We start from the raw sequence: 72,089 nt of genomic DNA, 5'->3' as shown, positions 1-72,089 counted from the left end.
ACCTATCCTGAACCGCGGCCGTCCACCATCCTGATGGTCTGCATGCGCAGCTCCCAAGAACTCTTGTGACTGTTGCTTTTAATCCAAATTGGTTGATCAGGCAACTCCCTATTTAAGGCACCTGTGTGCATTACCTCATTGCCTGATCTTGGAGTCTCATTCCCTGTGAGTCTCTGAAGGTGTTTCCTGTGTTCTACTAGTGTCTTCAGTTTCCTGCTGATTCCTGATCTACTCATCGCTGGTTTCCATACCCGCTACTATCTCCTGTGTACTACTAGTGTCTTCAGTTCCTGTGGATTCCCTGTGCTACTCATCGCTGGTTTCCATACCTGCTACAGTATCCTGTTTCCTGCCTGTGTCCTCAGCTGGACTCTGATTACCGGATCTACTCACCTGTGGTTCCTACACTCGGTTCCTGCATCTCCCTGTGGACAGACTGTTCTACTGAATAGCGGTATGCCTATCTGTTATTGATTTTCTATGTTTACTCTGCATATCCGCTAGGACAAGTCTCCACGCTCAGCAGCGGTATCCATACCCGCTATAGACTGTTACTGTTACGCTGCATACCTGTTTGGAATTAACCATACTACTCAGTCGGTATATGCATAACTGTGATTGACTATCCATTATTGGCCTGCATATCTGTGCTGAGCAAGTCTCTACCAAGCAGCGCCACACATACCGTTATATAGACTTTGTTGGATACGCTGCATACCTATTGGGATCAAGTTCCTCTGTGCTCTCAGTGTCTGCATCCTATTATCTTTGTATGCTTCCACTCATCAACACTTGTACACATCCTCACCTATTAAGCAATGGTACAACTTGCTATACGCAGACCACTGACTTCCCCGCTACCTACCTGCACCTGGACAAGTCTCTTCACCATAAGCAGTCTTACAACTTGCTGTACGCAGACCACTGACTTCCCTGCTAGCTCCCTGCATCTACTCACGTCCATCCTGATTTCCGTGTTCAAATCTGCCTTTCCATTATATCAGCTAGTCGCTGATTCATTGACCAATGAATGCTGCAAGTCACTGACTTTCCTATTATTTATTGGCATTCTGTCTCCATCTGCTGTGATATCTGTTCCGCTAGTCACCCTGCTACCAGAGGACCGTTGTGTGAACTTCACTACTCTGGTAAGCCCAGTCATCTGGTGAATTCCTGGGCAAGACTCCTAGTGCCCGTGACAATAATATTGTAGGCAGCATATGTCTTTAGGTTGGTTTGAACTGGATTAGGTTGATTCCCTCAGGCACTACATGAGCACAGTTTTTGATGTGAGCTTCCCCCACCTTTGGAGAGGAATCCTTTGAACTGACCTATGATCTGCATTGTACTGGACTGACTTGACCCCTGGACCACTTAAGAAAGACCTAAGTTTATCTTTGTGTACATTGAGACATCATCACTGTTTTTTGTTAACTCAAACTGTATATAAGCAAGCCCCTAGGCCAGTATTAGATCTCTATGACTGCAGACATCAAGACTGAAGTTAGACCTGGGCCCAGGGGGAGGGCGGGGGGTGCTTGCTTAATGTATTCAGTTATAATTTCCTGTATATTGTTATACCTTTTTATGCATCATCATGGTTTGCTGTTATCCTGCTATATTTTGCTATTAAATCTCTTTGTGCGCTAGAACCACAATAATCGTATTGGACAGTATTTATCGGTAAGGACTATATGAATATAACATGAATAACATTAATTATCTTATTACAATGACACATGTCAAGGGGTGGGATAATTTAGGCAGCAGCGCAATGATCAGTCTTGAAGTTGATGTGTTGGAAGTAGGAAAAAGGGGATTTTGACAAGAGCCAAATTGTGATGGCTAGATGACTAGGTCAGAACTTCTCCAAAATAACAGGTCTTGTGGGGTGTTCCCAGTATGCATTGGTTGCTACCTACCAAAACTGGTCCAAGAAAAGACAACTGGTCAACCGGCAACAGGATCACGAGTGCCCAAAGCTCATTGATGTGCGTGGAAAGTGAAGGCTAGCCTGTCTGTTCTAATCCCACTGTTACGGATTACTGGGTACACTACTAATCTTGATTAACGCTGGCTACCTGAGGTGCGGAGTCTAACAATCTCCCCGGTATTCACCAAGAACCTACACAAGGCGGGATGGGCTTTGCTGCCAGGAGTCGCAGGTCGCGGTCCTCAGGTTTGCCCCAAGATGTAGTACAGCAGAATAGGAGCAAGATGAGAATAGTTGGACAGGCCGGGTCGGTACACAGGCAGGCAATGCAGACAGAATCAGGAGGCAATCTCGGAGTCAATCAAACCGGGTCAGTACACGGGTCACCAGAACAGATGCGTGGTCAGCTAGCCGGGTCAGTACACAGGAAGGCAGTTAAACGTATAGAGAGGAGCATGAGACAATCCTGGTCAGGAGCACAGGCAATAAGGAAGGTCAGCAAGTCAGGTTGGAACACAGGGGACAACGGAATCCAGAATGGTCAACAAGCCGGGTCGGTACATTGGAGGTCAAACACACAGGGAGCAGGAACAAGGAGGACACAGGAATCAGGAGGCAGGAACTGGTAAGTTGCTCTGACACTCACCAAGTGTCAGAGCTATGTTTTTATAGTGTGTCCCATTTGATGTCCCCGCCCTAGGCAGCGATCATGTGACCGCCGAACCCGGAAGTGCGGCTTCCGGGTCCGACGGAGCGGCGGGGGAACGCGGAGGGGTAAGTATCGTGACCCCCTACCTTAAAGGTGGACTCCGGACACCTACACAGGTTTACAGGGAAATCTTTTATGAAAGCGTTTGAGTAGACGGGGGGCATGAAGGTCGACTGCTCTTACCCAGGAGCGTTCTTAGGGACCATATCCTTTCCAGTCTACTAGGAATTGTACGGCACCTCTGTTTTTACGGGAGTCCAGGATTTGTTTTACCTCATATTCCCCCTGATTCTGAATACTAACAGGAGGAGGAGCCCTAGGAGGGGTGGAAAACTTGTTAGTAACCACTGGTTTCAGCAATGACACATGAAAAACATCTGGAATACGTAGAGAATGTGCTAAGCTTAGTCTGAAAGATACTGGATTGATGATCTCCGAGATGGTAAACGGACCAATGAACCTGGGGTCAAATTTCTTGCTGGGAACTTTTAAACGAATGTTCTGTGTAGATAGCCAAACTTTATCACCGATGGAGAAATTAGGACCAGCTCTTCTCCTTTTTATCATAGGCCTCCTTAGAACGAGAGATGGCTTTTTTGAGACTTGATTTGGTTTAATCCCAGATATGTGAGAAGTTGCGAAATATTAAGTCCACTGCTGGGACTTCAGAAGCAGAAATTTGGGAAAAGGTGGGTAATCTAGGATGACAGCCATGGAGAATGAAAAAGGAGAATTAGAGAGAGCCTCGTGGAAATGGTTATTATGGGCAAACTCAGCCCATGGAAGGAGATCCACCCAGTTGTCTTGATTGGCAGAAATGAATATTCTTAAGAATTTCTCCAATTCCTGGTTGGTTCTCTCTGTGAGGCCTTTAGACTGGGGGTGATATGCAGAGGAAAAATCAAGCTTGATTCCAGATTTGTGACAAAAGGATCTCCAGAATTTGGATATAAACTGAGATCCTTGATCGGAGACAATGTGATGAGGACAACCATGAAGGCGGAATATCTCTTTAATGAAAATATCAGCTAACGAGGAGGAAGATGGAAGACCTCTCAGTGGAATGAAGTGGGCAGTTTTGGAAAAGCGTTCCGTGACCACTAGGACCACAGTACAAGACTTGGAGAGGGGTAGGTCCGTGATAAAATCCATGGAGATTTGTGACCACGGGTATTCAGGAACTAGTAATGGAAGTAAATGACCATAAGGCCTCCTCCTGGGGGTCTTGTGTTGGGCACATATGGAACACGAAGACACAAACCTCCTTACATCTTCCCATATGGAAGGCCACCAGTAGTTGCGATATAACAGGACCCAAGTCTTGCAAATGCCAGCATGACGTGAGAAGAGAGAACGATGAGCCCATCATAGGAGTTTGATGCGAAGAGGTGCAGAAATTAAGGTCTTGCCTGGATCACAGCTTTATTTGATATGAGTTGCTGCCAAAATTCGACTAGGGTCCAGAATAAATTTATTCTCCTCCAAGGGTTCTGAGTCAGCAGGATCAAATGAGCGAGATAGAGCATCTGCCTTGATATTTTTAGATCCAGAACAGAAGGAAATATTGAAGTCAAATTGGGAGCAAAAAATAAGGACCATCTTGCTTGTCGAGGATTTAGGCAGCGTGCAGTACGTAGATATGATCAGTATAGATGGTGATGGGAAACTGGGCTCCTTCTAGGAGATGCCTCCATTAAAAAAAAAATAACTTGATGGGCAGAAGCCCCTTGTCACCGATTCGTAGTTCTTTTCAGCAGGTAGAAGGCGACGGACGTAGTTTACCGGTAGAGTCTCGTTGAGAGAGTACTGCTCCTGTAACTACGGAGGATGCGTCCACCTCTAGAATGAACGGGCGAGAACAGTCAGGTTGTTGGAGGATGGGTGCTGAGGAAAAGAGAGATTTTAAGGTAGCAAAGGCTTGGGTGGCTTCTACAGACCATACTTTGGCGTTCGCAGACTTACGGGTTAAGGCAGTGATGGGTGCCATCAAAGTAGAGTATCCTTTAATGAACTGGCGATAGTAATTGGAGAACCCTAGGAACCATTGTGTCGCTTTAAGGCCCGAGGGTTGAGGCCAATCTAGTATGGCTTTTAACTTGGTAGGATCCATTTGCAATCGAGTGCCAGAGATGATATAACCTAAGAAAGACTTGCTTTTGTTCAAAGATGCATTTTTCTAATTTACAATATAGATGATTCTTCCTAATACGAGACAGAACCTCCAAGACATGTTTGCGATGTGATACTAAGTCTTGGGAGAAGATGAGGATATCATATAGGTAGATGACCACACATTGGTATAATAGGTTTTGAAAGAGTTCATTCATGAAACCTTGAAAAACAGCCAGGGCATTGCACAACCCAAAAGGCATGACCAAGTATTCAAAGTGACTGTCCCGGGTGTTGAAGGCTGTCTTCCACTCATCCCCCTCCTTAATGCGCACCAGGTTATAGGCTCCTCTGAGGTCCAATTTAGAAAAGATGGTAGCCCCCTTTATACGATCAAATAATTCTGAGATTAGTGGTAAGGGGTACCGATTTTTTTACGGTGATGGCATTTAGGCCTCGATAGTCAATACAAGGGCAGAGGCCCCCGTCTTTCTTCTTTACAAAGAAAAAACCTGCCCCAGCAGTAGAAGAGGATTTTCGGATAAAGCCTTTTCCCAGATTGTCTTGGACATAGTCCTCCATGGCCTTGGATTCGGGAACTGAAAGTGGATACATTCTGCCTCGGGGAAATGGTTTGCTGGGAATGAGATCTATATTACAGTCCCAAATTCTATGTAGAGGGAGTTTTGTGGCTTCTGGGTCCGACGGAGCGGCGGGGGAACGCGGAGGGGTAAGTATCGTGAGACCCACAGAAGAGCTACAGTAGCACAAATTGGTGAAAAGGTTAATACTGGCTATGATAGAAAGTGTCAGAACACACAGTGCATTGCAGCTGCAGACCGTCCAGAATGCCCATGCTGACCCCTGTCCACCGCCGAAAGCCAGAACTGGACTATGGAGCAATGGAAGAAGGCGGCCTTGTCTGATGAATCGTTTTTTCTTTTACATCATGTGGACATCTGGGTGCCCGACAGATTATATGGTTCCTCACATGCACGCAAGCCTTCATCCAGCTGGTCTGCATTAGCTTCTATTCTAGCTTCCCCTGACTTAGGATAGCCGTTCATAATACAGACAGCTGTCGACTGGGAGCAGTGTTGATCCAGTTAAGGGAAGATGGTCAAGAACACCCAGAAATTAGTGAACTGGGAGATGGAAAACACCACCATTAAGAAAGAATGCCTTGCCATTGTATAGGCATGCAAAAAGCTCCAACCACACTTGCAAGGGAAGGTGTTTTCAGTGGTAACTGACCATAATCCCCTAAAGTGGTTGCAGGAGACAATGGAGAGTTACTGAGGTGGAGCCTGGCATTACAAGCATATAACTTTATTGTATCTAACAAAAAGTTTTGACCATGGGAATGATGATGAATTTGCCACCACATAACCCACTTGCAATGGTCATCACTGTTTGTGATGAGAGCAGAATGCCAGACAACATAAAATAAAGATTAAGATGCAATTCCGCTTCATATCCTCTTTCACCAGTACTTAGCAATTGAGGAAATTTAACTTTGTAAGTTACATATGCAAATATGTATTTCCATGTATATCACTATACTGTATTGTCCTTAAATGTAGCCAGATGGTTTCCCCTTGCACAGCTAAAGATCTTAACCTGCCCTTAAATGAGCTATGTTCACTTGTAGTCACCAGGGCATACAGACAACTGGAGTCACTCCAAGAAATTGCGCCAACTGTTGGCTTTAGACTTTGTGGCACTTCCTCTGCTAGTGGTCAGCAATGTTGTCCTAAAGTGCCAGTGAGCTCAGAGCTAAAAAATCACAGAGAAAGACTAGATAGGGTTAAAGTGGGGCTTTGCTGCCTGCTAGACTGGTCGTGGATCAGTGGATTAAGCCATTAACTCTGATCTTAGGAGTCTTTGTAAACCCTGTGTCATACATTGGGTTTTCTGTCTAAACCGGCTCACTTACCTGTCTGCCGGCATCCCCGCTGACAGCTTCGGACGGATCGCCATCTCAGTTGCAATTTGCATCTGATCAGATCTGCTTTAATTCCTATGGCAATCTCCAATTGGCCTATCAGGTCTCCTACTATTTAACGTTCCTCCTCCAGTTCCTTGGTGCCTGTTCTTTAGGTTACTGCACTCTTAGGAAGTTGGATGTGTTTTGTGCTCTCTCCCTGCAGCCGCAGACTATTGCACCTGTCAGTACGATCAGCATCGCAGTCCATAGACTATTGTACCTGTTACCATTTTTGTGTTCTCAGCATCGCAGTTCACAGACTATTGCACATGTACCATTTTCGTGTTATCAGCATCACAGTCCGCAGACTATTTCGCCTGTCACCATTTCAGTGGTACCAGCTTCACCGATCACAGACTATTGCTCATCCTCAACCATTCCAGTGGTAACTATTCTGCAGTCCACAGACTATTGTTCATCCTTCACAGTTCCAGTGGTAACTAATCTACAATCTGCAGACTATTGCTCATCTTCCACCATTCCAGTGGTAACTAATCTGCAATCCACAGACTATTGCTCATCTTCCACCATTCCAGTGGTAACTAATCAACAATCCACAGACTATTGCTTAACTTCCACCATTCCAAGGGTAACTATTCTGCAGTCCACAAACTATTGCTCATCCCCCACCATTCCAGTGGTAACTACCCTACAGTCCGCAGATTGTTGCACACATCACCATCCCAGTGGTGACTTCCCTGCCATCCGCAGGCCATCACACAATTTGTTTTGTGAACAACAATAAAATGCACTTACATGAAGTAAGGGTAACAATGCACATCAGGGTATCTTTCACACGCGACTAAGCTCCCGCTAACACGCTGTAGCGCGATCGTGTCTCCGTAACAATTTCCGGGTTCGGTTGTCCCGGAAACCAATCTCAACCCTCATTGGATCCCTACGCGTTTCGTCACTAGGACCCCTGACGAAGTCCTAATGACGTTAGCAGGAGCTTAGTCGCGTGTGAAAGATACCCTGATGTGCACTGTTATCCTTACCGAATATGTTACGGAGACACGATCGCGCTACAGCGTGTTAGCAGGAGCTTAGTCGCGTGTGAAAGATACCCTGATGTGCCTTGTTACCCTTACTTCATGTAAGTGCATTTTATTGTTGTTCACAAAACATTTTTATACTGGAATACTACACTACAAGGGAATCCTTGTCTTTTCTTGTCTTCCGTATCTATATGAACTAAATGGTGGATCCAGGGAAAAACGTATGAGAGCACATCGAGTGATCATTTGGAATCACATTCAGATGATCTAGAAAGACTGCGCATTGGGACTATAAGTGCTACATATTGTGACTATGAACAATTTATTATACTTTACATGCTGCCATTGATGCATATCCATCCATGTTGTGATACTCAGAAAACCTGTTTATTTCATTACCTTCCCAGTTGCGCCTTATTCCAATTTTCTGTTTCATTGTTTGTAATTTTGGAAATTTAGTGGGTATTTCCAAGAGAATCGGGCTGCATTCCCCACCCCCTCCCCTATCAAATAGAAGCGCAGGAAGGACACCCATTATATGTCATCACACAATTTACCAAGTCTGAGGTATTAACACATCAACCGCAGGTTGCTGAATCTCCCGTGATCTACTCTTTTGCCTCTTCCCTGCTAGTTTTGCCAAGTACTCTTGAGGAGGGCCGCCACCTGCGTAGTGGAGGCAGCTATAACCAAACCTTCTTGCTAGGGTCACTGGAGAAGACCATCCCCCCACAGTAATAGGGTAAAATGGTTCTGACAGCTTAGCTTAGGGGGCGGGGCCACGTGACGCATCCCACTTGACCACACCCCCGAAAATCACCAGTGAGATCTCCCCTCCCGGAGGGGACATCTCAAAATGTGGCATGTATGCAATGAGTTGGTGACTATAGTTCCTTTGGGAAGCTTTGTAGCTAAGGAAGTGACCACCTGTCATTTGTCCTGTAAAGTGTTATAGTCTCTGAGTGTACTGTATGCACTAAAACATGTTTGTACTGGTAACCAACTGCTGGCTTAAATATTTCTGAACCTCCAAAGTGTACTGGGTGTGCCAGACTGATACAAAAGGATGCCTCTGTTTAAAGTAGGGATGTGCACCGGCGACTTTTGAGGTCTCGTGTTTTGTGTTTTGGATCCGGATTTTCGTTATTTTTGAGGTTCGGATTTGTCTCGCAAAACACTTGACGAAAGGTCTCGGTTCGGATTTAAGGTATTGGATTCGGATTTTTTTTGAAAAAAACATAAAAAGTTTAAAAATCAAGTTTTTGGGCTTATTTTCACTCCTAGGCTATTATTAACCTCAATAACATTCAATAACAAGCATTTCCACTAATTTACAGTGTATTCTGAACACCTCACAATATAGTTATTAGTCCAAAACGTTGCAACAAGGTATCTTTCTGGACTGCGTAGAGGAGTGGGTCACCACAATATATATTAAAAACCCTGAACTTTTATGAATCGCACCAATAAATGTACCTGGACTGCGTAGAGGAGTGGGTCACCACAATATATATAATAAGAAAACCATCAACTGGTTTGATTCGCACCAATAAATGTACCTGGACTGCGTAGAGGAGTGGGTCACCACAATATATTAAAAACCCTGAACTTTTATGAATCGCACCAATAAATGTACCTGGACTGCGTAGAGGAGTGGGTCACCACAATATATATAATAAGAAAACCATCAACTTGTTTGATTCGCACCAATAAATGTACCTGGACTGCGTAGAGGAGTGGGTCACCACAATATCTTAAAAACCCTGAACTTTTATGAATCGCACCAATAAATGTACCTGGACTGCGTAGAGGAGTGGGTCACCACAATATATATAATAAGAAAACCATCAACTTGTTTGATTCGCACCAATAAATGTACCTGGACTGCGTAGAGGAGTGGGTCACCACAATATATTAAAAACCCTGAACTTTTATGAATCGCACCAATAAATGTACCTGGACTGCGTAGAGGAGTGGGTCACCACAATATCTTAAAAACCCTGAACTTTTATGAATCGCACCAATAAATGTACCTGGACTGCGTAGAGGAGTGGGTCACCACAATATATATAATAAGAAAACCATCAACTTGTTTGATTCGCACCAATAAATGTACCTGGACTGCGTAGAGGAGTGGGTCACCACAATATATATAATAAGAAAACCATCAACTTGTTTGATTCGCACCAATAAATGTACCTGGACTGCGTAGAGGAGTGGGCACTGGGCACCACAATAAAATATATAAAAAACCTTCAACAGGTCTGCATTACACTACACATACGGCTGCTCCTCCATCCTCTCCATCATATACATGTTGGAGTTTTAGCGTGTGACAACCTCTTGTTTTTGATAATGTCAGTGCATTTTGAATATTTTTCAATTTGCCCCACACCACTGAATGTACTTTATCTATGATACGCATCTATCTATCTTGACTGCGTAGTGTGGTGGCCCCGGTACACAATTTGGTACCGGGGCCACAATAAAATAAATACACCCTCCACGTGTCAGAATTCCACCAAACAAGTATCTGGACTGCGTAGTGGGGTGGCCCCGGTACCCAACTTGATACCGGGGCCACAATAAAATAAATACACCCTCCACGTGTCAGAATTCCACCAAACAAGTATCTGGACTGCGTAGTGGGGTGGCCCCGGTACCCAACTTGATACCGGGGCCACAATAAAATAAATACACCCTCCACGTGTCAGAATTCCACCAAACAAGTATCTGGACTGCGTAGTGGGGTGGCCCCGGTACCCAACTTGATACCGGGGCCACAATACCTCCTCAAAACATGCTCCAGACAATTCGTCATTGACAGACCCCAGACAGACAGGGTCGTAGTGTTACTGTTTGACTTTGTAAACCCAAAAAAATGTCCCTGTTGCACTTGCACATAGTCGTGCAATCAAGACTGACTTTTTCATTTAAAGGCACGATCTTTCAAGTGTCAGAAAGAGAGAGAAGACACAGGAGAGGAGAGTTGTAGCTGGGGACCTGGGGTGGAAGCTCCCAGGCTCCCCCAGCATTGCCTGGAAGTCTGAGCGTGGTGACTGAGCCAGGGCAAGGAATGTGTGCCCTGGATGAGGGGGAGAACTCCATGCCACTATAGTGAACCCAAGAGAGAGGGGGACACTGCACATGGAAGAGGCCCTGGAGTGAGGGCTGCTACAAGAGGCATGGTAGCTGTAGTGTCAGATCCTGAGGCTGAGAGTACACAGAGTGACGTGTCAGAGCACAGGAGACATTATCCCCGCAGAGGAGGGATGAGCTGCAGTTGAGAGGTCTGCTGTTGAAATAGGACATGCACACTTTAACAAACCAATCATTTCAGCGACAGGGCCTACCAAACAACTTTGACTGAAATGATTGGTTTGTTTGGGCCCCCACACCAAAAAAGCTATTCATCTCTCCCTGTACAGACTAAACAGGCTCTACTGAGGCAAGATGTCGTCCTCATCCTCAACCTCTGATTCCTCTCCCCCTACAGTGTGTACTTCCTCCTCATCACACATTATCAATTCGTCCCCGCTGGACTCCACAACCACAGGTCCCTCTGTAGTATCTGGAGGGCAGTGCTGTACTTCATTGAGGAATTGATTATTCATTTTTATAAACATCATTTTTTCAACGTTGTGAGGAAGCAACCTCCTTCGCCGCTCACTGACCAGGTTCCCCGCTGCACTAAAAACTCTTTCCGAGTACACACTGGAGGGGGGCCAACTCAGGTAAAATAGTGCCAGTTTGTACAGGGGCTTCCAAACTGCCTTTTTTTCCTGCCAGTAACAATATGGACTGTCTGACATGTCTACTTGGATGGTGTCAGCAAAGTAATCATCCACAATTTTTTCTATTGTGACAGCATCCAATGCAGCGAGAGTAGACATGTCTGCAATGGTTGGCAGGTCCTTCAGTCCGGACCAGATGTTATCAGCATCCCCGCCAGTGCCTCTTTTGGGAAAACTGAGCTTTTTCCTCGCAGCCATAGATGTGGAAGAAAATGAGGGTGGAGCTGTTGGCATGTCACGGTCCTCTTCAGAGGACAATCTCCTGACCAGCAGGTCTTTGCACCGCTGTAGATTTGTGTCCGCCGGAAACAGAGACACAACATACGCTTTAAACCGAGGATCGAGCACGGTGGCCAGAATGTATTCCTCTGACTTTAAAAGAGTGACCACCCTCGGATCCTGGCAAAGCGTACGAAGGGCTACATCCACAAGAGCTACATGCTTGCTGTAATCGCAATGGCTTACCAGCTCCTCCCTCACTTTCTCCAGCTGCTTCTGCAACAGCCTGATCAGGGGAATGACCTGACTCAAGCTGGCAGTGTCGGAACTGACTTCTCGTGTGGCAAGTTCAAATGGCTGCAGAACCTTGCACAACACGGAAATCAGTCTCCACTGCGCTTGACTCAGGCGCATCCCCACTCCTTTGCCTATGTCGTAGGTGGCTGTGTAGGCCTGAATGGCCTTTTGCTGCTCCTCCATCCTCTGCAGCATATAGAGGGTGGAGTTCCAGCGCGTCACAACCTCTTGTTTGAGGTGATGGCAGGGCAGGTTCAAGCTTTTCTGATGTGCCTCTAGTCTGCGGTAGGCACTGGCTGAATGCCGAAAGTGTCCAGCAATTTTGCGGGCCACCGCAAGCATCTCCTGCACACCCCTGTCACTCTTGAGGTAATGCTGCACCACCAAATTAATGGTGTGGGCAAAACATGGGACGTGCTGGAAATTGCCCATATTTAATGCCCGCACAATGTTACTGGCATTGTCTGACACCACAAATCCCCATGAGAGTCTAAGTGGGGTAAGCCACTGGGAGATAATTTCCCTCATTTTCTCTAATATGTTGGCAGCGTTGTGCCTCTTATTAAAGCCTGTAATGCACAATGTTGCCTGCCTTTGCATGAGCAGCCATTTTGTAGATGCTGCTACTGATGCAGCTGTTGCTGTTGCTGCGGAAGGGGATGCATCTACCCAGTGGGCTGTCACAGTCATATAGTCCTTCGTTTGCCCAGAACCACTTGTCCACATGTCCGTGGTTAAGTGGACAGTGGGTACAACCGCATTTTTAAGAGCACTGAGGACACTTGATCGTACTTCTCTGTACATTTTTGGTATCGCCTGCCTAGTGAAGTGGAATCTCGAGGGGATTTGGTACCGGGGACACAATACCTCCATCAACCCTCTAAATCCCACTCCACTGATGGCGGACACCGGGCGCACGTCTAACACCAACATTGCAGTTACAGCCGCAGTTATACGCTTTGCAATAGGGTGACTACTATCGTATTTGGTGGTCATGGCAAACGACTGTTGGACGGTCAATTGTTTGGTGAAAGACTTAGCGGTCTTACGACTTCCCCTCTGGGAAGATGACCGGCTAACAGCAGCAACAGCAGCAGTGGCAGTAGTAGGCGTACCGCTGCAGGATTCCTCGGATGAATCCCGTATTGAGGAGGACTCAGTCTGGCTGGTGACTTGGGCTGCAGGACTGAATCTGATGGAGATTGTGGAGGAAGTTGACGAGGAGGGTGTTGCTGGTGTGTATCCAACTGGACCACGGGATTTAGGTGTCCCTGTACCGATGAGGGTCCTAGCCCCAGTTCCTGAACTAACCACTGAACTATGAAGGTTATTCAGGTGACGTATAAGGGAGGATGTTCCTAGGTGGGCAAGATCCTTACCCCTGCTTATTTGAGCTTTACATAAGCTACATATTGCCATACATTGGTTGTCTGGATTTGGATAAAAATAACTCCAGACCGAAGAGGTGCATTTTTTGGTCTTCTGACCAGGCATGACGATGGGCTTTTTCATCCCATGGACATCAGCTGTTTCCCCCCCTGGTGCCTCATTTACAATAACCACATCACCATCCTCATCATCAAGTTCCTCCACAGCGCCAGCTACATCATCAATAGCCTCCTCCCGAGCCACCTCTTCCCGTACAGTGATGGGAAGGTCAGGCTTGACAACCACCAACACGCTTGGACTCGCCTTGGGGATTTGTGATAATTTCTCTTTAGAAGGCAGAGTTGTTTGCTGTTTTGTTGCTGACAGCATAACTCTCTTCAATTTTTTGTAGGGGGGGGGGAGGAGGAGGAGGGCTAAGATCCGTGGGTGAAGCTGAACCACTAGTCATGAACACGGGCCAGGGCCTAAGCCGTTCCTTGCCACTCCGTGTCGTAAATGGCATATTGGCAACTTTACGTTTCTCCTCAGATGATTTTAAGTTTCTCTTTTTGCTACTTTTTCTTAACTTGGGCTTTTTGGATTTTACATGCCCGGTACTACGAGATTGGGCATCGGGCTTGGAAGACGACGTTGATGGCATTTCATCGTCTATGTCATGACTAGTGGCAGCAGCTTCAGCATTAGGAGGAAGTGGGTCTTGATCTTTCCCTACTTTATCCTCCAAATTTTTGGTCTCCATTATATGTAGCACAAGATACTGCAGAATGTGTGAACTTGGTAATATTGCAGTACCAATGGACTTATAATGCTGGATTGGTTTTGCAAATTTGGTTATAATTATTATATATTTTTATTTTTTTTTAAATTTTTTATTTTTTTTTACTTTTTTTTTATTTTTTACAAACTTGGGAATAATGGGGAAATAACTATGCCCTTAGAAGCACAGAGCACAGGACACAGCACCACTGGACTGAACAGGACACGGCACAGAACCCAGCAGCACTACGGAACTCAGCAGGACAGAGCACAGGACACAGCACCACTGGACTGATACTGCAGAATGTGTAAACTTTGTAATATTGCAGTACCACTGGACTTTTACTGCTGAATGTGTGAACTTGGTAATATTGCAGTACCAATGGACTTATAATGCTGGATTGGTTTTGCAAATTTGGTTATAATTATTATATATTTTTATTTTTTTTTAATTTTTTATTTTTTTTTACTTTTTTTTTATTTTTTACAAACTTGGGAATAATGGGGAAATAACTATGCCCTTAGAAGCACAGAGCACAGGACACAGCACCACTGGACTGAACAGGACACGGCACAGGACCCAGCAGCACTACGGAACTCAGAAGGACAGAGCACAGCACACAGCACCACTGGACTGATACTGCAGAACACAGCACAGCACAGCACAGCACTAAACAGCACAGCACTAAACAGCACAGCACTAAACAGCACAGAACTAAACAGCACAGAGGACCACCTAACACACCCTCCCTCTACCCTGATCAATGCCCGAGTGAAGATGGCGGCGACTAGCGGGGAATTTATAGGATCCGAGTATCGCGAGATCCGACAACGGGATTATGAGTCAGAGCCTCAGTTTCACTTTTGAATTTGGCGCCAATACCCGGATCTGTCTCGGATCCGACTCGGATCCGCAACGTTCGGGTGGGCTCGGATTTCAGAAATCCGAGCGCGCTCATCCCTAGTTTAAAGCAGTCAGTTGGAAAGGTAAAGATCAAAATATTTACCCGTTATTTTCACATCTATGACAATCCTTCCAACAGCTGTACAGTTGAAGCTTTTAGCTTAGATGACACAGTACATGGGTGGTCTACAGACCTATTTAATGGGAATCTATCTGTAAACTGTCTTAAACTTTATATTTCAATGCCAATTATTGATTCAGAGCAAGTGCTGGATATTTATGTAAACATCTAATAAAATACCAAGGAAGTTTGTTTGCCTTCAACTTGGTTAACTGCAGATATTGTACATTCAGTAGCAAACTGGTTAATCGGATCTTTGTGTACATCTTTCCCTTCTTTATAGAAATGTAATTTTTTTCTTATAACTTAGTTGAAGAAATTAGAATCAGACGCCTTTGGCAAAGGAATAACAAAACAAGAAATGGCTTTTATAGAGACAAGATTATATTCTGCCAAAGAGTGAGAAAAAATTGCACATCATGAATAAAATATATTTTTTCATATTCAACAATGTGGAGTATTGGTGACAGCTAAATATAGCAAAGAGTGCTTTAGGGCATGACTGAGGTGGACTGGCAGAGATGTGTATATTTTATATTATAATGGAATGTGGTGTTGCTGATCAGATGCATTGGTAAAGATTTGTATATTTTATTATATAATGGAATACAGTATTGGAGATCAAAGGCATTGGCAGGGAACCACAAATAGAGTACATTATTTCCTAGCAGGCCATATCATAAGCACTGGTTTAGGTATATTGATGTAGCCTGAATTTATAGCATACACAGCATAGTAAACCTCCTACTTTACTGCAAAAGTCAGAAAGACAGAAGTCAGAGTAGTCTATATCTAACTAATCTATTGCCTGAAGAAGGAGGAGTCATTTTGTTCCTAAATGACCAAGGGATTCTGATCCAGTAATACAAGACACATTTTAATATCCAGCACATGATAGGCAATCGTTTTGTACCATTTTGAATGTAATCCCAAGACCCAGCACTCACCTTTCCAGGGAGGCTGGGTACCAGGACTGTAGAGACAGGGGAGCTTGAGCTGTTGATTAATGGCAGTCCAAAGCCTGGGTGGGCACTGGAAACGACACATTCCAGCATGTCAAAATCCAGAACTGATGCCAGATACTGACACTTGGGGGTATATTTACTAAATTGTGGGTTTGAAAAGTGGAGATGTTGCCTGTAGCAACCAATAAGATTCTAGCTGTCATTTTGTAGAATGTTTTAAATAACTGATAACTAGAATCTGATTGGTTGCTATAGGCAACAACTCCACTTTTTCAAACCAGCCGTTTAATAAATATACCCCTTGGAGAGAGTTACTCGCCAGAAACAAGGAAGTACAGCCAGAGAAAAAGGAAGCAAAGCCATTGCTGGGACCGCAGCCCAACCAAGAGGAGCAAATTGAGGAGGTAAAACAGTTCAACTATGTCCATTGAACCTGCTAGTGAGAACAGAAAGTGCTGGGAGAGTGAGTACTGTAGACAAGGGAGTTGCAGAATGAGGCACAGTCAGATAGGGCAATGCCATTAAAGAGAGGAAGAACGCAATGAAGAGGGATACCAATCCCTGCCCTGCCAGTATGTGAGAGCTGCCATTTCCAGTGGGCAGTCTGCCAGTGCTAGAGACTAATGTGCCAGAGATAGAGAGCAAGCTGCCAGTGCTCCAGACAAAATTTAAGTCAAATCTAGAGACAGCACCAGGTCCAATATAGAGGTCCAGAGTATGTCCAGGTCCAGTCCAGATTTACAAAGTGATTCCAGAACCATTCCAGTTGTTGCTGAGTGCCTTGGCGTGTTCTAGGTGCCTGCATTTGCTACCTTGTGGTCAGAGCTGGATTAAGGTTCTGGGGGGCCCGGGGCACTTAAGACAGGGGGGCCCCATATTGTCGAATATGATATTCATTTTAAACAAATAAACAGGCAATGCTATGTGCACTACTGTTAGATGCACACAACTCTGCCTTCACAAGAATAACAGTGTGAAGTAGGACATACCTCCCAACTGTCCTTGTAGTCAGACCAAATCCTAACTAAGTGAGACAGTCACCCAAATTCTGGACAGTCCCACCATATTGAGAACAGTTGGAAGAAGGCCCTGCTCTCTCCTACCTGCTGTTGTCACTTTCACCACCTGTGGCTGCTGGTGTCTTAAGCTCAGTTGCTGCTTGTGTAGATTCTGGAATGTCGGGGCCTATTTTGAAACAAAAACAGGTACATAAAGTTTAGGAGTCCCCAAAGAGTCCGGTTAATAAATCAGTAGCACAACCTTTAATAATTAGGCCTCCCTCCCTGCAACCAGCCCCAAATTTGGAATTAAATTAAATTAATACTATTCACTTTTAATAATAGAACTATTTTCCCCAAGCAGCCCCGACATTAAATTAATAGCGTACACATTTAATAAACTTATTTCCCTCTCCACCAAACAGCCTGGTGTAAATGAATAGCATTTACATGTAATAAATAAACCTATTTTTCAAAACCATTGCCAACATTTTATAATTCATATTCACATTTAATAAATAGCACTCCTTCTCCCCAAACTCAAGCACACATTAAATACCTCACAATCACTCCACAAATAATTAACAAAATAACCTTACTATATGTAAGTATATATTGGTTATCCCTAACAGCCTAGTCCAGCTAAGCACTAGCAGGCCTGATTTGTTGCAAGGCAACAGAGCTAGCATGGAGGCATATTACATTTTGTACATTATACGTTTCCATATAAAGTAAGTGTATGTCCTCTTTAGGAGAGCTAACAGAATGAGTGGCCATAATTTTGTCATTTTTCCCATAATGCCCACTTTTAGAAATGCTACTTCCCTAGGGCATGGAGAGAGGGTCCACAATAAATAGACAATCTAGGTCTGAGCACATCGTACTTCTCTGTTCTCCATTTATATCCCCAACATCCCACTCCTCAATCCTCTTCTTCATCTTAATCCTCTATCTTCCCTCTCACTCCTCATTCCCCACCTACTTAGCATCTTCAATCCCCTTCTCATCAGCGTTGGTTTCCCTTCCTGGGTTGTCACTCTGCAACCCCCTCTATTTGTATAATCACATCCTCCTTGTCCATAATCACCCCCTCTCCTTGTCCATAAATCACCCCCTCTCCTTGTCCATAATCACCCCCTCTCCTTGTCCATAAATCACCCCCTCTCCTTGTCCATAAATCATCCCCTCTCCTTGTCCATAAATCACCCCCTCCTTGTCCATAAATCACCCCCTCTCCTTGTCCATAAATCACCCCCTCTCCTTGTCCATAAATCACCCCCTCTCCTTGTCCATAAATCACCCCCTCTCCTTGTCCATAAATCACACTCTCCTTGTCCACAATTATCCCCTTCATTTTCATAATCACCTCCTCCTCTGGCTGAAACACACACAGACACAGTCACACACACACACACACACACACACAGAAAGTTTCACACACACAGAAAGTCTCATACACACAGTCACACACACAGAAAGTCTCATACACACAGTCACACACACACAGAAAGTCTCACACAAACACACACACACAGAAAGTCTTACACACACACAGTCACACACACAGAAAGTCTCACACACACACAGTCACACAAACACACACAGTCACACACACAGAAAGTCACACACACAGCAGATCTTAACTTACCTTATCCCCCACAGACAGGCAGGGCAGCTCTTCTCTGCTCCTCCTCACACTGTCATCTACACGCAGCTAAGGAAGCCCAGAACACTCAAAAAAAAAAAAGCAAAAGCTTACCTGTGCTTATAGTGCCGACAGAGCACTTAAAAACGGAACCCTGTGCTGCCCCCTGTAGACTGACATTTGGGGGCAGCAAAAAGAGCCACAGCTGGTCCGGGGGCCCCCTGAGAGAGGGGGGCCCGGGGCACATGCCCCCTGTGCCCCCCCCTTAATCCGGCCCTGCTTGTGGTCTTGTCAGGAGAGTTGTTGAAGATCTGTTGGAGAGCAATTGATACCTATTGCAAGTAACTACTGTCCAGAACTGGTTCGTGTCCATGGCATATACTCGCTCCATATATGGGGCTAAGCATGGGTACAGCAGCCAGCCTTATGTAGAAGTCCAGCCTTGAACTAGCTGACACTGCCAGGACTACACCTCTCCTCATTTTCTACATATTTGTGTCCATTATTATTGTTGAGACTAGAAATACCATCTCCTTCATTTTAATAGTCATCATTGTTGGGACTACTACTTCATCATCATAATCTTCTTGTGATTGTAATCATTTATTTATTACTCTTATTATACAGGGACTCAATGTAACTCATTATCATTGTCTTTACATGACCACCATTGTAGTGGTACACATTACTACATGCTACAACCTCATATGTTTCTTTTTCAGAGCATAGTTCATACTGTTTAATACCTCTCATCTTGGTGTTTTTCCAGTTCATTTTCACTTCCTTAAAAGCCCTTATAGGACTTTAGTCAATTTAGGGGGTGTGCCTGTAGGTCTAAAAATGAATACTGCTCACATTGGGCCTGATTCATTAAGGAAAGTAAAGCAAAAAATAAAAGAGTAACTTTGAACCTTGGCAAAACCATGTTGCATTGGAGGAGGGGGGATTTTAAAATTTGAGGATAGATTTTATCCACTGTAGGGGATTCTGCAAAGCTGGAGAGGCTTCAGAAAGATTAATTAGGATAAAGGATAAAGAGATAACACCATCCTGAGATGGCATTACCTTTCTGTGCAATTAGAGATGGTCACTGACCCCCGTGTTTTGGTTTTGTATTCGGTTTTGGATCTGGATTACCTTCGTGTTTTGGTTTTGGTTTTGCAAAACCGCCCTTGCGTGTTTTGGTTTTGGTTTTGGTTTTGTTTTGCTATTTTAAAATAACCTAATTTAGTGCCCCACCAGTTTCTTAGATAAGTGAGGTAATTCTAAAGCTAATAAATTATGAAAAAACAGTTTAATCCCTGGTAGGCCGTCCTTAATGCGAACACTTGTCTGCAAATTATACAGTCAAACCTGGTTGTCTACCTCCTCAATCTTTGATTATTGGCAATGTAGCCATCGTCTTTGGGTGTATATTACACCCTACACTTGTAGTTGAATATGGAAAAAAAAATGGGTACATGTAATTTAGAAAACTCCAACCAGCCCTGGAATTTAATTAATGCAGCCCATGTTTTATAAATAGGCCTCCCTCCAGCCTCAACATTAAAATAATAGTATTCACGTTTAATAAATAAACCTATTTACCTACCTCCAAACAACCCCAGCAATAAATTAAACAGCATTTACGTTTAAGAAATATACCTAATTCCCGCAACCATCACTGCCATTAAATAATTCCTAATCACATTTAATAAATAGAAGTTATTTTTTCCCCAAACAGCCCCACTTTCAATTAATAGCCCCTAAATCATATTATACCACAATAGTGCCCCCGTTCATACAATAGTGCCCCCAAAGAATATTATACCACAATACTGACCCCAGTTGATATTATGCCACAATACTGCCCCCAAATCATATTATGCCATACAGTAGTGCCCCAAATCATATTATGCCACAATAGTGCTCCCAAATCATATTATGCCACAGAGTTAACATATTAATAACACTAAATTATATTTGCATAAATTGTGAGTTTATATAAATATCCAGTAGGAATAATTATGGACTACACAGCATTCCCCCCCCCCTGTGTGGCATCCTTTCCCTTTCCCACCCCCTGTGTGGCATCCTCTCTCTTCTCCCCTCCCCCCTCCTGTGTGGCATCATCTCTGCCCCCCCCTGTGTGGTATCATCACTCTGCCCCTGCCCCCCCTGTGTGGCATCCTCTCTCTTCCCCCTCTCCTGAGTGGCATCCTCTTCCTGCCCCCCCTGTGTGGCATCCTTTCTCTTCTCCCCCCTGTGTGGCATCCTCTCTTCCCCCCCTTTGTGGCATCCTTTATCTGCCCTCCCTGTGTGGAATCCTCACTCTTTTCCCCCTCCTGTGTGGCATCATCACTCTGCCGCACCTCCTGTGTGGCATCATCACTCTGCCCCCCTCCTGTGTGGCATGCTCTCTCTGCCCCCCCCCTCCTGTGTGGCATCCTCTCTTTTCTCCCCCCCCCCCCACCCCCCTGTGTGGCATCCTCTCTTCCCCTCCCCCCTGTGTGGCACTGACTACCCGGAACCATCGGCCCTTCTGGCATTTGTCAGAAGAGCCAAATGGCCAGTCCGGCCCTGGTGACTGTGCATGGACCAAGCTCAGACAGGCAGACAGCCACACATTTCAATATATTGTGATAAAGGAATTAACTCTGGTAGCAGCCTTAGTCAGTGGTGCAGTGTTTAGGTGACAATTAAGAGTCTCCAGCCAACATTTTTCTTCAAAGCAACTCATAATCTGATTAAAAAAAACAAAAAAAACACCTAGCCCTCCCACTGGGCACTAACTCACTTCTTACACATTGACAAACACTGCAGCTACTGCTTGCCACTTTCTCTCCAAGACTCTGATGTCTCTCAGTCTATGCAGCACTCTTTCCTGTCTCTCTCCAAGGGGGTAAATTTACTAAATTGCGGGTTTGAAAAAGTGGAGATGTTGCCTGTAGCAACCAATCAGATTCTAGCTCTCATTTATTTAGTACATTCTACAAAATGACAGCTAGAATCTGATTGGTTGCTATTTCAAACCTACATTTTAGTAAATATACCCAGAGGCGGGCTGGGATGGGGGGCAGGGGGGCATCGGTCCCCCAGGCCTCTCGGTCTAACCACTTTTAGGGCCGGCTGCCCAGCGCCCCTCACCCCCCGATGCAATATTTTCAATGTCGCGGCCGCATCGCGTGTCATGTGATGCGGCTGCCTGTGCGCCCCCCGGGCTGAAGCTTGCCAGCCCGCACCTGAATATATCCCCAGGCAACTTTCCTGTCTCTCAGGCCTCCTGTCTCTCTCAGGACACACGATGGCCTTACTGGGATGTCTCTTTCTTATCAATTGCGGGTCTTCTCTCAGGCCTCCTGCTTGAACCACAGTGGTCCTCACCTCAACTCCTTGCCTGAGCCCTCTTTTGTGCCATACACAGTTATAGTCACACCTTAAACCTTGTGGGGAGGACAGATATTATTTGTTGCAAAGTATCTTGAACTTGGAGGTTGCTGTGTCATCATAACCTCACCCTTGCTATTTCTCCTAGAGGATGCAATGCACAGTTTCCTGTTTATATTGGCATAATTTATTCCTCATTTATTTGATTGATATACAATATAATACAATATATGCAGTCTCCTGTCTATATTGATTATTACAATTTTTATGCAGTCTCCGATCTATACCGATTTATACCATTTATATACAGTCTCTAGTCTATATTAATTGGTACGGTATTAATCAATATGCATAATGTCGTTTCCTTTATATATTGATTGATACCTTGCATTTGCCTGTTTATATTGATTGATACATTTTTATATGCAGTCTCTTGCCTATATTGATTGATACCATGTATATGCAATCTCCTGTCTATATGAATTGATACCATGCAATCTGCTCTATATTATTGATTAATATCATTTTATATGCAGTCTCCTGTCTATATTGATTGATACAATTTAATATGCAGTTTCCTGCTATATTGATTGATAGCATTTTTCTGTCATATAAAAATGCTATCAAACATTATAGATAGGAGACTGCATATAAGTCATATGCAGTCTCCTGTTTATATTGATTGATACAATTTTATATGTAGTCTCCTGCTATATTGATTGATATCATTTTTACTTTTCCAATGAGTATCCTTATATCATTAACAACTATACCCAATAATCCCCATATAGATTTAATAAATGTATTTACCATTTAAATAGAAACAGTATTAATTAGAACATCAGAGGAACGTAGACATCAATATCAAGATAATATATTTAAATGCATAATGAGTAATTAATGATTCTGTTAGTGGTGCATGCTATAATTGTAAGAAAGTGACATGCTGTAAACCTGTCTTTGCTTTCTAATAAAGTTGGAAAATTAAAAATGTACATTTTGTTATTACTAATGTTCTTGTTGCATTATTCTTAATTTGCTTTCTTCTCTTTATTGAGAAAGTGTACATAGCATAAATACTATTCATCGACGTGGGATATTAAAAAGTAAATTTAGAAGTGGCGGTATAAAAAAACGGGATTCATACTTACGATAAATCTTTTTCTCTGAGTCCATCTGGGGGACACTCCATAACCATGGGGTTGAGTCGGGGGGAGGAGGAGTCTGGCACCCAAAGAGTTAACTTTTTTCAGCTGACAGCATATCACCCCCGCCAATTCCCACATACCTCAGTTTGATTACAAAAGCCATTAGGAAGATAGGCCAATCAACCAAGACACACCACTCAACAGAGGGGGGAGTGGAGACAAAACAGCGAAAAGACGGGGGGGATCGGAGTGTCCCCCAGATGGACTCAGAGAAAAAGATTTATCGTAAGTATAAATCCCGTTTTCTCTTTCATCCATCTGGGGGACACTCCTTAACCATGGGGACTTACAAAAGCAATCCCTCTGAAGGGTGGGACAGCTCTGATCTCCTTGCACGCAGAACACTACGGCCAAAGGAGGCGTCCCCAGACACAAATATATTAAATTGGTAGAATTTCATAAAGGTATGGACCGAGGACCAGGTGGCTGCTCTGCACAGCTGGTCCGCCGTGGCTCCATTACGAGCCACCCAAGACGCCCCAACCGACCGGGTAGAATGGGCAACAATACGTTTAGGCACAGGGAGATTAATACTTTGGACATAAGCCTCCCTGATAGTCAGGGTAAGCCATCTGGCAATAGTTTGCTTAGATGCTGGCCATCCCCGTTTGGAAAAGTCAAACAACACAAATAGAGACTCTGTCTTACGTATCTTTGCAGATCTCTTAACATATATACGTAATGCCCTCACTACGTCCAAATATTTATTTGTCTTTGTTCTTCTGTTTGGTTCTTGTCCAGCAATCACCTCCTCTACTGGTACCTCGAGCACGGGAATGCTCCTCTGGGATGGGACCCTGCCCAGGGTAAGGTCGCGAAAGATGTCACCATCTTTCCCAGCAGCTTCAAAGACCTGGCTACTGACAGCCTCTTGTCTGACAGGATCCTGCCTGTCCACTCCATCTAGGACCTCAACTTGTCCTGTGGAGACAACCTTCTGCTGCATACCAAGTCCCTCACTAGTCTCAAGAAACTCATTCTTAGACAAGGGATTCTCTGTGACCCTTTCAGACTCTAGAAGTTCGGTCATAGATGGAACAACTCGTCTAGCCTTAGCACCCTGAATGGGTGTGACTAAAACATTTTCCCTTACTGGAAATTCTAAGCCTATATAGCTTCGTCTGAACGAAGCAAATCGACAGCCCTGAGCTCTTTCCGATTTGACAGAAGCCAGCGAGGTAATTTTTTCCAAAACCTGAAGTGAGCTGGTCCCATGAATTCTATCACGATATTCTGGACCTACTAGTTTACCGAGGACCCTGTCTGCTGGCGGGCAAACCCAAGCAGCCGTCCTCCCACCCCACCCTCTGGAACCAGAGGTGGGTGGTAGTCATGCCGCTGGTCTATCCAGCAGCTTGGCGGAAGAAGCTCTCCGCGCCACAGGGGCAAAGGATGACCTTCCCGTACGGGACTGTCTCCTGGATTCCACAGCCCCTGGATCGGTAGTCTGGCCTCTGCCAGACCCGCCCCCGTAAGGAGGCTGTCTGAAAGAACTAAACCTAGGCCTAGCCCTAGGTCTTGGAGTATTTACAGGCAAGGACGTCTTCTTGCCCCCTGAAGCCTGTAAAATCCAAGAGTCTAATTCTGGACCAAATAACATCCCACCCGTATACGGGATGGATTCAAATTATCGTTTAGACTCTGAATCCGCATTCCAAGCCCTTAACCATAATGCCCTTCTAGCTACTACAGCTGTAGCTGAAATAGACGAAGCTATTGAGGCCGAATTATGGGCCGCTTCATATACATAGCCTGCTGCCTCCCTTAGCTGCATGGCCAGAGGCAGTAAATCTGAATCCTGCAAGGCAGACTCTAACTGCCCTGCCCAGACTTCCATGGCCCTAGCTACCCAGGTAGAGGACAATGCTGGCCTGAGGCTAATACCGGCGGCCGAGAAGATCGACTTCAGCAGGGATTCTAATTTCTTGTCAGTCGCGTCCTGTAAGGCCGCTGACCCGGTACAGGTAGTGTAGTCTGATGAACCAATCTCGCCACAGGTGTATCTACCTTTGCCACCTGTTCCCAATGGGTCATATCCTCCTCCTGAAGGGGATACAATACGCCAAACTTCCTTGGCATAGAGAACCTTTTATCTGGATATTTCCAAGAGGCCTCTACAATATCCCTCAACTCAACTGAGGGAGGGAACCTGACCACCTGCTTAGAAGCCTTCTTAAAGAGGGAGCGGTCCAAAGACTTTGTCTCCTCTACTTCAGCAAACCCCAGGGTCTGACGAACTGCTCTTACCAGATCGTCCATACCCTGGTGCCTAGAGTTTCCTTCTGACTCTATAATGGTCACATCTGAATCGTCCAACAATTCCCCCTCCTCCTCTGAGGAACTCTCAGAGTCTGACACTGACCACAGCACTTTAGCTGTTTGTCTACATCTTTTAACACTATGCTTGTGTCTGGGGTTCTCCAGTAGATGGGTAAGCCGGTCCAGGCTTTTAGCCACCGCTGACCAACCCACCTCTCCCATCTGGGAAACCCCCGGGAGGGCTGGGGAGGGAAATACACTGACCCCTGGGGAAAATTACTCATCTGTCATTCCTACTGTTATACCCTGAGAAACCACAGATGTAGCTGGGATCTCAACTGGTTTAGATAACAGATTTGCAAGGGTATTAACTCCCTGTGTTAAGGCAGCCACCCACTCAGGAGGATTTACCGTTATGGTGGAGGTGTCTATAGGCTGTTTCACAGGAGCCACAGTGCAGGCTGCACAGAGCCCCCCCTGATCCAGCCGTTCACTTGTTAGTTTAACATTACATTTTGAACAGACATTATGTTTGGTACGTGTTGTTTTGCTTTTATCTGCCATCACAAGATAAGAAAAACTAAATCACGTTTCAAAATTCACAAACACTTCTCCAATTTATCAGAAAATACAGATTAGGTTATATTAACATATCATAGTATTTCTGATTTAAATAAGACAGGCTTGGAGAACTTTATAGTTTTCTCATAAACAACAGTTCTCTCAACACATCATTGTCTTATAATATACATGTCTACACATGCACACACATACACCAAGAAGAAAATAAAAGTGATACTCAGCGGGGAAGATATGTGTCAACAGTGCACTTCTCTTCAAATGACTGCTGCAACTGTCCTCCTTTTGAAGCTTGGTGCCAAAAAGGGATCTTCCACGTGCTCACTCAGCGGGGGAGGGGAAGAGGTGTTTCTCAACACATTCCCCTACCACTGGAATCTCCTTCTGTGTCTCTGCTAACAGTGATTTCCCCAATCTACTTAGGTGAAATCCTGTTGCTTTATCTTTCTCACATTTTGCTACCACACCGCAAAATACAGGTACATATTTATCTATGAACCAGTCAAAAGATAGTATTTCTGTTCCTTTTCGTCTATATAGAGAGTATAAGGTATACTCTTTTTAGTTAAGCTGAAAGGCTGCAGCAGGTTTTTTCAGTAATGACTGCAATTAGCACAGAACACCTGGGCCCATTTAGCATTACATTTGGAACAGACAATATGTTTGGCACGTCTAAACACTTCCACAATCAGAAAATACAGACTAGGGTATTTAACACATCATAGTATTTCTGATTAAATAAGACAGGTTTGGAGAACTTTATAGTTTTCCTTAAACACAGTTCTCTCAACACCTCATAGTCTTATAATACACATGCATATACAGAAGAAACAAAGTGATACTTAGCGTGGGAGATATGTGTCAACAGTGCACTTCTCTTCAAATGACTGCTACAACTGTCCTCCTTTTGAAGCTTGGCGCCAAAAAAGGGATCTTCCACGTGCTCACTCAGCTGGGGGGTGGGGGAGTGGTGTTCCTCAAACACATTCCCCTTCCACTGGCTCTCCTTCTGTGTTGTTTACCTTAACAGCGTTTTGCCCTTTCTCTTATATTAGGGGAAAACCTGTTAGAATGTGTTCCCCGCTAGCGCTACTCAAAGCGCGCCATCCTCAAGAATTCACTGCCATCCCCATGGGAGGAGGAACTTGGTATACTCCAGCTGGCTTCCGGGGAACCTCAGCAGTAAAGGCGCTCTCTGCCTAATGGCAGCGCCTGTCCTGCATCAGCGGGGAGAGTCTCTTGCCGACTGCTTCCCGCTGTGAGAAGCACTTCTTACCTCTCTGTCAGCGGGGCCGCCCCCCCCCCCCCCCCGACAGGCGCTTCTCCCACGAGTCAGCTCCGTTTGCACTGAGCCTCTCGCCACTGTCAAAAGAAAAAAACTGCAAAAGAAAAGGAAAAAACCTATAACCAGTGAACCCTGTTCACTATCTCTCTTGGAGCTCTTCAGGTGCAACCTTCTTCCAAGGGCACCCAATTCAAACTGAGGTATGTGGGAATTGGCGGGGGTGATATGCTGTCAGCTGAAAAAAGTTAACTCTTTGGGTGCCAGACTCCTCCCCCCGACTCAACCCCATGGTTAAGGAGTGTCCCCCAGATGGATGAAAGAGAAATGTAAGTAAATGGATTTTGATAATTTTATCAATAGCATCTGGAAAAGTGGTAGTATGGCATACCATCGTATATCGGCCCACTTTGACCACTGACTAATACATAAATGTATGCTTGTTCTAGTAAGGGATGAGAAGGGTGCCATTTCAGGCAAAATCCATCATCATCATCATCACCATCATCAATATTTAACTATATAGCGTAAGCAAATTCTGTAGCGCTTTACAATTGGGAACAAACATTTATAAGACAATACTGGGGAATACATACAGACAGAGAGGTAAGAGGGCCCTGCTAGCAAGCTTACAATCTATGGGACAAATCCACAGACACACTCCAGTTTATTCGGCAACATAAGAGTTAAATGTAATACATAACAAACCATAACAGTGGGTCTGGGGATAAAGGGAAAAAGTGATAGGAAAAGATAAACATTACTGTAGAAACAGCAAGAGCTGATGTAGCTTTTTTGTTCATCATCAGAGAGATGGCCGTCACGTAACCGCACTGATTGCTCTAGTGCTCACTTCAGTGATATGTGGAGCCATAAGCAGACACCTTCATTGCAGGATTCAGAGGGTGCTATGGAGGTCAAGGGAAGAGAAGAATGAGGACATTACATACCAATTGAAAGACAGCACTTCACCCAATAAGTTACACTCACACTGTTAACGCCTTCATTACTAATGGAATGGAATCAGGTTGAAAACTTTACATTTCACTTGCCACTTTACATATAATAGAGTTGCTAATAATACATGATCCAAATAAATAAGTTATATATTACCTAAGGATGAAATTCCTAAATTAGTATAACTTTCTTATAATATAATAAATACTATAGATGGATAAATACATTTGGTGCACATACACCTCTAATTATTCACCTTCCAACAATTTCATAAAGATCTAGGAAGAGATCAAATACAAAAATATAATATTAGTGATGACATAATAGCATATCTAATATTGACTATAGATGTAGGTCAATTATATCAGTGATTAATTAGGAGTAAAATTATTGGAGCAAGTGAAGACAGTGAAATCCACATTTTATTTTCCCAGATATTTACACATTCTTGGACTTATAGAACAAAGAAAAAGAGTGTATAAAGGGGCACTCCGCGGTATGGAATGTTAAAATTACATATTTTATTAGTATTCATTAAAAGTTGAAGTATCTTGATACAACTAGCGAAATATTAAAATAAATGCGAAGTGAGGGAAGTGAAAATAAAATTGCAGTTACTACTGCAAATCGCTTGTAATCTCATTGATAGTATTGGAATGATAGATATAAATGTAAGAATATTAGCTGCTGTGATAATAAATAACTCGTACATCCTAGAGGTCATGGCAAAATAACCCTAATGATATTTAATATTTCGGATGGTAAGGAGTTTGGATACACCTAAGTAGTTATTAGACAATATCTCACAGATGTAAATTAGCTATAACAGATAACATGGGTTACAGATAATCGTACATGCCTGATTTTAATCTGTGATCCTATATACTCATAAGATCGTACATAATCTAGTACTCCTATGTTGGCAATATAATGATCTATGGTGAGATCAAGATGATACTAGCACCGCTCAACTAACCAGTCTCTGTAGCCACAGTGAGCTGTATAATAACGTGCAATGTATCTATTAGACCGTATATAATAGAATGTGATAGTATATATGGTTGTCACAGCACTCTACATAATGGTCGTATATTAACCAGGTGCTATCTGATTAGAAAGAGAGAGCGCGATAGGCTAGCTATTGATTATACTGCCTGAGGATTATCCAGTATTTTCAAGGCGCCTTGAAAAAGCATACAAGCGAAACGCGCGTCGGCGTTCGCTTTGTATCTCACACGCTGCTGTTAAATAATACCTAGTTTACCTAGCTTACTACAAGAAATCAATATTATATTCACTCAATCTAGATAATTATGGGGCAATAAGACCGCTATATTAAGGGCTGAGAAAATACTGGATAATCCTCAGGCAGTATAATCAATAGCTAGCCTATCGCGCTCTCTCTTTCTAATCAGATAGCACCTGGTTAATATACGATCGTTATGTAGAGTTTTGTGACAACCATATATACTATCACATTCTATTATATACGGTCTAATAGATACATTGCACGTTATTATACAGCTCACTGTGGCTACAGAGACTGGTTAGTTGAGCGGTGCTAGTATCATCTTGATCTCACCATAGATCATTATATTGCCAACATAGGAGTACTAGATTATGTACGATCTTATGAGTATATAGGATCACAGATTAAAATCAGGCATGTACGATTATCTGTAACCCATGTTATCTGTTATAGCTAATTTACATCTGTGAGATATTGTCTAATAACTACTTAGGTGTATCCAAACTCCTTACCATCCGAAATATTAAATATCATTAGGGTTATTTTGCCATGACCTCTAGGATGTACGAGTAATTTATTATCACAGCAGCTAATATTCTTACATTTATATCTATCATTCCAATACTATCAGTGAGATTACAAGCGATTTGCAATAGTAACTGCAATTTTATTTTCACTTCCCTCACTTCGCATTTATTTTAATATTTCGCTAGTTGTATCAAGATACTTCAACTTTTAATGAATACTTATAAAATATGTAATTTTAACATTCCATACCCCGGAGTGCCCCTTTATACACTCTTTTTCTTTGTTCTATACTTCTAAACTATCAGTGTAAGGGTGCACCCTCTATCCAAAATAGATTAACTTAGGAACTTATTAATGTTCAGTTATACAGGGGTTATTGATTGTAGATATTATTGACAAACTTAGTGCAGTGATCTCTGTTACACATTCTTGGACTTAACACTTTATTTTCACAATCTTCACATTTCTTAAAGTAGTTCTCTATGGTGATTTCTCTGATTTTCTACTACATTTTCCCACCTTTTAAAGCACACACATTAACCTAATAATGTTTTACTGCACCGTCGGGTCTTTGTGTATTACTGGTTGTATTCGGTACAGAAATTGAAGTTTTAGTAATGGGACAGTTACAAAATAAAGGTGCATACAACCATATACAGACATGTGATTTTTCTAAGCATGATGTTTTATTAGTTATTTAATATTTGTGCTGATACGATGTTTAAATAAAATAAGTATACATGTTATAGGATTACCTAGACAAAAGAAGTAGAACTAGCCTAATCCCAATATGGGTTTTATAGTATGTTTCCTCTCTGCATAAAGTCACATCATACCAACGTATACAGATGCCGCATAATTCCATGACAACCACATAATGTCACCATATAGTCCCTTAAAGCAACAATTCTAAATAGAAGGTTAATTTATTTTAAATACTAAGTTAAGTACCTTTCAAGCATGCACAGCCGTCCTTCTATAAATCATTGTATCCATTCCAGAATCTCCCTGAGAGTTGCAAAATAAGGCTGCCAGTTATACAGACATGGACCCACAGCTAAAAGCTTGTCTCTTGTCTCTTGTAAAGCTAGAGAGGGGAGGAAGGGGAGGATTTTACATTACACAGAGCACACAGAGCTCAAAGAGGTGTTCCAAAGCCTCCCTGCTCACTATATATCTTATGCTATGTGACTGTGGTTGGTATGGTAGTCCATGGAACAGTGCAGAATTATACATCATTAATATTAGCCTGAAGAAACAAACCAAGGAAAAATGATAACTTACAGCATTCTTCTTATAGCCTGGCACATGGTTTATGTGAAAAACATGTTTTCATGGGATTGGTGCTTTAATAACTTGATCCACTGAGTCTCAACTATTTTGTAGCTTTCTGTTTTAAGATTTCTACAGTGGCTGGTTCATATTTCTTGTCTCTGCCTTCTACTGTCACCTTGTTCCAACCATACTACACAACCAGTAGCTGCACAGAAATGCCAGTCACCAATGACTGCTTTATTATTGGAGGCTGATAATGCTGCAGCCTAACAATAGCCACCTGTACTTTCCAGAAATAAACAATTGTTATTCCACAACCTTATGTATCAAGTATTCCCCATATCTCTTAGATAGTAAGCTCATTTGAGCAGGGCCATTGTTACCTTCTGTTTGACCTAATTGTATGTAATTTGTGTCATTTTATGATCGCCTCAATGTTCAGGCCATCATAATATTTCAGCTGTATAACTAAAAAAAGATAATAATAATAATAATAATAATAATAATAATAATAATAATAATAAATGTTGACAAGGTAAAGCAAAAGGAAAAGAATTCAATTATCCTCACCAGTTGGATGTGACAGATTTGGGAGTCAGTTCACTATATTAAAATAAGCTGGTGGAATATTTATTTATATTGCCCAAAAATATAAAAAACATATTTTAGAAACATCTAATGCTTAAAATTATTTTCCAGAAAATATGTATACCTGTGCTCAGGTACAGACTATTTCCAATTATGATTGATGCAAATTTGAATTTTCTCTCTTCTTAGCACATGACATACATGATATAGAAGTGCTAGTCTATATGTGTAGTTTAGAAATTACAGGGAGAAGTAGGCATAGGGAAATGATACAGTGTGCAGAGAGGTATGAAGTGGATAAACACAGCATGGAAGTGCAGGCAGAGCAGGGAGTGTAATAAAACGAAAGAAGCCAAGCATAGCTCACAGTACTGTGAGAGGTGCAGGTAACAGACAGAAAGTGGGCACACTGGGGAGATAAGGGACACTTGACATAGTAGCAATCAGAAATCCAGGAGGACAGGAAGCAAGTGTCCATGACATGCAGAGCTGATTGTGGTGTAATGAGAAACAAGTACCCCTGGGAGGGCAGCACAAGGCAACCATAAAAAGCAGATATAGATCTGCCCCGGTGCCTCAGATCTGCTTTCAGCAAACAGACCTGACATGAGTATGTATCTTCTCCCCTGAGAGCCATGCTTCTAATGGAAACAACAATCTCCCTTCACTGTCTCACTGTATAATTGCAACCAATGACAATTTTTATATTTATTTTCTGTAATGTAATGCTGGACACTGAAATTCAATGGGAAGCAATTGGAAATTCAGGTTCTTTTGTGTACATAACTACAGCGTGGGTAGAGAAAGAGAAATCCCAGCTGAATGACAACTGGCTCCACAGTATTTATTTGCAATAAAGATCAAAATGTACAGTTGAACACTGTTATTTATAGCATGTCTAAAACATTCTTTCTTTACTAAAAATATAGGTTACACATGTTTAATGCATCTCAACAAAGAAATTAAAATAGATACATAAGTGTTGTAATAATAAGTGATAAATATGTTACCGCAACAATGTAAAATAGAGGAGAGTAACTGTTCTCTGGGAAAACTGATTATGTGATAATAAATAGTTGGTTATAAAATAATTTTGTAATGGTGTTTTATTTGTGCTATTGGCTTGTAGCTATAGAATCTTCCGTTTTGAACCATAAACCAATCTGGATTGTTTCCAGTGCACTTAATAGTGTCAGTCTTCTAGAGATCCAAGTATTGCTCGATCTACCGAATGTGCAGCATTCAACATTACTGATCGTTCTTCAGTCATCCAAACAATTTTTTTCTCTTCTAGACACTGATGACCCCTTTGGTTCAACTTCTATATCTACATATGTTACTATTCATTCTATGTATATCATGTCAATAACCCCTATTCAGCAAATACTTTTAGAAATGATAAAGTCCTCTGCTTTCCCCGCTATACAGTACACTTTGCATGACCTGAATTAGTCTCAATTAACACTTGTAAAAATATGACTTACAAAATCTGTTTGACCTCAAAACCTATTATTTTCCCACTTTTTCTCTCTTTTACCATATTAACTGTCTATATTTAATGTTATGTGTTTGTTCCAAATATTATTAAATTATTGTCTGCAAATCTCCCTCAGTTCAGTTCATGGACTGAGTCTCGTTATTGGGCCAATAGATTTATTGTCGGCGCTCACATTTTTATTACTGTCACCCAGGGCCGGACTGGGACTAAAAATCAGCCCTGACATTTAAAGCACATAGGCCCAGCTCTGTTCCAGATTAATAATAATTACAGTACATTTTGCAAAGCTCATTGTTATATGGTGTCCCGTGAGACATTAATGTATTACGTGCAGCTTGACTCTCTATTTGCAGCATAGGGCGCACCAGTATCAGATAATGGTATGCACAGGACTGGCAAGAGAAATTTGGGGCTGGGGTACAGTGAAATTTTGCCCTCCCCCACCCCCACAGGTGCACAGGAAGAGAGATGTATACCGATGCGCAGCGGCGTCGGTGAAGGGGTGTGGTCGCATAATGTTGGGGGCGTGGTCAATATGTGGCGTGGCATAACAAATTGGGGGAGACTCAATTGCTGGTGATGTGATACATGGGTATCGCGCAGCCCACATTGCTGGCAATTACAGTAGAAATCTCTGCTTATTTTTCCTTGAGAGGAAAAATGAACAGTGATTTCTGTCAAATTTCAGCCACAAAGTGTCTCGCGGATGTTCACTTTGCAGCTAATTGAATTTCCCCATTATGTATTAAAATGGTGTTGCTCTCTCCTACCGGTTATTGCAGCTTTCACAACCTGGTACTGGATTCTTGCATAGATCCTGGAATGTTGGGACCTGTTGGAAAATGTATATATGGAAAACCGACCAATAAGTGAACATTGTACATGACACAGATCACACAGTATAGAATACATAAATTATAATAAAATATTACATTTATCACCAGCTACATAACGCCACCCCTCAGACACATCACGCCACATCCTGCATCACGCTACCCCCTGCCACATCACCCATCACACCACAATACCCCCCCAGACAAATCACACCATGCCACCCCGCAGACAAATCAGGCTACACTGACATCAGAGTAAAAAAGAACGCCTTGCAGAATGAGCAGGTAAGCTCTTAGTCTCTTGAGATTTGGAGCTCCAGGCCTGCTCTGCAGGCTGCTGGACAGTATATGATGACATACGCTATCACCACACACTGTCTGTGGACAGCTCCCCCCAGAGTTGGATTAAGGCTTTGGGGGGCCTGGGGCACTTAAGACAGGGGGCACTATGGTCTAAAATTAAGAGCATAGTATCATAATTCACAAAAGAGAGAGTTACTAACTAATACACAAAGTATAAAAAATTTACCATTCAGTCGCATATCAAAAATTATTAAAATCAGAATTTTGAGGTTCAGGTTCAGTTAGGTGGCATCAATATTATTATTTATTATCGTAGATTTCTAAGGCACCACAGTGCTCCACAGAGCCATACAGTAGAGAACATAGTACATTCATAAAACAGGGACATACTAGGTAGACTAAATAAGTGAAGACTTGAAAACAAAGGGTATGGAGAACCCTGCTCATTAGAGAGGAACAAGAGGAGCGAGTGTTGTTCAGATTGGAGATTATGACAGTTGTGAGGGTGCATTAGTGTGAATAGTGTTATGTTATTATAATAATTTTCTAGTGAATATACATTATATTCATATAGAGCATCCTTTGCATATGTCCACTCCCTCTTAAGATCAAAGGCAGCTGTCTCTCCCATCATGTACCTGTTGTTTCTTCAGGTAAGAAATCTATATTATAGAAAACGAGGTAGAGGAGAGGGGGCTCCACATGGTGAGGTAATAAAGGACAAAGAGAGTACGAAATGAGTAGAGCAAAAGTGGCCTTATCTGGCATGATGGATTGTGTCCACCCATCACTATATTCTAGATCTGTAAGGAGAAAAAACTGGAATCACTATTTCTAAATCAAATGTAGATTAGTGTAAAGAGACACATTCAAGGAGAGAAATTGATATAATGAAATATATTCAATCACCATATATGTAAAGGTAAAATACATACAGATGAAGTACAGAAATCTCTCTTATCTCTGTATTTTTCAATTATGTCCACCTATGCCAGGGGTAGACAACCTGCGGCTCTCCAGGTGTTGTGAAACTACAAGTCCCAGCATGCTTTGCCAGTAGATAACCAACAGATAGGTGGCAAGGCATGCTGGGATTTGTAGTTTCACAACACCTGGAGAGCAGCAGGTTGCCTACCCCTGACCTATGCCATTCTTTTCAGCCATCTCAAGTATTGGCAAGGACTTGTTACTTGATATGCATAGAGATCAGTCTTTGTAGAAGACACAGAATAGGTGGCTAATAATGCAGTAAAATGGAAAATAATCCCTGCACAACAGTATTGGATCTGAGGCTGCTGTGACAGGAGATTTGAGGCATCTTTTGAAAAGGAGCATTTTTTATTTTTGGAAAGGATATATAAGTAATAGGACATTCCTGCAAATAACATACCAACTACTATGATCCGCTGGTCTACTTGCTGAGGTAGTTAGTATGAGTTTTCATTATGCGTGATTAAAATGTACAAAGGCAGGAAGGAGTTTTGACAAAATATTAAGGAAAATAATGTATCCCAGCTAATCCAAAAAAAGTACAAAGAAAATGCTTCAAAGTGTTTGCTATAATTCTTTGTTTGACCAGAAAGATAAGATTACAGTCTGTAAAAAGGGTGGCAAAATATTCCTTAGAAAAGAAGAAACAAAGGGAGAAAAAGTAACTGGGTAAACTGATGGAAACAAAGAAATTGAAGACTGTCTATTCTAAGTAACTACTTTTCCTTTCTATTTACTGATGAAAACTCAAAAGAGTCACTAACAATAGAGAAGAAAATAAATCCTTCTGTACTGCAGACATAAATATTTTTACTACAGAAGATATATTACCTAGTTAAGTAACCAGTGGAGTAACTTGGTGATCAGTCCTGGGTCCTGTTTTACTTAATGTATTTATTACTTATATAAATTGTGGTCCACAAGGGAAGTTATGTCTTTTGATGATAGAAAGATTTGTAACAGGGCTGATATCCCACAAAAGATAAAGCAAATGTGTAATCAGAATTTATCAAACATTGCGAAGAATGACTAATCATGGCAATACAGGCCTTTTCAACATAATTTTTTTTGGACCTACAGATCCCAAAATGGAACACCGGATGTGCCCAAATCGTCCATAATATGTGTGGTCTAGTTAGGTACAGACCTAGATGCTGAGTGATAAGGCAAAACTGGATTTCCATGGATGTGATTTGCTTTACAATGTAAAGCAGTAATGTTAAAATATATAAATTTATAACATCATAGTATAAATCTTATGGGAAAATAGGGTTAGGGTGACTTAGAAATAAATCTACCCTACCAGGTGCACACTTAGTGGGGGTTTCCAGTTGCCCGGGAACCTCCCTCCCTCCAGGACTTGTTGACACACTGGTTACATTCCTCGGGACCAGACCCGTTCCACCCCCTGTCTATTGTGTACATCTCAACCCCTTCTTTGTGGGGCGAACAGCAAGTCATAGTGCAGAATATAGGAGAGGCAGACAGAAGAGTCTGCATCTGAAATGTACAGATCCAAACAAAATAAGGTAAGTGAGGGCTCTTACTCTAATAGGGGTGGAGGCTAGGTATTAATTTAATTTAATGGTGAGGGTGGGTGATAATGATTTAATAGCAGGTGGGAAATATACATTTATCGGTGGGGGGGCAATTTATTTCATGGTGATGACTATTTCATTTAATAGAAGGGTCATAGTAATGACGATTAATTTAAGGTGGCATTATTTAATTAATGCTAGGGTGGTTTTGGGATTATTCATTTAAAGTGGGGCTCAGTTTAGGAATAAGGAGGGTTATTTATTAATTGGGAATACCAATTATTTAATATTGGGGCAATTTGGAGGGAAATATGTGTATATATTAAATGTGAGAACCATTAATTTAATGTTAGCCAATAGTGAGGGGGAAATAGGTCTATAAATTCATTTTGAATGCTATTAATTTAATGTTGAAGCTAATTATAGGTAATAAGGTATATTTATTAAATGTGTATGCTGTTAATTTAATGTTGGGGCTGGTAGTGTGGAAATAAGTTGATTTACTACATGTGGATGCAGGGCCAGTGCAAGGTCTCTAGGCTCCCTAGGCAAAGTTTCAGCCTTGCTTCCCCCCCCCCCCCCCCCCTTAATGGCTGCCCAACGCTCCTCGGCTTCAACACAACAAATGAGGGGGGTGGAGCAGAGCGGTGCATGTTGGAAGGGGAGGGAGGTGTCGGGAAATAACTTTATTCACACTGTCTGTCACTGACAGACAGTGTGAGACTATTGATGCACTGAGGCGCCGCCGGACAGTGAGACTGTTACATGATCACTGACGTCAGTGATCATGTGTGAGATGCGCCGGGCGGCCCGGGCGCATCTGATCAGATGAAGAGGACACGACGGACACTACAAAACAGCAGCGCCGCCCCGCCGCCGCTGCACTTCTGTCGCAAGCCACTGCCTAAGGTTGTCTAATGGGAGTGCCGGCCCTGTGTGGATGCTATTACTTTATTGTCAGGAATGGTAGAGAAGAAACAGGTCTATTTATTAGGTGTGAATGTAATTAATCTAATGTTGGGGCTGGTAGGGAGGAAATAGGTCTATTAATTAAATGTGAATAATATTAATTTAATGTTGGGACTAATTGGGGGAAATAGGTATATTTATTATATGTGAATGCTGTCAATTTAATGTTGGGCTGGTTTTAGGTAGGGATGCCTAATTATTAAATGTAGGTTCTATGGATCATGGGCCTAAATTGGCTCACTCACTGATAGACTTTCCAGATTTTATATATCTCCATTTTATCCAAACAGAACCTCAACATACCAGGAACCAGACAAGCAGCAACTGAGTTTAAGAGACCAGCCTCTGCAGGTAGTGAAAACTACAAGAACAGGTAGGAGAGTGTAGCACAGTCTGCCAAATGTTCTGATTCAGGTGGGACAGTTCTGATTTTGTGTGACTGTCCTGCTCAGTCCAGACTTCGTCCCGACCATAATGATAGTTGGCTGTATGTCCCGCTTCACACTGTACTGCTTGTTAAACGCAAGCAACATGCACTGCAGTTAGGTACAAGCAGCTCGCTCTTAATATGCAGTACAGTGTGAAGCAGAACATCCATCCCAATTATCCTTGCAGCTGCAACAAAGTCCTGACTGAGTGGGACCATCACATAAAACCATTGCCTGTGTATTTGAAGGGGATGGGAAGAGTTGGCGAGCTGCTTAGCAAGTCTGAAATGATAACCATGCCCCTTTCATACACTCATACATGGAAACCCACCTCTAGAAATTCTGCGTTTGCCCCTGCATACATTAACAAATTAACATAGTACAGTGTGTTTTAAGATGAGGGATGGGAAAGAACAGCATTAATAGTGCATTAATCAGTGACCCAAACAGTAGATAGAATGACAATTGTAGTTTGTGGAAGGTATCATTAATGGGCAACAAAATGCAACTTCTAAGTTTTGTTGAACTACATCTCCCATGCTAACCTCATCTACCATGCGACTCAACTAGTTTTTGGGTAATTTTTATGGGTAGTGTAGTGTTCAGTGACAGACCAGGTGCCAAACACTGTCCAACTCTGGCATGAAACCCCTTACTGTATGTCATAAACACATTGGGCCCCATTCATTAAGGAAAGTCAAGCAAAAACATTATTAGCTTTGAACCTTGGCAAAATCATGTTACAATGCAAGGAGTGCTAATTGTTTATTATTTTGCACATAAGGAAACTACTGGCTGCTTTTTCATGTAGCACAGAAATACTTGATAACTTTATTTTTACACTGAAATATAAAGTTGATCTAGTACATGCCCTACCCCAACTATAAATATGTTCCTACATTTTAAATTTACTTCCTCTTCCAATGCAACATGGTTTTGCCAAGGTGCAAATTTAGTCTTTTTTTTTGCTTTACTTTCCTTAATAAATCAGGCCCACTGTTTACATATGATGTAATCCTGTGATATTCAATCCCACTTTTCTAAAGACAAACATACTTTTTATTTCCTATCTCTATCTTAATTTTCTACCCTCTCACACATCTCATTATTTTCTGTTCCTGTTTGATATTCTTTATCATTTTTGTTTTGTTTAGTGCTTTTCTTTTTCCCGTCCTGCATCCTTCCTTTGCTCAGTCCTCATCTCTCACTTCAAGGGCATGTCTGTTCGGCAGTGCATCTTGCTTTTAATCAGTTTATACCTTCACAGTGTTGGCAACTTGATGCATTTATATCTCCTTATTATTTTGGGAGCTAGGGGGATGACATGAGTGAGAGGGTGGGGGGTGGAGAGGATAAGAAGAGTGAGGAAAGTAGGTACAGATGAGATTCTGGGATGCTATGCCTAGGTGTGACAGATCCTGACGAACCGCTAGCTGAATCAACTAAATGAAAAGCACAGCCTGCATACCAACGGTCTGTGCAGTTTGTCACAATGGAATTAAAAATAAATAAATAAAGCTCAATCCTGGAAATATAAACTGCTGCCGGTGTTTTTATTGTTTTAAGAGTTGTCAGAAAAGCATATTTATGAGGGTTGGCTCCTCAAAAATGCTATAATCAGGTGCAACTAAAGTAGACTTTGTGTATTTGGCTGCATCAGTCCTGTCACTCCTGAAAACCTCAGAGGGGATGTTAAAATACTCCTGTCGCTGTGCTGCAAACATCAAAACCACCCCCCCCCCCTCCCACTCCCCACTCACACACACACTAAAAGTGTTTGCCTTTAAAATTGCCTCTATATGGGTAGCTGGGAAAAATGACTAGGTCAGCTGCATTTCATGTTGGAGCATGGAACATATTATCTAGATACAAATGTACAGCCCTGTAGAGATATACTGTGTATTTATGTATATTTAATAAAGCTTTAGCAAGTTAATGTTCCTTGAGGGATGCATAATTTAAAATAGCAAATCCTGTTTGTGTCAAACTCTCCCTCATGTATTTCATGTAGACTTGTTGAATCCTTTATCAATGTTTCCTTTTCTTTGAAGAATATGCTTCTTTTCAGCAGCATATGATACTAGGAGCAAACACAATATTTGTAGAGAGGGATTTTCACGTCATGTCGTCAGTGGGCGTGACCAGCGCACATGGGGGTGTGGCTATAATTTTAGACAGTTCTTGGCTGCTCTCCAACTCCTCCTATCCCCATTACATACACTGGCAATGCTGGCGTGCACTACTGTTAGGTGCATGTAGCTCCACCTTCATGAACGTGTGTGTGTGTGTGTGTGTGTAAAGGTTAATGTGTTCATTTATAGAGATTAGCTAGGAACATGTTTAACCCAATTAATGATTAGTTTGAGTAACACTACAATTCACACACAATTAATTAAAATAAAGGGGAGGAAAATTCTTCCACTGCAATACAACATCCATGAAAACAAAATCAATGTATGTACTGTGATTGGAGGGTGAAGGGGAAGGTAAATGTATTGTAGCAATAACATATGACATTCATACATTATACTATGTTTACTAATATGTAATAAGTGATCATAATATGGCTTGTATATTCTATAGAGTATTAGATTCAACAGAGTATTAGCATAAATTAGACTTCTGTTACACACGGCACTTGGTTTGTGCAGTATTGTATGACCTGTGCTTTAGAGGCTTACATATGCTGTGACATTTGTGATTGTAGTAGTTAGATTTAATTTAATCTTCAACCATAATATTAAAAGCTTGTGTGGAGTTGTATGTTCTTGCTGTGTTTGCATGAGTGCTCGGGTTTCCTCCCAATGGGGCAGTGAATTATTAATTGTTTTCTGTAAAGCATTGTGTAATATTGTGATGCTATATAAATAAACAATAATGACTGAATTGAACATGCTCCCAGCTGCCGTGACATTTGGTTGATTTGCTGTATGAGGTCATACGATTCCATCTCGCAGTCTCATTTTACCTATCACACAGGTTATAGGCCTACTGAATTGCCCCAAATAGCGCTCCTACCTCACACACTTCAGTTTTGCCACCACCTATTGAATACAGGCAATAGGACCCCAATATACTGTCCCACACTGGCACACAAGACTTCTAGCTATCCACAGACTAGCAAGACCAACACCAGCAAGCAAAGGGTTAACACTTCACACTTCCAGACTGTTACACAAATGTAAATGCAAGCACACACAGCTTGTTAATCAAATGTATATCAACAAATCACACACTGGCATTCAAAGGGTTAACTTGGCCGAGCTATTTCTTCTTTACAGTTAGATTTTCAAGGACGCAACATATTAAATTATATATTTAATATACAAAAGCACAGGGCATACAGATATAAAAAAAATAATTCATAAACAATTAATAGATTGAGATAACATACACAAGCAAAACAGTTTAAAATAAAAAGGACTAGATTCAGAGTACAAAATACATTGTATATTCTGGCCAAGGTAAATTGGCTTGGAAGATGGACAGCTTATCAATGTGGATTGATTTCCCAAAATTTGACAATCTGCTATACCTGGTCTCAGCCTTTTAAAGACACTTTCACACCTCTTTCTGCCCCCAGGGGGTTGTAGCCCGTGACACTTGTTTCAATCACCATTTGCATGTTGCCTGATTTACTAACCAATTCTACTATGTGACCTAACTTTTCTGTGGAGCGTCACACATATCCAATTTTAACATTAATAAATCCCCTATGACTCTGTCCATCTTTTGATACCAAACATGATGAAATTTTGACAATGTGACATACCTTTCCCAAAGATATGTGATTTTAGCTGTTCCCGGATACCACCCGTACCTGTCATTCACAACCCTGGTGTGATTTCTGCTCCACAGTATGGAGGGACTTCCCAATATATGCACTATGAAGACATTTTCCTTTGAAGCGCATATTTCTATATACCTGTATATAAGCCTTCAAAATGCTGCCTTGGGCTGCAAGGATGTCCAGCTGTTACCGGCCCCACAAAGTCTATTCAGGAGTCCAAAAACTAACTTGTGTCAGGATATATCTTACAGCAAGAGCCCTTTGAAGCTGCTATAGTTGACACTGCTATCTTCTCACACTGGAATGTGCAAAGCCCTCCAATACATTTACATTAGACTTTCTGCCCTCCCGGTATGCACCCATGTACAATGTAGAAGGCTTTCTAAACTACATTGTACATGGGTGCATACTTACATTACCCCCCTTAACAACAGCGATAATCCTGTCACCATGGTGAATGACGTCATCAAGTGGAGCCGGCATCTTACTTGATCATGATTGGCTGAATTCGGTTTGAAGAGGAGTCACCATTGGTGAAGGTCAGGAGGGAGCCCTTCAGAGTCCTCATGTTGGGATAAGTCTTGTTGGGGTAGTCAGCATCGATATGCTGACTACCACCGAGTAAAAGCATATGTAATTGACAGGGATAGTGCTAATGTAGTAGGAGTTTGAATTGTAATGTGACATTTAAACTTTTGCAGTGCTTGTCGCTGTGATGATACCAGGATGTTAGGGTAGGAACCCAGAAGAAAGTCCTGATATCAAGGGGTTCAGGATCACACATGCAAAAGAAAAGGTGTGGATACAACGGTATCTTTATTACAGGTAACTGAAAACAATAGCTTATATATATCAAACAATAATTTAAACAACACCCAGTGTTCGCCAAACTTCAGCCATCACCCAGTAACACCCCAGGGCTCAATAACCCCAAATTGTTTATAACAAAAATAGGTTTTCTTTACCAATCCAAGTTATAGGGGAAGGATGATGTCCATGATTAATAGCATAAGCCAGGCAGATCACACACGTCTGCAAATCCAGGAAAAGCTTGCAATCCATATGCCACAATACTCCCAGGCAAAATCCTCAGCACACGTGCAGCAGCCAAAACTCTAACGGCAGTAGCTTCTAGAAGCAAAAACGACACACACACACACAGAAGTCTCTCCTGCAGGCCTTCTCAAAGGGACAACATTTCCTGTGCGGGAAATCCCTCCCTGCAGGGTGATCTACAGGTCACAGCTGCTGGGATTGGTTGGGAGGTATTAGGGGGATGGAGATGGGAGTAGAGAGCTGTCATCCCCTCATGGCTTTCCCTCCTGCTGTTTTGGAGACTAACAGTTCCAGGCAGAACAATAGTTGTAGCAACCAATCAGATTCTAGCTATCATTTTGTAGAAGGTACTAAATAAATGAAAGCTAGAATCTGATTGGATGCTATAGGCAACATCCCCACTTTTTCAAACCCGCAGCTTAGTAAATCTAGCCCTAAGAGCCTGACACAGTTCCAGGAAGAACAATAGTTGCTCCAACCAGTTGCTGATTGAATTAATCCTGGTTAAGTAAGAGAGCATCCCTGTTTTAACCCCTTCCAGTCATTTGTGATGTCAGAAGGACCCCAGCTGCTTTCAGCTTCCTGTCTGTAAGAGGGGGCTGATTCCTTGATCAGGAACCAGTACATCTACCATGTTGTAATCCTATATGATGTTCAGATGAATACATGTAACCCACCTGGCTTCACTTAAAAGACAATGAATAACCTTACTGCAAGTCATCCATATATAATACACAATATACATATTTACACTGAACTACAATTTCCCCTTAGCCACATGTTATTGGACAATGCAGTTGTAGTCTGGTGAGCTAGGGAACAAAAGCATGGGCTATAAAAAGTACTTTCTATAATCCACATTATGTGAGAAACGAGAAATCGAATGGTCACCGGGTTATCACTCTCGTTTCATCACATATACCTCCCCCACATTTTTAGCCATTAATCCCCAGTGGCTCCCTTGCCCCCAAGTAAACCTTTCTCCCCCCAAGTCCAAAGTCTTTCACCTGGGTCTAATGGTAAGGTAGACAGCAGTACACAGTTACTCAATCTCCCACCAGGGTCCCATGGCTACAGGCATATCATCCCACCCAGCTGGAGTGGGGGTTTATGCTGCCTTGTGTCATAACATGAGTCAACAATAAAACTGGGCCACTCCTGTGCACACATCCATGGTAGGAGAGTTGAAGTCCAACATCCCTTGGGTACCTTGTCCAGCTTAATTGCCCAACTGCAAATAGTCCCTTTGCCTGTCCTCTGTTTCTGGAGACCATGCTCCCCTCCCCCATATATTCGAGTGAAAACTGCCTAGTGGCAGGAAAACTTTCTGGATCCTTGTCCGTTTGTTTCTGGCAATTATCAAATCCCCCCTCCCCAAAACACTCAAGGGACAACTGCCTAGTGGCAGGAAAATGTGCGAGCTCCATTAATTCTTTGCTTATGGGTGTCACGAGCCACGGTGGTACTCACAACCGCCGCGGCTCGTTTACTGTGCCCTCTGACGTCCCGGCCGTCACCTTGATGACCGGGACGTCACTTTCGGATCCTGGCCGACCGTTGCCAAGGCTTTGTGTTCTGTGCTGCATCAGCGGAGGGAGCCGGGTGCGCACGCGCAGCAGCCTCAAACCTGTGGCTTGATTAGACAAGCCTTCCACCTGTCTGTGAGTTAATTTATGTTGTGTTAATTAATCATGCAAGGGGCTGTGAGTTATTCAGAGATAGGCTCTGATTGGTGGCCACTAGTATTTAAGGCAGTGAGGTCTGCAGCCTCACTGTCAGTTATAGCTTCTGTTACCAGTCTGCTGACCTGCTCTGTTCCTTGCTCCTGTCCTTTGGATATTCTGTTAGATTTCCCATGTATGACCCATTGCCTGGATTTGGACCCTGCCTGTGTTTCTTGTGACCCTGATCTCTGGCGAGTTTACCGACCTTCCTGTTTGCTCGTGACTGTCACTCACCGGACTGTGAGTGCTTCTTCCCGGACTATTAGGAACCGTGGACGTCCTCTATCCTGAGGGACTGCGCATGCGCAGCCCTTTCCAAACCTTCAGTGTATGTTCCTTTAACTTAATTGGCAGATCAGGCAACCTCCCTATATTAAGCACCTGTGGTCATCACCACATTGCCTGATCTTGGAGTCTCATTCCCCATGAGTCTCTGAAGGTGTTCCTGTGTTTCCTTGTTCATTCAGCCCTGCTGATTCCTGTGGTTTCCAAACCACTTCTACCTCTGTGGTTTCCAAACCACTTCTGCTACTGTGGTTCCCATACCACTTCTACCATCTACTATATCATCGTGACTGTGAGCTGATTCCTATCCGCTGCCTCCGTGCACTACAGTCTTCTAATCACTTCAACTCTACCATGTATCATTGGGACTGTTAGCTGATGCCTATCCGCTGCCTCCGTGCATTACAGGCTTCAACCACATCCACTCACCTGTTCATGATTGTGACTGCCAGCTGATTCCTATCCGCTGCCTCCGTGCACTACAGGCTTCAACCTGCAACTCGTCTGTGTTTCATCATCGTGACTGCCAGCTGATTCCTATCCGCTGCCTCCGTGCACTACAGTCTTCAACCTGCAACCCGTCTGTGTTTCATCGTGACTGTTTAGCTGATTCCTATCCGCTGCCTCTGTGCGCTTCAGTCTTCAGTCCTCGTCTACTCTACCGTGTTTCCTTGAGTCTGCTGCCACTATTGCTACCCGCTACTCTCCGTGATCATCTGTTCCAGTTCAACTCTGCTCCGGTGTCCCATCGTTACTGCACCTGCTGGTTGCTATTGGTTACCTCCGTATTCCCGCAGAGACCCGCTGCTGTTACTTCTCAGCGCTACTCATCCATCTACTGCTGATCCGCTCTCCACGCCTTCCTGTGTTCCCTGCTGGTCTACCTACCTGTGCGCTGCACCTGCTAGACCCCTGCTTCACCCATCCAGGGACTTGTATCCTGCTGGCCTCCTGCCCTTCAGGTATCTCTGCACTCCTGTCTGACTGCCTTCTCCTGAACCACGGTATGCATACTTCCCATTGACTGTGCTGTGTATTGCATACCTTGCTGGACTGTGTTGGTTCTCCTCTGGAGTGTACTATCCGCTGAGTCTATTGCCATCATTGACTGTGTTGGTTCTCCTCTGGAGTGTACTATCTGCTGACACTACTGCCATCATTGACTGTGTTATCTCATGCCGGATTACTTCAAGAGACTTTCTATATTGGCAGTGTTGTTCAGTCATTTATACATTTATATTGTGCATATTACTGTGGATCAAAGTCAAGGTGCCCGTGTATATATTGTGTTGCAGTCTCTCCCCGTGCACCTCCTCACATATATATTCAGTAGTACAACTTGCTAGTGGCAGACCACTGACTCCTGTTTACAGTTTCACCTGTTCCAGTATCCTCTCACATAGCAGTGGTACAACTTGCTAACGCAGACCACTGACTCCCCGGATACCTCCACTTGGATTCCATTCCTTCACTCAGACAGCGGTACAACTTGCTATCCGCAGACCGCTGACTCTCATCACCTCCTCGTTTCTGTTGGACATTCCTCCTCACTATAGCAGTGGTACAACTTGCTACCGCAGACCACTGACTACCTTCTCGTGTCCTTTGTCCATACAGTTCCTCGTGTATTACTACCTCCATATTGCCAGTGCTGCTAGTCATAGACTTTCCTGAGCATCTCATCATCTGCTATTTCCTGTTCCGTGATCACCCTGCTACCAGAGTACCATATTACCACCTATACTGCTCTGGTAAGCCTATCACCTGGTGATCCCTGGGTAAAGACTCCTAGTGCCCGTGACAGTAAGATCAGGCCATGACAGACCCAGATACGGAACCTACTGCTAAAGAGATGCTGCAGCATCTGGTCAGCCGTGTGGAGCAACAGGATGCTCGCCAACAGCTGTTACTTCAATGTTACCAATCGTTAACCTCCCAAGGAACATCTGGACAGACTGTTACAGCTAGTATTGAAGCTCCTGTGCTTTCCTCCGTTTCCCCAGTGCCATCCCAGGTGTCTACAGCTCCTACGCTTCACCTGCCTACTCCGTCAAAATATGACGGGGACCCCAAAACTTGTAGAGGTTTCCTTAACCAATGTTCAGTCCATTTTGAACTCCAACCTCAAAATTTTTCTACCCATCGTTCCAGAGTGGCCTATCTTATCTCATTGTTTTCTGGACAAGCCCTGGCTTGGGCCTCCCCTCTGTGGGAAAGAAACGATCCAATTCTACAAGATAGTGCCAAATTCATTTCCACGTTCCGAAGTGTGTTCGATGAACCAGGTCGTGTGACCTCCGCTGCTTCCAGCATTCTTCGTTTGCGACAAGGCTCCCATACAGTAGGACAGTATGTCATTCAATTTAGGATCTTAGCCTCTGAACTTCAGTGGAACACTGAAGCATTAGTTGCCGCCTTCTGGCAGGGGCTCTCCGATAAAATTAAAGATGCACTGACTACCCAAGAGCTTCCTTCGTCACTAGAAGATTTGATCTCTCTTTGCCATCGTGTAGACATGAGATTTCGTGAAAGAGAATCTGAGAAAACAACTCCTGCTAAAGCACCTCTTCGTTTAAACCCTCAATTTCGTCCAGTTTCACCTTCTGTGATTCCCATGGAGATAGGACGTTCCAAATTATCTTTAGAAGAGAGGAAACGAAGAGTAAAGAATAGACTCTGTATCTATTGTGCTGATTCCACACATATGCTCAGTTCTTGCCCTAAGAAATCGGGAAATGCCAGGCCCTAACTAGTTCTGGAGAGGTGAAGTTAGGGTCCCTGGAGTCCTCTCCATTGTCTATGAAATCTAAAGTCTGCGCTTTCGATGTTACGATTTCCTTTGCTACCAAATCCTTTGAGTCACAGGCATTGATTGATTCCGGAGCAGCAGGAAATTTCATTTCTAAATCACTAGTGAATCAATGGTCCCTACCAGTGATCACTTTAAAAACACCCATTACTGTGACGGCTATAGATGGATCACGTCTCATCAATGGTCTCATCACCCAGAGTACGTCTCCAGTAACCCTTCAGATTGGTGTACTACACCATGAAGAAATTTCGTTTTTAATTCTTCCTGTTACGACAAGCCCGATTGTCTTAGGCCTTCCATGGCTTCAATGTCACTCTCCCCAGATTGACTGGCGCACCCCTCAAGTTACGTCTTGGGGGCCTGAATGTCACCATCGTTGTCTCTCTCAAGTTATTCCTCTTAAAGTACAGCAATCTTCCATCTCATCGTCCTCCCCGGGACTCCCTCCTCAGTATGCTTCATTTGCCGATGTGTTTGATAAAGCTCAGTCTGAACGTCTTCCTCCTCATCGTTCTTGGGATTGTCCGATCGACCTTCTACCTGGCAAGACTCCTCCCAGGGGTCGGGTCTATCCTCTCTCGTTACCTGAAACTCAAGCCACATCTGAGTACATACAGGAGAATCTCCAGCGTGGGTTCATTCGACCTTCCACCTCTCCCGCTGGAGCTGGGTTCTTCTTCGTCAAAAAGAAGGATGGATCATTACGCCCTTGTATAGATTTTCGTGGACTCAACGCCATTACTATCAAGAATCGGTATCCCATTCCGCTGATCACTGAGCTATTTGATCGCATCAAGGGAGCTCGGATATTTACTAAGTTGGATCTTCGTGGTGCCTACAATTTAATTAGAATCCGTTCCGGTGACGAATGGAAGACCGCGTTTAACACCAGAGATGGGCATTACGAATATTTAGTAATGCCCTTCGGGCTGTGTAATGCCCCCGCGGTTTTCCAGGGTTTCATCAATGAGATCTTTCGGGACTTATTATATGTATGTGTCGTTGTCTACCTGGACGACATATTGATCTTCTCACAGGACCTGCCTTCTCATCACCAACATGTGGCAGAGGTCCTCTCCAGACTACGGAAAAACTCATTGTTCTGTAAATTGGAAAAATGTTCATTCGAGTTACCCCAGATTCCATTCTTGGGGTATATAGTTTCCGGAGTTGGCCTGAAGATGGATCCAGACAAAGTAAATGCTGTACTACATTGGCCTCAGCCAACTACTCTTCGTGCCATCCAGCGTTTTTTAGGTTTTGCCAATTACTATAGACGCTTCATTCAAGACTTCTCATCCATTGCATCTCCCATTGTGGCCTTAACTCGGAAAGGGGCTAATACTAAGCAATGGTCATCTGAGGCTCTCCAAGCCTTTCAAATCCTCAAAGAGTCCTTCTCGTCTGCTCCCATTCTGCGACAACCTGATGTGACACTCCCCTTCTTCCTAGAAGTAGATGCCTCTAATGTGGGCTTAGGAGCTATTCTCTCCCAACGCTCGGAGCAACAAAAATTACATCCTTGTGCCTTCTACTCTCGGGGTCTTCTGCCCGCAGAGAAAAACTATACTATCGGGGACAAGGAGTTGCTGGCCATCAAAGCTGCATTAGAGGAATGGAGATACTTGTTGGAAGGAGCTCGCCATCCTGTGACGATCTTCACGGATCATAAGAACTTGTCATATTTGCAATCTGCTCAATGCTTGAACCCTCGTCAAGCAAGATGGTCTCTTTTCTTTTCCCGTTTTGAATTAATTATAACCTTCAAACCAGCTGCTAAGAACAAGAAAGCTGACGCTCTATCTCGAGCTTTTGTGACGTCCTCTGATGTAGAAGAGGTTCCCAACCATGCTATTCTAGACCCCAAATGTATTTCTCTGGCTGCGTCATCCACCAAAATGCTACCATTTGGGAAGACCCTCGTGCCTCCTACTCTGAGGAGGAAAATCCTTTCGTGGTTCCATGCCTCTCGTTTTTCTGGACACGCCGGTGAACATAAGACCTTTGAGATTCTCTCTCGTAGTTACTGGTGGCCTTCAATGAGGAGAGACGTCAAAGAGTTTATTGCTTCCTGTGATTTATGTTCTCAGTTCAAATCCTCCCGCAGAACTCCAGCAGGGTTGCTGCGACCACTACCCATTCCGTCCAAGCCTTGGACCCATATTAGTATGGATTTCGTTACTGATTTGCCACCAAGTAAGAATCACAATACTATTTGGGTAGTGGTAGACAGATTTTCGAAGATGGCTCATTTCGTCCCTCTGTCCGGTTTACCTTCCTCGTCTACTCTGGCTGAACATTTCATTAAAGAAATCTTCCGCATCCATGGATGTCCGTCTGAGATTGTGTCAGATAGAGGAGTACAATTCGTTTCCAGATTCTGGCGGGCCCTTTGTAAAACCTTGGGCATACGATTAGCACTCTCATCGTCTTACCATCCGCAATCTAACGGACAAACGGAACGAGTCAATCAAGATCTTGAGACTTTTATTAGGATGTTCTCTTCAGCCAACCAAGACAACTGGGTAGAATTGCTCCCTTGGGCTGAATTCGCCCATAACAACATGTACCATGAGTCATCATCCAAAACTCCATTCTTTGTGGTCTACGGTCACCATCCGTCTTTTCCGGAATTTCCTGCCCTCCCGCCCACCCAAGTTCCTGCTGTGGAGACTGCTTGTCAGACCTTTAAAAATATCTGGTCTCAGGTCAAAACCTGTTTAAAGAAGACATCTAACAAATATAAGTCTTTCGCAGATAAGAAGAGGCGGGCTATTCCACCACTAAAAATTGGAGATCGTGTCTGGTTATCTACCAAAAATATTCGTTTGAAGGTTCCATCTATGAAATTCGCCCCTCGTTTTATTGGTCCATATAGGATCATTCAAGTTATCAATCCAGTATGTGTTAAACTTCTTCTTCCTAAGAATCTTCGGATTTCCAATGCCTTCCATGTGTCCTTGCTCAAACCTCTCATCATCAATCGTTTCTCGACTCCTCCCTCAGCACCGCAGCCAGTTCAAGTTCATCAGGAGGAGGATTTCGAGATTACTGAGGTATTGGATGCAAAAATTTCGCGAGGAGTCCTCCGTTTCCTCGTTCATTGGAAGGGCTTTGGTCCTGAAGAGCGTTCATGGATCAAAGCTGAAGATCTTAATGCTCCTGCCCTTCTGAAGAAGTTTTATTCCAAAAATCCGGACAAGCCCGGTTCCAGGCGTTCTGTGCCCACCTTTAAAAGGGGGGGTACTGTCACTCACCGGACTGTGAGTGCTTCTTCCCGGACTATTAGGAACCGTGGACGTCCTCTATCCTGAGGGACTGCGCATGCGCAGCCCTTTCCAAACCTTCAGTGTATGTTCCTTTAACTTAATTGGCAGATCAGGCAACCTCCCTATATTAAGCACCTGTGGTCATCACCACATTGCCTGATCTTGGAGTCTCATTCCCCATGAGTCTCTGAAGGTGTTCCTGTGTTTCCTTGTTCATTCAGCCCTGCTGATTCCTGTGGTTTCCAAACCACTTCTACCTCTGTGGTTTCCAAACCACTTCTGCTACTGTGGTTCCCATACCACTTCTACCATCTACTATATCATCGTGACTGTGAGCTGATTCCTATCCGCTGCCTCCGTGCACTACAGTCTTCTAATCACTTCAACTCTACCATGTATCATTGGGACTGTTAGCTGATGCCTATCCGCTGCCTCCGTGCATTACAGGCTTCAACCACATCCACTCACCTGTTCATGATTGTGACTGCCAGCTGATTCCTATCCGCTGCCTCCGTGCACTACAGGCTTCAACCTGCAACTCGTCTGTGTTTCATCATCGTGACTGCCAGCTGATTCCTATCCGCTGCCTCCGTGCACTACAGTCTTCAACCTGCAACCCGTCTGTGTTTCATCGTGACTGTTTAGCTGATTCCTATCCGCTGCCTCTGTGCGCTTCAGTCTTCAGTCCTCGTCTACTCTACCGTGTTTCCTTGAGTCTGCTGCCACTATTGCTACCCGCTACTCTCCGTGATCATCTGTTCCAGTTCAACTCTGCTCCGGTGTCCCATCGTTACTGCACCTGCTGGTTGCTATTGGTTACCTCCGTATTCCCGCAGAGACCCGCTGCTGTTACTTCTCAGCGCTACTCATCCATCTACTGCTGATCCGCTCTCCACGCCTTCCTGTGTTCCCTGCTGGTCTACCTACCTGTGCGCTGCACCTGCTAGACCCCTGCTTCACCCATCCAGGGACTTGTATCCTGCTGGCCTCCTGCCCTTCAGGTATCTCTGCACTCCTGTCTGACTGCCTTCTCCTGAACCACGGTATGCATACTTCCCATTGACTGTGCTGTGTATTGCATACCTTGCTGGACTGTGTTGGTTCTCCTCTGGAGTGTACTATCCGCTGAGTCTATTGCCATCATTGACTGTGTTGGTTCTCCTCTGGAGTGTACTATCTGCTGACACTACTGCCATCATTGACTGTGTTATCTCATGCCGGATTACTTCAAGAGACTTTCTATATTGGCAGTGTTGTTCAGTCATTTATACATTTATATTGTGCATATTACTGTGGATCAAAGTCAAGGTGCCCGTGTATATATTGTGTTGCAGTCTCTCCCCGTGCACCTCCTCACATATATATTCAGTAGTACAACTTGCTAGTGGCAGACCACTGACTCCTGTTTACAGTTTCACCTGTTCCAGTATCCTCTCACATAGCAGTGGTACAACTTGCTAACGCAGACCACTGACTCCCCGGATACCTCCACTTGGATTCCATTCCTTCACTCAGACAGCGGTACAACTTGCTATCCGCAGACCGCTGACTCTCATCACCTCCTCGTTTCTGTTGGACATTCCTCCTCACTATAGCAGTGGTACAACTTGCTACCGCAGACCACTGACTACCTTCTCGTGTCCTTTGTCCATACAGTTCCTCGTGTATTACTACCTCCATATTGCCAGTGCTGCTAGTCATAGACTTTCCTGAGCATCTCATCATCTGCTATTTCCTGTTCCGTGATCACCCTGCTACCAGAGTACCATATTACCACCTATACTGCTCTGGTAAGCCTATCACCTGGTGATCCCTGGGTAAAGACTCCTAGTGCCCGTGACAGTGACCCTTGACCTCTGCTTATTTATTGGATTTTCTGTCTGCTGCCGACCCTTGAGCCTTGCCTGGATTTCACTTCGCTTACCTGGGTTCTCCCCAGCCAGTACACACTTCACGACCCTCTGTCAGTCTGCGGCCAAGTCTGTCCCCACCACTAGGGGCTCCAGTGGACACCTGACTGGCGGAGCAGACTCCGGGTTGTGCTGTATTGGCTAGGGGGGTTCCTAACAATGGGGAATCCTCTGTCCCCCTCACAAACCACTTGTGGGTGCATCTGTAAGTATGTTGGTGTGCATCTCCCCTCCCCCGCTACCACATCCAACTGTTGCACTACTTCCCTCACCTCTGGCGCATCGGGGTAGTGTGAATCCTCATTGGACACAGACTTGTCCTCCTGGCAGCAAAACCGAGTGGATGGTCCAGTGCAGGCCTCTGGTATTGGGTCCTGGATTCCCAGATTTGGAGTTGGAGTGCGATGCTTCAAAGCTTGTGGGGCTGGTGAATCTTGCTGTGCTAGTGCCCTCTCAGACACCCATTCAGTCAACATCTCCTCATCTGCCAATTCTGCATAGGGAAAGTTATAAGAGTAGTTTTCCCAGGGCCCCATGGTAGTGGCCTCTGACATGACAATTCCTTTATCCTCTCCCATTAATTCTGTCATACAGTCTGTAATCATGATTTTTGCTGAGATCATATGTTGAGCAAGTTTATGATTCTCTTTTGCCACAATTGGGTACAGCTGTACATCACTTGCACCGGATAGCACACATGCGGCATGGGGTCGTTACTTCATTAGATAAAACATTTTCAGGCACAACAGGGGTGGATAACTGGTCTTTTCTGTAATTCTGTTCTAACTCAGACACAGTCTCAGGTGCCAATAACACTGGCAAATTATCAGAAGATGCTTTTACATGGTACTTACTTGGTAGCTCTTTTCCATCCAAGTCACCAAATGGGATGATTTCTCCTAATCCTTTCTGAGTAGTCAGAGGTATAACATCCTCACCAAGCAGTTCTTCTCCAATCTCCCCCAAGATAGTAGCTTGGGCAACTGTGTATAATAATCCACTGGGATTGACCTCCCCCTGATTAACAGACTGAGCAGCCATTTTGCTAGAGTGTGACAAAAGATATTGCAATTGGCATTTTTCAGTATGCAATAACACTGATCCTGCCACATTTCAGTGTCAGTAAGTCCTTGTCGCTATACCTCATCAGCTGCTTCTTCAAAACTCTGTTGCAGATATTGCAATTGTTCCCAGAGAGGTATATGGGCAGAGCCGGATTTAGACGTCATAGGGCCCTAGGCAAGATACTGGTTTGGGCCCCTCACCCAACCACCGGGCTGTCCGCCCCCCCCCCCCCCTTCACCCCAGCACGCCCCCCCCTTCCCCCACCCAGTGAAACAATCCATAGCAATGCCTTTTTTTTATTTTTTTTAAAGCGTAGATTATATTAACTGTTAATACCTACTAGAGAAGATAGTGCAGACAATGATATACCAGTAAATATTAACTTTTAATTAAATCCTTACATAAAACAAAGCAAAAATAATGTTATACATAGCTTTAATTAATTACATTTAAATAATAGGAGTTTTTTCAATAATCTGTTATAATGATTACTTTTCATTACTCACGTTTGCTGATGAAAAGAAAGGTTATTTCACTCCCTGACGGTTGGTATTATTGGCCCAACTCTGCACAGTCTACCTCGATCCTCCGTATGATGTCACTTCATTCCCTGCACGGCCAGTCCAAGCACACTGAGCCTGCGCAAGCTCTCACAGCTCCCTCCTACAAAAAATGTATTTTGCCAAATAAGTTGAAGTACAGAAGAGAAAAAAATATCCCCAACACATCACTTTTGCTCCTCCTTCACACTGTTTCCCCTTTAGTACACTGTACTCCCTTCATCATCACACTGTGCCCTCCATCATGCTTTTGCCCTTTTATCATCACACTGTGCCTTCCATATTTTTAATCCCCTTGTTTATTTCACCTCACACTGCCTGTTCCACATTTCTGTCATCATGCCCCTCTGCTACATATATTTTCCATTATGCCCCTCATGCCTCTCTGCTACATATTATTGGCATCATGCCCCTCATGCCCCTCTGCTACATATTATTGTCATCATGCCCCCCACATACATATTATTGCCATCATGCCCCCCATATACATATTATTGCCATCATGCCCCCCATATACATATTATTGCCATCATGCCCCCTCATATACTTAATATTGCCATCATGCCCCCTCATATATTTAATATTGCCATCATGCCCCCTCATATACTTAATATTGCCATCATGCCCCCTCATATACTTAATATTGCCATCATGCCCCCTCATATACTTAATATTGCCATCATGCCCCTTCATATATTTAATATTGCCATCATGCCCCCTCATATATTTAATATTGCCATCATGCCCCCTCATATATTTAATATTGCCATCATGACCCCTCCCTTAATACCTGTTTCAAACTTCTCTGACATGGCCCCTCCGTTAGTTAACTTACCTTCTATTGTCCGTTGCCGCGCTGCCGCTGCTCCTCCTCTCTGCTCAGCCAGTGCTCCTAGCCGACTTCTGGCTGAAAATCACATCGGGAGTGACGTCTTCACGCCCAACGTCATTTTCAGTAGGAGAGGAGACTGCCAGGTCCCGCCGGTCAGCTGACTTCTTTTTTTTTTTACATCTTTATTTTCGCCGTTATGCCGGCGGACAGAGGGGGATGACAGGGAGCGCCCCTCTGCCTTGCCTACCCCGCTCACCGTCGGCTCTGATAGGGCCCTCTAGGTACCGCTGGGCCCTAGGCAGTTGCCTAGGGTGCCTAGCGGGAAATCCAGACCTGTATATGGGGACTAAAGTGAGCATCCATTTCCTATAGACACTAAAGGCATTGATGGGATTCTCCTGATCTTTTAACAGACATTTGAGGATATCCCTGTGCGTGCAGTCCAGGTAAGGTAATCCCCGGATCTGGCATTCCACTATCAGCTCCTCCATACTCATTGTCTCAAGTGGATCTGTAGAATCTGCTAATGGGACAGATTCTATTAGTACATTTGCAAGGGATTCATCAGACATTCCCCTGTGCTGTAACAGTCCATTTTCGTCTTGTTTGTACTGCTGACTATTGTTGTAACTGAATTTTCCCTTGGCCAGATTCTGCATAGTACAAATAACTTCATTTGTAAAATCATCCCATTGTGGTTTATCCCGAAAATTCCAGGCACTTGCTTCCTGTTTCAACATTAGGAACATCCAACAGGTTCTCCAATTTCTCCTGTAGACTGGCTCCTTCCCACATAATAATCTTTGGGCACTCCTCATCCCAATAATCCAAAATGTGCTGCATGGTCGTGGGGTGGTGCAACACATCCATATCCCCATCTTGCAAACACTGCCACAGTCCTTCATCCCAGTACACCTTTCTCCTGGTTGTACTAGACTGCTTCATCCCTTCCTTTGGGAACTTTTTCAATACTGGGCTGTGATCTGCTCTCTTGTTCCCAGAGCTCACACCCACCTTACTTTTAAGGATCACCTCACTGTGATTTTCCCTCTTTGAGACACGGTTCTATCTTTCGCTCTCCTCTGGTGGGGTTTGCCTCCCCTTATCAAATTGGCACTTAGACAGCATCTTCCCTCGCCTCTTGCTTTTGGCACTTGCAACTGTCTTTGGCAAGCTGGACATTATAGCAACTGGTTAACTACTGAGTTTTAAATTGAAGGTGGTGTTGGTAAGCTATTGCACCTTTACTTTGCAGAGCCTTGGGTGTATCACGATACAACCCCCTGCACTCTACCTGAACATCAGGACTGTGTGATCCCACTGCTTGCCACCAATTGTGATGATACCAGGATGTTAGGGTAGGAACCCAGAAGAAAGTCCTGGTATCAAGGGGTTCAGGATCACACAGGCAAAAGAAAAGGTGTGGATACAACGGTATATTTATTACAGGTAACTGCAAACAATAGCTTTTATATATATATATATATATATATATATATATATATATATATATATATATATATATATCAAACAATAATTTAAACAACACCCAGTAACACCCCAGTGCTCAATAACCCCAAATTGTTTATAACAAAAATAGGTTTTCTTTACCAGTCCAAGTTATAGGGGAAGGATGATGTCTGTGATTATTTGCATAAGCCAGGCAGAGCACACAAGTCTGCAAATCCAGGAAAAGCTTGTAATCCATAAACCACAATACTCCCAGGCAAAATCCTCAGCACATGTGCATCAGCCGAAACTCCAATGGCAGTAGCTTCTAGAAGCAAAAACGACACACACACAGAAGTCTCTCCTACAGGCCTTCTCAAAGGGACAACATTTCCTGTGCGGGAAATCCCTCCCTGCAGGGTTATCTATAGGTCACAGCTGCTGGGATTGGCTGGCAGGTATTAGGGGGATGGAGATGGGAGTAGAGAGCTGTCATCCCCTCATGGCTTTCCCTCCTGCTATTTTGGAGACTAACAGTTCCAGGCAGAACAATAGTTGCTCCAACCAGTTGCTGATTGAATTAATCCTGGTTAAGTAAGAGAGCCTCCCTGTTTTAACCCCTTCCAGTCATTTGTGATGTCAGAGGGGCCCCAGCTGCTTTCAGCTTCCTGTCTGTAAGAGGGAGCTGATGCCTTGATCAGGAAACAGTACATCTACCATGTTGTAATCCTATATGATGTTCAGATGAATACATGTAACCCACCTGGCTTCACTTTAAAGACAATGAATAACCTTACTGCAAGTCATCCATATATAATACACAATATACATATTTACACCGAACTACAATGTCCCCTTAGCCACATGTTATTGGACAATGCAGTTGTAGTCTGGGGAACTGGGGAACAAAAGCATGGGCTATAAAAAGTACTTTCTATAATCCACATTATGCAAGAAACGAGAAACCGAATTGTCACCGGGTTATCACACTCGTTTTGTCACAGTCTCAATGAGGCAGAAAGCGCTGTAAGCATGCCTGCCAATCACTTGTGGCTGGATGGGTAGGCGCTCCACCACAATCAGCTGTAGCCTCAGTAACCAAACTATCCAGTTTGCTAAGAAATGGTGAACTGCATGATTCTGACTGGCTATCCAGGAATATTCTTCCAGAACGTAAGTTTGTACCGTTATTACAGAATGCTTTCCAAAATAAATGATTGATTAATCTATTAAAGAGGAACAAAGTACGCCATGTTACAGAATTGATTAGATGTCACCTAAATTATTTAGTTACCTTGCTGCTGGTAAATATGCAATAAAATCCATGGGAAGATTCATTAAATGTTTGTTTGGATCGGATAATTGAAGCAGATTACCCAAAGTGGGCTTCTTTAAAGATCTTGATCTGGCACAAATCATACAAGAATTAACAATGGTCTCTGATATATTTGAAGCGTTGGCCACAAAACTGACCTGCTAAGAAATTGAATGGACTTTTTAATGCCTGATGTACTGTAAATTTTAGATTTTGGACTTAGATATGACTGCTTGTCAGTGATTAATAGGAACATATTGGATTTCGGAAGAACTTTGGTTCCTGATTAGCAATTTATTTTACAGAAAGGAAAGGCTTAAATGATCAGAATTTGTTTCCTGCGAACTATCGGAACACAATCAGGAGAATCACAATGTTCTTGATAAAAACTAAGAGATCGGGCATCAGCTTTAAAATTCTAGTTAGCGGGTTGATAATACAATTTAATTGAGAAAGGAACAGATCCCATCTTGCTTGAGAGGGATTACATATATTTGCTTTTTCAATTGAAAGGTTTTATGTCCCTTCTAGCCAATGATTTCATTCATTGAAAGCCCATTTTGTAGCAGTTCTCTGTTTACCATGTTATACTTGTAGCCAGTGATTGGGAAATATAGACACACAAATGATTTTATTGGAGGTGGAGCAGTGCTGTGAGAATACTGCTTCTACTGCTACCTCTGAGGCATCCACTTGTACAATCAAGGGGCATTGGGGTTTTGGATGATTGAGAACTAGGGCTAAATTAAAAGCCTCTTTCACAGTTTGAAAGGCTGTAACTGTTTCAGGATACCAGTATTGAGGTTTTGCTCTCTTTCTAATAGATTCTGTGATGGAACAATGGAAGTGAATGGAATTTGGGAATGAAAAGTTTTTAATAAATTAAGGCAGTCTATCAGAATTTTTTTTTTGTTGTGCTTCGTCCAATCTGAGAAGTTCTTTGAGTCAAGGCTGGTCTGAAAGTTGGATTCTTCCAGGGACATCTTCGGGTGTCCAGGTAAAAGTTGGAACATGCATGTACCATGATTCCAGATTGATAAAGAGAAGCTAATGTGGGAAATTGTTTCACCGTGGGTAGTCTCAGCTGGGACATGAGCCAAAGATGGGTATAGATGGAGTACTTATTAGATAAACTGCACTCAATTGACACACCCGATGCTTAGAGCATGCCACAGAACACACTGTGCCAAAAAATAGTACTACTTTATGTCCAGGTCACCCAGTTTGAATACCTATAAAGAAGGTGTAGCCATACTCTGGGGCAATTGCTCAAACAGATGAACTTAGAAAACAATGTTGTAGTCTCTTAAAAACTGTCAAGGTACTTGATTGCAGAAGTCTACCTTCTGAATTTGAAGTTGTCCCTCAGTGTTTTCTGCAAATTTGCCAGAATGTTTAAACCAAGAATCTATGTTTTATCTGGATTAGAGAGGGTAGAACAGTGAGGAGAGAGATTAGTCTGTGGTTGCCTGCAGATGTTTGGGTCCAATTCTGTTTCAGGATTACCACAATTTGTCCCCCGGTGGTGGCCCTATCATATAGGGCACACTGAAAAATGAAATTAAACATACATAAAAGCCTGGGAGACTGTGCTGCAGCAGATTATTTATAGTATAGTGCTGTAAAGTCATCCAGCCCTGTTGCCGCCGATCTACACATATTTTTAAATGTTCAATCCCTCTGTCAAGATCTTCTCGTTTTGACGTTCAACCTGGGCTGATAAGTGTCGAAGCAGATTGCACAAGCGCAAAGACTCACAAATTTGTACAAGTGTTGTTGGTTTTTAAAATCCAGGGTAAAGTTGAATAATGATGCATCACAGTCACTAAACCAGTTCGCTATTAGGTTTGGATTGTATATAGAGTGCTTCAGGAAATGCTGTTCTTTTTGCTTGGATCACTATTTTTCTCTGTAATTCTGTTACTTCCTATATTTCTACCCTTTTTCAGGCAGCTGAGAGGCTCATGAAGACATTGGGCTAGATTTATTAATGGTTGGTTTGATGAAACTGCCAGTTTTCGACTTTTGAACATTTTTAATAACCATCACTGTACAGATCGCCAACCCGATTTTAACAATGAGGCAAAACCGCCATCCAAATGACCAAAACAAAAGAATCCAGAGTTACTAAGCTGCCGTTTGACAAACCGCCTGGAAAAGCACCTGCAAAGCAGTCAATACAAAAACGGTGGTTGTGATAGCCAAGATTGCTCAAACTGCATGCTGTCTAAGCTGTTGTCACGAAAAAGGTAATAGGAAGGCCTCACCTGCTGGTATCTACGCTGCTATGCAAGGAGGCGTGGAGTCTAACCACGCCCCAGGTTTTTACCAGGGAACCCCGCAAGGAGTTTTGGACTTAGCTGCTAAGACGTGTCAGTCGCGGTCCTCCCAGGTAGCTACCAGCGCGGTCTGGTGAACAATCATAGTCGACAATTTGAGGTCAAAACCGAGCGGGCAACAAGGTACAGAGGAGTCAGGCAGGAGAATAGTCAGGGAGCCAGGTGTTAGAACCAGGAAAACAGGAACCAGGGAGAATCCAGAGAGAGTTGTCAGGCAGGCAGGGGTCAGAATCCAGAAAGGCAGCAGAATGAATGCATATATATATATATATATATATATATATATATATATATATATATATATATAAATACAGGAGCCAAGAGACAGGCTAGGAGACTAGATACTCTGGCACCCTAGTGATGCCAGAGTCTAGTTTAATTAGTGGTGCCTTAACTGCCATTGGTGGGAGTGGAGGTCGGCGGTCAGACCAGCAGGAGGTGCCGCTAGGCAACAGAGACGCGATGTTCGGGAGCATGCGCCCGAACTTCCTGCCACACCGGAAGTGACGTCCCGTTGCCTAGCAATGGGACGAGCGGCAGAAGAGAGGGCGTCCGTCCCGGCACCAGGTAAGAGTGCGGGATGGCGCCTGACAGCTGTCTTGCTCTTCAGAACATAAGAGGAGGTACTATTGACATTTAAATTATGGGAACAATCATTATTTGATTAAGGGGCACAATTAATTTATAATTAAATTATGTCTGTAAATATTATGTTTCATTATATTAGAGGGACAATATTATTGTATTATATTATGGGAGAACTGTGAATATATACTTATATTAACTGAGCAATACTATTTGATTGCTAATGGGGCAATAATTATTTTTGATGCACACATGTGGCACTACATAGTGTCCTCTTTTCCCCAATACAGTACTGAATGGCCATTGTATGTTTAATGGGAGCATTAAGACCATTTACATTGAGAGTAATTAATGTAAAGCTCATAGTGTGTTGTGTCTGCTTAGAGGAAAGCTGAACAATTATATATTATAATAAAAAATACAACTTTAATTTGTATGTAATGTGTCAGGTGATAGATAACACCTAGTAAACACCATGGGCCTGATTCGTTAAGGAAAGTAATGCAATAAAATGAGTAACTTTGCAAAACCATGTTGCATTGGAGGGGAGGCAAATTTAAAATGTGATGGCAGATTTATAGTTGGGGAAAGGCATGTTCTAGATCAACTTTAAATTTCATTGTAAAAATAAAGCTATCAAGTATTTGTGTGCCACATGAAAAAACAATTAGTATTTATCTTATATAATAATTAGCACCCCTTGCATTGTAACATGGTTTTGACTGGGAGAAAACGTACTATTTTTTTTCCTTACTTTCCTTAATGAATCAGGCCCAGTATCTGTTAAGTATGGTGCTCGTATATATGCCCAGCCGCCAATGATCATCAATGAGCCAGCTGCCAGGTGACACCCACTTACCCCTAGTGTAAGCCACTTAACAAAAATGTGCTCTATGTCAATGATTTCAACAACAAAATACAATTCTATCTTAGATAACTCAAGGGCCTGGTGTAAAGAGTGTTCTTATTTCACACTGTATGCAGAGCCGGATCAACTAATAGACTGCTTCTCCCCAAAGAAGAAGAAGATTTCTGCCTGCAGTGCTGGAACCCAGTGCAGAAGAAGAGAGAGGAGCAGGACCTGGAGATTGCTGTTGGCGAGGAAGGTAAGTAACATGTGATTGTGAAATGGTGGCAGGGTAGGTGATACAATGGCTGGAAGGGATCATACATTGCCTACTGGGGGTTGATTAAAAGGCTGAGGGGGATGATGAAATGACTGGGGGGGGTGAGTGATGTAATCGCTGGGGGGATGGGTGATGAAATCAAAGTGGGGTCATTAATTGTCTTGCATCTCTATTTGTATTGTTTGTATAATAATAGTTATTAAAGTTGAATAGAGTTGTATTTTTGTGTACGCTCAGTATCCTCCTATCAACATAGAGATGATCTTACATGTAGCATATGGATTCTGCATTGCTCAAATAGGTAAAACACTATGGTCTTCATTGTAGTTCCATGTTTAATTTTAGTATATCAAATTTGCTGCTATTTTAAGCCACTTCTGGATATCTTGCAGGCCACAGTAAGCTTAATAGTATTGACGTATAGAGATAATGGCCTTATTCGAGTTGTGCACTTCAACTAGCTACTGTTGTAGTGTTAGATGGTGAAGCCACTTAGGCCCAAATTGATTGAGACTCTGCTGCATGCTTTATGGAAGCGAAGACGGAAGAGTAAAAGATAATACAGACCATCCATAGCTCAATTTTTTCTCTCTAGTACAATCAGGCAGCTGCAGCTTAAACCTACAACACAGTACAGTCTGGAAGGTATTATATTTGCTTTAAGTGACAGATTAGTCTGAGGTTGCATCCTCTGATGTATTAGAAACAGATTTTCTGTTTTTATTATTTTATAATTTTCTTGAGCTGATTTGAGTGTAAATTGAGGGCCCTATTCAGACTTCTAGTGTCAATAACCTTGAAGATGGAACGTTGACTCACTATGCTTCAGTTATACGGTTAGCTGGTGTAGGAGCTTAGACCCTGCTAAGCTGGGATGCTTCTTGCACTATGTGAGAGAAGAGGCTGCCAATTTAAGAAATAACACAGTTACTGTTGGCTATCTTCTCTCTTATATAATCATATAATCAGACAACTGCAGTCACATCCTAAAATGGAATGTTGTGTTGTCAGATCTTTTGCTCCTTTAGGAAACAGCATGTTTTAAAATGGCAGCCTCCTGCATGAATGAGGCTGATTTGAAGAAAAGGTTTTAAACCAGTAAGGCTTTGCCAATAATAATATATGTGAGGATTCTAGGGTCAGCTTGGCCTTTGCATTTTTAGAGCTCTTATACAAGAACTTCTTAATTGATTAAATGGAGTGGAGTGACCCGGCTGGAACTCCGGCATCTGTTTGCTCTGTACAGTGTCATATGTGGCTTATATAATTTGATAACATTGCCATGCAGTGCACAGTGATGGCGGAGGGCAGAATGATTTTACAGACCTCCCTCAGGAGACAGGGAGATCACTGTGTGGAGGAAAGTCTGCTTTGTACTAGTTGGGTCTGATCAGACTGGGCTTATTTCAATAAGTCTGCAGGTGTGGTGGATCTGTAATAATGGGAAGAACTGCCAGATATAAATGGCATAGGACTTGGAGGCTCTGGTTTTGTTAGCCAGTCATTTTGAGCTGCCATACCATCTGGATGACAACGATTAGTTCTCCTTTTGTTTGGAGTAAATATGTGAGCCTTATTGTCACCATTGGGGCCAGTACGGAGACACCCGATGTCTGGCAGTGGAAGCATGGCCTGATTAAGGGATATCAGGCTATGCTAGGCTATTATGATGGTAACTTACCCTCACCTTCCATGCCAGGCTAATACATGGTAGGTAAAAACAAACATGTCCTTGATTTAAAATCTGGCTTTCTTCACCCCCCTCCCATCCTAATTAATGTTTGTGTTCCAGTGCTTTTGAAACTTAGCTCTACTTTGGCTTTTTGAATGATCACAGCAATCTTTATCACTCATTTTGTTTTCATTAAAATTAGAACTGTATAGCAGAATGGAGGCATGAATGAGTGCTATTGAGGGTAAAGGCATGAAAGTTCGAAGTTGCACATGTACTGTAACAATTTTGCACCCCCAAAAATGTGCCCCCCACCAAAGCCTGACGTAATAGGCTGAAGCTTTGTAAGCCTGTTGGATAATCAGGTTCTGAGTGGAAGCTAGGCCTCTCCTCTAGTGACCAATTAACTGATTAAACAATAACTTGCAAGGGTTGCTCCTGTTTATCTCCTCAAACTCCTTTGCTAATAACAGCTTTTACCAATAGCTGTAATGTCTGAAGCACTAATAGACATAGGTTGTAATTTATAATCAGCATTGTTAGGCAATGATTTATTAATTAAAAGTAGCCCCAGCAGTTCACTGAGGCAAGTGGAGGAATTGAAGAATGTTTTCATAGAATTTATTTGCCAATTTTCTAGCAAACTCAATCTTTTTTGTTGCTTTACTTTCACAAGCTCTCTGGAACATGTCTACCACAGTCAGGCCACGCCTTCAAAATTCCAAGCGTATTTATGTCTTCATTTGCTATTAAGACTTTTTGAACGGCAGCAAATATTGGTATATGGTATAACTGAAAACACAAACTGATGGTAAAATGTAAATACAAAGTAGATGAGCATTAGTTCACTACATAATTCAATACCTATGAGAATTTTTAAAAACAAACAAATGTGAATATTGAGAATACAAAACAAGTATCCACAACATAAAGAATTAAACATTAGAATTCAAACAAATTTGCTGAGAATTTAAGTTACTAACATTTTTCAAAAAAATGTCTGTATATGCCAAGCATAAGCATTTTAAGTGAAATTCCTTGTGTTTTCTATACAAGTCAAGGGTGTGGCACAGGTGGGTCCTGCCTAAACAATACCTAATAGATTGGGTTTGTGCTGTGTTCCATGCAGGACATTTATAATCCATTATATAAAATGTTGGAATAAATAGTCTTTGACATGGAAAGCAAAACATATAGTACAATCATCTAAAATTTTAAAAACTTGACCAGAATCAGAAGAGCCTGTAAGTAACTGTCATCAGAACCCAAGAATTAACAGTCATTAGAACATGACATGAAAGGGCTGTCATTGGAAACCAATATAACTGTCATTTGGTCTTGTCAACAGTAAATATCTCTAATGTCAGTCTTTATATCAGTAGATCCATGACTAATGCCCACAAGTAGAAGCTGTCACAAAATGTCAGTGTTACTAATCATTACATCCATGGCTAAATGGCTATCAGTAGAAGCTGCTCCAAAATGTCACTGTTAGAAAATCAGTAAATTCATCACTAAATGAACATTATTAGAACCTGTCACTAAATCACTTGGGACTTTTACTAAGAACAGATTGGACCCTCTCTTTGGCATGTCATATTTGCCTCCCTTGTCCATATAAGGACAAGGGAGGCATTATTATTAATTAGATATTATTATTAATATTATTATTATTATTATTATTATTAATTTATTTATTTTAATATTTTTTTTATTTATATGCATCACAAGGTTTTAACAGTGCTGTACAAAATATAAAATATAAATACAATACAAACAGTAGACCATAAAAGTACAGAACAAAACAAGTAAAACCAAGACTGCAATAGCTCCAAGTATAGCAAGTACAGTGACGTTGGAGCAGAAGAAATTGTATTGAGATAGAAGGGAATAGGGCTCTGCTCAAAAGAACTTACATACTATGGTGAGGGGAAACAGACAGCAGACACGAGAGGAATCATTACAGGGGAACAAGTGCAAGAGGAGTGCGAGCAGGGAAATAGGAGGTGAGAAGAATAAGTATGGAGAATTTTAGGTGAATGGCTGGTAGGCTTTAAGGAACAGATGGGTTTTGAGAGCCCGTTTGAAGGTGTTTGGATTAGGGCACAGACGGATGGAGCAAGGGAGGTCGTTCCAGTGGAGGAGGGCAGCACGGAAGAAGTCTTGAATTCTGGTGTGGGATGAGGTGATCAGTGTGGAGGAGAGGCAACAGTGATTGGCCAAGCGCAGGGAACGGGCAAGAGTGTGAATGGAGAGGAGGTTAGAGATATAGGGGACAGTGGAAAGGGAGAGGGCCTTGTAGGTGAGGGTGAGGAGTTTAAACAGGATTCTGTAGGGGAAAGGGAACCAAAATAAGGGAAGGAAGAGAGGGAAGGCAGAGAAGTAGAGGCGTGAAAGAAAGATAAGTCTCACGGCTGTGTTGAGAATAGAGTGAAGGGGGCGAGATGGGAGAGGGGGAGACCGGTGAGGAGAAGGTTACAGTAATCAATATGGAAAATTCTAAGTGCGTGGACAATGGTTTTGTTGGCATCCTGAAAGAGGAAGGGCCGGATATTCCATAACTGAAAGTGACAGGATTGGACAAGAGATTGAATGTGGAGTGCAAATGAAAGGGAGGAGTTGAGGGTAACACCCGGGCAGCGGAGTTGATGAACAGGAGAGATGGTGGTGTTATTAACGGTGGAGAGATCAAGGTGGGGTAAAGATTTAGAAGGAGGGAAAACAACGAGTTCAGTTTTAGCAATGTTGATTATGAGAAATTGTGAAGACATCCAAGACGAGATGGTGTAAAAGCAGTCAGAAACATGAGATAATAGGTGGGTAAAAGGTCAGGAGAAGAGATGTAGAGTTGAATATCATCAGCGTAGAGATAACACCGGAGACCAAAGGAAGAGATGAGATCACCCAGTGAGAAAATGAGAGGGCTGAGGATGGAGCCCTGAGGGACTCCAATGGGGAGGGTGGAGGGGGTGAGGATGAGTCAGGAGTGGAAACAGAGAAGGATCGGTTGGCAAGGTATGAGGTGAACCAAGAGAGGACAGTGCCAGAGGGGGAAAGAGAAAGAAGGGCCTGCAGAAGAAGGGGAGTGGTCCATTGTGTCGAAGGCTGCAGAGAGATCTAAGAGAATGAGCGTGGAGAAGTGACCCCTGGATTTGGCCGAGAGTAGGTCATTAGTAACTTTGGCCAGGGTGGTTTCAGTAGAGTGGAGGGGGCAGAATCCAGATTGGCGGGGGTCAAGGAGGGATCCTGTGGAGAAGCATGTGCACAGCCAGGATCTTGTGTCTCTTTGTGATCAGGATGCATTTTTGGCAAGTACAGAGTTTCCACATGCAACACCTAAAGTGACCCAGCGCAGGCACCACAAGCCCATGATTCATGTGGGTTCGAGTATGAACAGATGTGTGAGCAGCTGCAGCTGACATGTCAGAGAGCCTTCCCTCCAATTGTTGGGAGAGAAGGGATCTAGGTTGGAGGTAATAAGAGGGCAGGGTTAATTTGAGGGTGTTCTGAGGGAGGCACAGCTGATCTTGCTATACACATATTTTTAGAAATATATTGATTATCAAAATACACTATAACAATCCACTGAGCAAGGCAATATGAAAAATATATGATATATATTATTATAAAATAATTTCACATCTCTTTATATATACAACAATAAAGATAGTTCCATCTAAACTAGTTGCATGACAGTATCAATTTGCCATTATATTTCCCTATAACATCTAACTTTCATCTTAAGCAACAGTGTTACCAAGAAGAACACACATTTGGGGAAGTGCGATCACGCGGGGCAAGTTACTTCTGTTACAAATTTTCATCTCCATGTATGATTTTTTTGTAGGTGTCGCCAAAGAAGTTTTACTTCAAAATAGGCAAAGGGGATAGAAAGAAGGGTTTGGGAAGAAATGGAATGCATGAACTAGGTGACAGAGGGTCTGGAGCTGTCAACCCACTTTCATTGATGGTGATGTAGATTTGTAAAATGCTAATATGCTAATCAAACAGTTTAGAGCAGAGAATATGATTTGAAATGCATTAACCAAGAGTTGCATGTGGCTCTGACTGATTTCTCAATGTTTCTCAAAATGCTAGTCATATGCTCCATTGTGTGAACAGATCATATTCTGCCAATCAAAGAAGACAGCTCAGGGAGGTCAGATGTATTCAATTTTGAAGCAATCGAGCATGTCTTTTGAACTTATGAGAACATTTTGAGATATCTTGAATCGGTAGGGGAAGCAAATAAAATCTGAGTGAGTATGGGAGATGGATATTAAATAAATGTAAAATTAAACCCTAATCTCTTTAGAAAAATTCAGAGCCTGATTAAAATCCCATGGGGCCCTAGGCAAGATATTGGTTTTTGGTCCAGAAAGTGTACTGCAGAAGATGATGCACTACAGCAGATGATGTAAATGATGAGCTGGGCAATAACCAATTATAATATTCATATTCACACAGGCATCTAGGTCCTCCAAATATTCCAAGGCATCTGTGAGGACACTGGGATTGGAACCAAAGCTCACTAGATACCCAGTCCTCTAGGTTGACAGGACACACAAGTAAGGAGACAGGCAAGAGATAATAATCCCTTTTAAAAAAAAAATGCACACACTTCGTAAAATACAACAATGCCCCCAAAGGAGAAACTTGTTCCCCCATCAAATATAACAAGTGTCAGAAAATCACCAGTGCAAGTAAAAAATCCCCAACAAAGTCCCCAGCAGATTACCTCCAAGCACAGAGTACTAGCAATCCCAAACTCCTTGTAATAAAGTTCACAGCTGACAATCCAGGGGTTCTGATCCGAAGGTGGATCGTGTATTTTGCTGATCCCAGCCACTCGGCCAACTCTCCACTAGCTTGCTGGGACCCAGGATTTTAGTCTCCCCACCGATGTATGCTCACCAATTCCCCAGAATATGCAAGTGTCTCCCAATATAATGGTGACAAAATCAGTCCTAGATGTACACTGTCCAATCTGCTTCAAGAAGCTCCTCAGGATTCTCCAACAACAACCTCCCTTCCCCCAGACATCTCCCTTTTGTCCCTCCTCACAAGACACCCGTTCCTGGCCACCTCCCTGGGTCAACCCCCCCACTCATTGTCCTCTTGTGATTGGTGGTGTGAAGATTTTGTGATGGTAGCAGGAGTGGAAGAAGAGCAGAACATCAGTGGTCTCCCACCTGCAGTGATGGTGCCATTCAGGCTGTGTTGAAGAGTTGTTGGAACAATCGATAGCAAACAGGGAGAGTCCACCTCCTGATTTAAGATAATGTCCTGACCCTCCTCTTTTTAGCCCCTTCCCATCTTTTTTGATGTCACAGGGTCCACAGCTGTTTCACACTTCCTGTGACGTGCCTCATCCCTCCCTCTTCGGACACCACAGCAATAACAGATCTGGCCACCGGGTGGCATTTATTAACAGAGTGGACCACGGTTGTTCAATTAGCCCACTGATGACAGACAGAGTTGGCACGATATTCCCAATATAAGGCCTGGGTCTGTCATATACCTCCCCCTTATTAAATCAATGTGACAGTTGGAGTCTGGTGGTCGGGCTCCAGATGTTTTACTTGGTCCAGTGGGTTCCTTGATGAAGGGTTCTCCTCCTCTCTTCTGGAGAGTCCATCCACAATTTAGTGGTCCTTCCGCTTTTTGTGCGAGATAGTAAAGTTATAACCTTGTAATGCTAAACTCCACCGTAAAAACCTCCCATTCTCCCCAGCAGATCTTTGTAACCAGTAAAGGGGGTTGTGGTCTGTAGTTACTGTGAACTCTTGCCCATAGATGTATGGTTGTAATTTCTTTAGAGCCCACACTATGGTCAGGCATTCTTTTTCAATGGTGGCTTAGGCTACCTCTCTCTCCACCAGCTTTCGGGATAAATAGACCACTGGGTGTTCATGCCCATCCTCCCCCACTTGGCTGAGCACAGCGCGGAGTCCACACCCCGAACCATCTGTCTGTACCAGAAATCGTTTCTTCAAGTCTGGGGCTGCTAACACTGGGGACTGGGTGAATGCTGCCTTCAGGGCCTCAAAGGCTCCCTCACACTCTGGGGTCCATTCTATATGCCTGGAAAATTTATTTTTTGTAAAGTCAGGGACCTGGCAACAGTGCTATACTGTAGTATCCTGCAATTCCGAAGAACGCTTGTACTTGCTTTTGGTTGGTGGATTGGGGCCACTGAACAATGGCTTCTACTTTTGCCGGTACAGGTCGAATGATTCCCCCACCAACACGGTGCCCCAAGTATTGCACCTCTGCCATGCCCATGAAGCACTTGTCCGGTCCAATGGTCAACACTGCCTGCCTGATTCTGCTTAGGACCTCTGACACTTGCACTAAGTGGTCCTCCCACGTCTGGCTGTCGATGGCAATGTCATCTAAGTAAGCCTGGACAAATTCCTGACACCCCCCCAACAGGTCATCAACCATCCGTTGGATGTGGCTGGAGCATTTTTCATCCCAAAGGGCATTGTCGTACACTCAAACAATCCTAGTGGGGTTATAAAGGCTGACCACTCCTGGGCCTTGTGGGTGAGGGGAATTTGCCAATAGCCCTTACTCAGATCCAAGGTAGACACAAACTTGGCTGCCCACAGCCTGTCTAGTAGCTCATCTATCCGGGCCATGGGGTAAACATCCGTAGTGGTGACCTCAATTAGGTTAGTCCACGAAGAAGCAGGTAGTCCCATCCTTTTCGGGACTAATACGACCCCTGCGGCCCTTGGACTATTGGACTTCTTAATTACTCCTAAGGCCTGAATTTCCTGTATCACTTTTCGTTCTTGGGCCAGTACTGCGGGGGTCATACGGCATGCCATCTGTCTTATGGGCTTCGTCTCCCAAGTGTCTACATGGTGGGTGGCCAGGTGGATACGCCCAGGCTTACAGGTAAATTGGGCCTGCTCCTTCTCCAGCACCTTCCTCATTTCCTGCCTCTGCCCCTCTCCTAGCTGAGTCCCCCCTATCACTATCTCCACCACTTGTTCCTCTCTCATCTCCCCTATCATCTCCAATATGGGGTCTACCTCTGGGGGTCCCATGGGGAAACAACACACCACCATTGCTGCCATCTGCCGTTCCACAAAACCTTTTAGTTGATTGATGTCGAAGGTTTCCAGCCAGGTTTCCTCATCATCCAGCGCTACTACATAGTTGACCGACCCTACCTACCTCACCACTTTGTATGGGCCAACCCAGGTGGCCTGAAGTTTATTTAACCTCACTGGGACTAGCACCATCACCTTCTGTCCTGGGTTCAGCTTCCTATCCTGAGCGTGGGCATCGCACCACTCTTTCTGTCTAGCCTGGGCTCCCTTTGAATTGTCTTGCGCCAGCTGCACTAATTTCATTATCGTCTCCCTCATCTTCTCTACATATTGCAGGATAGGCTGCTCATTGGTCTGGAACGTTCCTTCCCGGATCTCTCTAACCAGGTCTAGGGGGTTCAAGCTGCTAAACTGGGGGGCTGACATCAATTACGCTAATATGGAGAGACTACAAAAGTTCGAAAGGAGAGTATCCGGTGGACTCCTGGGGCACTTCCCTGTATGCAAACAGGAGCTGCCCTTTCCCAGTTCTCTCCCTTCAGACTACATAGGCCTTCAGGA

This window comes from Mixophyes fleayi, chromosome 2 (assembly GCF_038048845.1).
Source record: "Mixophyes fleayi isolate aMixFle1 chromosome 2, aMixFle1.hap1, whole genome shotgun sequence".
NCBI classification, from domain to species: Eukaryota; Metazoa; Chordata; class Amphibia; order Anura; family Limnodynastidae; genus Mixophyes; species Mixophyes fleayi.
Note: the sequence above shows the minus strand (reverse complement) of the source record.